Source organism: Nicotiana sylvestris, chromosome 4, assembly GCF_000393655.2.
Source record: "Nicotiana sylvestris chromosome 4, ASM39365v2, whole genome shotgun sequence".
NCBI lineage: Eukaryota > Viridiplantae > Streptophyta > Magnoliopsida > Solanales > Solanaceae > Nicotiana > Nicotiana sylvestris.
Genome location: NC_091060.1, coordinates 18,875,365 through 18,946,480, shown reverse-complemented (window position 1 = coordinate 18,946,480; position 71,116 = coordinate 18,875,365). Strand labels below are relative to the sequence as shown.

The 71,116-nt window shown below is 36.9% G+C and overlaps 7 protein-coding genes across 9 annotated transcripts in view; 2 read left to right on the top strand and 5 right to left on the bottom strand.

Moving 5' to 3' along the window:
- LOC104233209 (histidinol-phosphate aminotransferase, chloroplastic) overlaps positions 1–1,095 on the top strand; it is a 7,087-nt gene extending 5,992 nt beyond the window's left edge. For both annotated transcript variants that reach the window (XM_009786569.2, XM_070171810.1), the window contains exon 10: positions 768–1,095. In XM_009786569.2, the coding sequence (XP_009784871.1) occupies positions 768–899 (132 nt within the window). In that variant the 3' untranslated portion in view covers positions 900–1,095. The remainder of the gene's footprint in view (positions 1–767) is intronic.
- Positions 1,096–15,110: 14,015 nt separating this feature from the next.
- Positions 15,111–23,834, top strand: LOC104236215 (uncharacterized). 2 transcript variants are annotated; one of them, XM_009790096.2, is made up of 12 exons: positions 15,111–15,814; positions 16,219–16,335; positions 16,425–16,617; positions 16,781–16,947; positions 17,038–17,209; positions 18,461–18,522; positions 20,293–20,374; positions 20,568–20,625; positions 20,791–20,891; positions 22,020–22,103; positions 22,195–22,265; positions 23,325–23,834. In XM_009790096.2, exons 1-12 carry the CDS (start codon positions 15,348–15,350, stop codon positions 23,449–23,451), a joined length of 1,701 nt encoding a protein of 566 aa, XP_009788398.1. In that variant the 5' UTR covers positions 15,111–15,347; the 3' UTR covers positions 23,452–23,834. The 2 variants fall into 2 exon arrangements, with proteins under 2 accessions (XP_009788398.1, XP_009788397.1); XM_009790095.2 differs by having other exon boundaries at positions 15,230–15,814; positions 18,458–18,522.
- Positions 23,835–24,456: 622 nt separating this feature from the next.
- On the bottom strand, positions 24,457–30,062 carry LOC104236216 (BTB/POZ domain-containing protein At3g19850-like). The gene is made up of 3 exons (XM_009790097.2): positions 29,905–30,062; positions 28,528–29,643; positions 24,457–25,093 (listed from the first exon to the last, which is right to left on the bottom strand). The coding sequence occupies exons 1-3, from the start codon at positions 29,971–29,973 to the stop codon at positions 24,641–24,643; spliced, it is 1,638 nt and encodes a 545-aa protein (XP_009788399.1). The 5' UTR covers positions 29,974–30,062; the 3' UTR covers positions 24,457–24,640.
- A 6,960-nt stretch (positions 30,063–37,022) lies between these two features.
- Positions 37,023–38,519, bottom strand: LOC138889298 (uncharacterized). The gene is made up of 3 exons (XM_070172590.1): positions 37,776–38,519; positions 37,471–37,684; positions 37,023–37,081 (listed from the first exon to the last, which is right to left on the bottom strand). Exons 1-3 carry the CDS (start codon positions 38,517–38,519, stop codon positions 37,023–37,025), a joined length of 1,017 nt encoding a protein of 338 aa, XP_070028691.1.
- A 3,584-nt stretch (positions 38,520–42,103) lies between these two features.
- On the bottom strand, positions 42,104–50,099 carry LOC104236217 (transcription initiation factor TFIID subunit 15). The gene is made up of 8 exons (XM_009790098.2): positions 49,936–50,099; positions 48,195–48,363; positions 47,694–48,058; positions 47,368–47,562; positions 45,754–45,837; positions 44,187–44,268; positions 43,960–44,089; positions 42,104–42,535 (listed from the first exon to the last, which is right to left on the bottom strand). The coding sequence occupies exons 2-8, from the start codon at positions 48,312–48,314 to the stop codon at positions 42,348–42,350; spliced, it is 1,164 nt and encodes a 387-aa protein (XP_009788400.1). The 5' UTR covers positions 48,315–48,363; positions 49,936–50,099; the 3' UTR covers positions 42,104–42,347.
- Positions 50,100–53,486: 3,387 nt separating this feature from the next.
- On the bottom strand, positions 53,487–59,334 carry LOC104236218 (DNA repair RAD52-like protein 2, chloroplastic). Its single transcript, XM_009790099.2, has 4 exons — positions 58,681–59,334; positions 57,705–57,742; positions 55,533–55,624; positions 53,487–53,844 (listed from the first exon to the last, which is right to left on the bottom strand). The coding sequence occupies exons 1-4, from the start codon at positions 59,052–59,054 to the stop codon at positions 53,713–53,715; spliced, it is 636 nt and encodes a 211-aa protein (XP_009788401.1). The 5' UTR covers positions 59,055–59,334; the 3' UTR covers positions 53,487–53,712.
- A 1,963-nt stretch (positions 59,335–61,297) lies between these two features.
- Positions 61,298–66,533, bottom strand: LOC104236219 (hsp70 nucleotide exchange factor FES1). Its single transcript, XM_009790100.2, has 8 exons — positions 66,234–66,533; positions 65,355–65,446; positions 64,353–64,503; positions 63,786–63,913; positions 63,470–63,628; positions 63,198–63,383; positions 61,864–62,070; positions 61,298–61,794 (listed from the first exon to the last, which is right to left on the bottom strand). The coding sequence occupies exons 1-8, from the start codon at positions 66,418–66,420 to the stop codon at positions 61,774–61,776; spliced, it is 1,131 nt and encodes a 376-aa protein (XP_009788402.1). The 5' UTR covers positions 66,421–66,533; the 3' UTR covers positions 61,298–61,773.
- Positions 66,534–71,116: the final 4,583 nt, after the last annotated feature.

Here is a 71,116-nt window from a genome sequence, read left to right as displayed (position 1 = left end):
AGTATGATGGATTAGCATAGTTGGAGTGTCGAAATACTAGCATGCAGAAGTAGTGAATTAATATAAGGTTGTATATATGAATATCACCTATAATAGAATATTTAGATATATGAATGAATTTTATCTTCATTAAATGTGGGGAATATGTAGCCCTGGTAGTAGATACTGAGTATCAAGAATTACTGAGAGCAGGCAAATGAGGTATTTGAGGTCTTTATTATGCTGGAATAAGTGGGCGAGGATAGGTTGGAAGTTGCACGATGGACACATTTGAGGAGAACTTGTGGGCTAACTGGAAGACCCGTTTTAAGAAGCAACATGCTGATATGAGATTATGAATGCTAGTTGATTATATTCAATTTTAATGACTAATTTCAGTATTTTAATAACTTATGCAAAACCCAAGTTAAAGTAATATTAAGCGGTTTTACAACATTTGTTGGATATACACGATAATATTGAGTTTGTATACTATCCAATATGTATCATGTTTTTTTAAGTGTTGTATCATATCAGTTGTCATTGCCTACTAACAAATGCACCAAAAAAAATAAAAAGGATTATATGTTCCATAAGTTTTTACTGCAAAGCGAATAGAGACATATGGATGGGTAGAATGAGGTTCAGTTATAATTAAACATTATAGAGTAGGATCTAAGGCATGGTTGTAAACTGATCTTATACTACCTTATGCTCACCCTTTCTTGGCAAGTCCATAATGCATTGCTGTTTCTCCTACATTTTAACAGTAAAAACTTGTGTTACAGGAAGACCTTGCGACTATGGGAGTGATGATCCGTCACTACAATAGCAAAGAACTGAAAGGATACGTTCGTGTTTCTGTAGGCAAGCCTGAACACACTGAGGCATTAATGAAATGCCTCAAGCACTTCTATTGATCTTGCGACGAAATCTGAAGTGTCTTATGTCCTCTCAAGATGAAGATAAATTGGGAGTTACTGTTTGCTATTTATGCTAACTGCAAACAAGTCATTCTTCTGAATTCAATTCTTCATATGTTGGAGGAGTTATAGAGTGATCTTTACTCTCAAGTGTACATTATGTTGGAAATTGCCAGGCGCACTGATTGTATTATTGTCCCTTTTGCCCCCTGTTTGCAAAAGATTTGAATTAAACTTGTTTTTTATACAAACAACAACAAAAAACCCAGTGTAATCCCGTAGGTGGAGTCTGGGGAGGGTAGTCACAGACCTTACCCTATGTTGTGAAGGTAGAGATATTTCCAATAGATCCTTAGCTCAAAGAAAAATGAAAAAGAAGCAAGCAATAAGCAGTAAACTTGTCAACTTTAGCAATTACTATCAAGAGAAGTAACGTTTTCCTGTTTTTCCAAAAATGCTTCTGCTTCTATTCAAAAGTACTTTTTTCCTTTTAAAACCTTGGCCAAATATCAACTTTTGAAAAAAAACATTTTTGGCTAAAAAAAAAAAAAATTGGCCAAATATGCTATTAGTTTTATTGTACTATATTGCTAGTTGTCGACTTATCACAAGTATTGAGATTACCATTGTCAAAATGGTAACTTGTCAACTTTAGCAATTACTATCAAGGATTAAGGAAAAAAGTGAGAAGGGTCAAACTTTCCCTTTACTAATAGAAATTGAGTTTATATATATATATTGTCTAGCGAATGCTATTAGTTTCGGCCGACTGGCCAATTTTATATTTTGCCCAAAAAAAGTCTCATTTTCTCTTGGTCGTAATAAAACTTCAATTTAAAGGTAATCTTAAATCACAATCAAAAGTTTACTTACGATTTATAGTAAGGAAAAATACAAAATAATTTGCTAAAAACAATATTAAAGTAATTTTATGTTTGGAGGAAAAAGGATTCGCTGGACTATTAGAGTGATTTATAGCAAGTTTAGAGGAAATAACAAAGATTGCGGTGGAGTGGTAAATAATCTTTTATTCTTCATAATGAGATGTCTTGGGCTCGTGCTTTATTCTCAAGGAATTTTTACATTCCTATGCCATATAGGAAACCTTATTACCCTCAATGTTTAAGGTTTGATTTAATTACACTTAGTATACCAAATTACCAATTCTATACGATAATTAATTAAAGGTATAATTAATTGTACATTTTTTACTCCTTAATTAAAGGAATATGCACGTTTCTCTCTCCTAACCTCTCAGTCTCACTCACGTTTTACCCATACCCACGTTCTTTTTACCATTTTCCATCTTCTCAAACCAAATTCTCCCTCTAAATTCACAGAAAATTGTAGAAACCCTTCAACAAAGTTGGTTCCCCATTGTACTCTAGTTGAAGTTCATCAATGAAGAACAACAAAGTTCATCAAAATTGAAGTCAAATCTTCAAAGTTCATACACACATTTACCTTCAGCTTCAAATTTTCTCAATGAAGAAGAACAAACCTTCAAAGAGACAAGAGAGCAGCAATTCCACCATTGACACCCATTAAAAAGCTTTGAAGCTTTGAATTCAAATTTAGGTTTTCAAAAATCATTATTTGTTTTGATTGGGTGTTGTTGTAAATAATTGGGAATATGTTTTGGAGTTTATATCTCAATTTTGAGGGGTTTTGGTGAAGATTTAGACTTGGTTTTGGCTGAATTTCAGATTGAAACTCGAAGAAGAAGAAGAATTGCAACAATTGTAGATAAATTGTAGAAAAATTATAGATAACTTGTAGAAAAATTATAGATAAATTGTAGACTGTTTTTTGCAGAAGATTTGTAGAAGTTTTAGTCGTTTTTGATTTGTGAAAACAGAAAACAAAGCATCTACAATCAGAATACAAATAATCTATAATTTATCTACAAAATATCTACAAACTGGGTACATTGAATTTTAATATCCCAATTCTCATTCAATTGTAGCTTAATCTGTCACGACCCAAACTGAAGGGCCATGACTAGCACCCGACCACACTTGCCGAGCACCAACGTACATTTCATCTAACCTTCATTATTATCTTTTAAGGCTGACGAGATCAATATAAATGGTAGACCTAGATCATGGACAACCAGCAATAAAATATGACGGCATGAACATACATAGCAGGGGATGACCAGACAATCAAGAAACTACGTATAAGGTATGAGCTACCTCGCTACTATGAAAGACTATACAACAAAAACTAGCCGACAAGGCATACCAAACTATACATGAGACGACACCTGTCTATGAGCCTCTAACAGAACATAAGTGTTGCAACATAGCCGGAACAGGGCCCCGACATACCCATAATGTCTATAACAAAAATTGCATACCAAGACCAAGGCAAGTCCGGAGAAGGGATCTCGCCAATCACCGCTGAACTGGACAGTCTACTGTGGTGGGGGAGCTGCACCTGCCTGTCTATCAGGACCTGCAGCACGACATGCAGCGTCCACAAATAAAAGGACGTCAGTACGAATAAAGTACTGAGTATGTAAGGCAAGGAACCATAAATGCGATCAGTAATGTAAGCAAGGATAGAGAATATACAACCTGTAACATCTTAGTACCTCTGAGGGCTACTTACATGAAATGCATGATACATATGTATAAATATATAAACCTTTAAAGCATTCGCCTTCTGTGGGCATCATCATCATCATATCGTACCCGGCCATAATAGGCTCGGTAGAATCGTACCCGGCCACGTGGAGCTCGGTAAAACCCAACTGATCAGTGGTTGCACAATAGGTTCCGTACCCGGCCAACTATAGCGTGGCTCGGTAGAGTAAAATAGATACATATATATAATGCATGCTCGACTCATGGAATCACATTCTAAACCTTTCGGAGTGACGTAAGGTCGGTATCCTCTATACACGTTATTAGGACTAACTCTTCACTATGAACCTTATAAGATTTAGGAAGTACGAACAACATTGATAACATAAGAATAAGAGAAGTAACATTAACATCAATCGTTCCATAAGAGGGAAAACAATGTAAGTACTGCTAGCTTCTAAGAGTAGAGTATCTTGGAAGCTCGTTCATTACATTATGTACAATCGGAGTCGTGCAAAAGAAGGAAAGGGATAGCCTCACATACCTTGTATATACTGCCCCAATCTCAAGCTATGCAATTGTCAAAACTCCTTAGTCTACAATAAGAGAAACGATACTATCGTTATCATTTAAGCGTCATAACTATTATGTATCGACCACAACCTATTTTACGATGAAACGGACAACACCTCCCCTATATATATGACCTCACACCATTCAAAACAGTCACCAAACAGCCCAAACAACATCAATAATAAACATATTGAGCCTCCCAAAATAGTCCACACACAGCCTAATCACTCCATACATACGACGACCACCGTAGTCGTGTCAAACAACCTGGAAATGTTACGAATAACTATCAGCCCATAACCCTACATATATATGGTGTTTCTCCACACCCTTCCTCCTCCAAAACTCCACAAGATAGTAGTAAAATATGCAGCCCAACAACAACGCAAAACAGTCCACAAAACAATAACATTACTACCAAGCCTTTCGATATATATCTCACAAGTTCTAGCTTCAATGGCTTAGCCGCAACTTGGATAATCTTAAATACATATAGAGTAAGAGGTTCCTTACCTTTATACAGAAAGAACAACTCCAATTTGACCTTAAATTTCCAAGAAATATCCCTCCAATGCTGCCACAACAACAAAAAAATGAAACTAGCGATCAATTAGTGTTTTTCGGCACTAGAATCACTTTAGAAGGCTTGAAATCACCTAGGATTGATATTAAGAACATTAGGGAGTATTTACAGAACATAAACCCTTTAAAACAACCTCCCACACGAGCTGGAACGACACAAAAATGAGCAACAACAAGAAGAACAAGAGACTTACTAGCGCCACGGAATTCCCGACACTTGATTTGTGTTGTTTGCCCTTTTTTGGGTCTTGAATCTTGAGAGAACCTTGAGAGGATGTTCCTAGGGTTCTAAGGTCTGAAAATAGTGAAAATAAATGACTTAAAACGGGTTGGAGTCATCCTATATAGGTCCAAATATCTTAAACCGACTTAGTGGGCCCCATAGAGAGGTGCTTGGCGCAGTCTCGCGAAAACGCGAATATCTCTCTACTCCGAGATCGTATCGATGAACTTTAATGCGTTGGAAACTAGACTCCTAGATCTTTAATTTGGTTGGTAGATCACCCCATAATTCCTTGTAAATTATGAGAAAAGATTAGAAACATTTGACCCAATGTTTAAGTAAAATTATGAACCTAAGTTGCGACAACTTTTGTCGACTTTTGTTTCATAACTCGTTTGACTTCAAGACTTATGATACGGATATTATATGATTAAAATACCTTAATAAATTACCTCTTGAGTGTATTAAGCACCGCTAGATTACCTGAAAATACGAGTTACAACATCCTTGATTCGTTTAACTTCTAATACTGGTTAATCGCCCTTATACACTCTTGTATCACTTAAGACCAATAGGATTGACTTCTTATCATCTCAAAGATAATTCCTTCTTGGATTTATGTTAACTAATATATGGCATGAACTAATACATGTGGATATGGGTTGTAACACCCTCCCCCCTTAGGAACATTCGTCCTCGAATGTAAGGGTTTATGGGGAGTTTAAATCATCGTGGATTCCAATGGAAATTTCCGATCAATTTTCCCCTATAAAATGGTCACTAGCAAAACTTGCAAGTAATTAAGCCCAACATATGGCTTCACAAGGCTACACAAAGCATTATGCGTATTTACATTATCTACATATCACCATTTTGTATTAAGGAGGAGTATTCTCAAATTATTGCTTACCTCATAGAGCCGTTTCTTCTTCCAATGTATCCTGTCTTCCACCAGCATCCTTGTTATCTTCATTCTGGAATAAGTAAGGGTATTTAGACTTCATCTCCTCTTCTGCTTCCCATGTCATTTCTTCCATATTTTTGTTCCTCCATAATACTTTGACGGAAGCTACATCTTTTGTTCTCAGCTTGCGGACTTGCCGATCTAATATCGCCACTGGCACTTCTTCATATGATAGGTCCTCTGTAACTTGTACATCTTTGATAGGGATGACTCGAGAAGGGTCTCCAATACATTTTCTCAACATAGATACATGGAATACCGGGTGGACAAATTCCAATTCGGATGGCAATTCTAACTCATAAGCAACCTGTCCAATCCGTCGAAGAATTTTATACGGCCCGATATACCTTGGACTCAGCTTACCTTTCTTCCCAAAACGCATAATACCCTTCATTGGTGAGATCCTCAGGAAAACCCAATCACCAACCTCAAACTCTAGATCACGACGTCGGACATCAGAATAAGATTTTTGCCTGCTTTGTGCCGTCCTCAATCGCTCTTGTATCACTTTCACCTTCTCAATAGCTTGGTGAATCAAATCTGGCCCATATAATTCTGTTTCACCGACTTCGAACCATCCAACTGGTGATCTACATCTCCTCCCGTATAGTGCCTCATATGGGGCCATTTTAATACTGGAATGGTAGCTATTGTTATAGGCGAATTCTATGAGTGGAAGATGATCATCCCAATTCCCCTTAAAATCTAGAACACATGCTCGTAGCATATCTTCCAGTGTCTGAATGGTACGTTCAGCCTGTCCATTAGTCTGCGGATGAAATGCAGTGCTGAGATTTACCTTTGTGCCTAAACCCTTCTGGAAAGACCTCTAAAAGTTAGTCGTAAATTGAGCTCCTCGATCTGATATAATAGATATGGGCACACCATGAAGCCTAACAATCTCCTTGATATACAACTTTGCATAATCTTCAGCCGTGTAAGTTGTCTTCACTAGCAGAAAATGGGCACATTTTGTAAGCCGATCAATTATCACCCAGATGGAGTCAAACTTATGATAAGAGCGAGGTAATCCAATAATGAAGTCCATATTAATCACCTCCCACTTCCAGGTCGGAATCTCTATATTTTGAAGCAATCCACCGGGTTTCTGATGTTCTATCTTTACTTGTTGACAATTGGGACACTGGGCTACAAATTCTGCAATAGACTTCTTCATATTATCCCACCAATACTGCTCCTTGACATCATGATACATCTTTGTCGAGCCGGGATGGATGGAATATCGGGATTGATGAATCTCATTCATAATCTTCTCTCGCAACCCTGCCACATTAGGCACACACAATCGGCTCTGGTATCTCAGTGCCCCATCTTTTCCGATCCCAAAAGCCATACTTTTACACTGTTGAATGCTTTCTCTTAATCGTACTAAGATAGGATCTTCATATTGTCGTGCTTTTACCTCGGCTACCAAAGATGATTCTGATGTATTCTGTACAGTAACACCTCCGTCATCAGAGTCTAACAATCTGATTCTCATATTGGCTAGCTGATGAAGCTCTTTAATCAACCCCCATCTACCTGCCTCAATATGTACTAAGCTTCCCATTGATTTACGGCTGAGAGCGTCTGCCACAACATTGGCTTTACCGGGATGATACAATATCTCGACGTCGTAGTCTTTCAATAATTCAAGCCACCTACGCTGCCTCAAATTCAACTCTTTCTGCTTGAAGATGTATTGTAAACTCTTGTGATCTGTGTAGATGTCAACATGGACGCCGTATAAGTAGTGCCGCCATATCTTCAAAGCATATATTACTGCAGCCAATTCCAAATCATGGGTTGGATAATTCTTTTCATGCTTCTTCAATTGTCTTGATGCATAAGCAATCACATTCCCACGCTGCATCAATACGCACCCCAAACCTATACCTGAGGCATCACAATATACCACATAACCTTTTGTTCCTTCAGGAAGAGTGAGCACTGGTGCAGATGTCAATCGATTCTTCAGCTCCTGAAAACTACGTTCACAAGTGTCAGACCACTGGAATTTGGTAGCTTTTTGTGTTAACTTAGTCAATGGTGATGATATAGAGGAAAATCCTTCTACAAACCGCCTATAATATCCTGCTAGTCCTAGGAAGCTGCGGACTTCTGATGGTGTTGTAGGTCTCGGCCAATTCTTTACTGCATCGATCTTCTGAGTGTCGACACTAATACCCTCATCAGATATCACATGGCCAAGGAATGCTACTGAGTTCAGCCAGAATTCACATTTGGAGAGCTTAGCATATAACTTACGATCCTGAAGCGTCTGTAATACTATCCGCAAGTTCCGCCTCCGAACGAGAATATACTAGAATGTCATCAATGAATACAATCACGAACACATCAAGATAGGGCCTGAATATAGTATTCATGAGATCCATAAAAGCTGCTGGGGCATTTGTTAGCCCGAACGACATCACCAAGAACTCAAAGTGCCCATATCTTGTCCGGAAGGCCGTCTTTGGAATATCTTTCTCCCTAACCCTCACCTGATGATACCCTGAACGTAAATCAATCTTAGAGAAATACTTGGCACCCTGGAGTTGGTCAAACAGGTCATCAATTCTTGGAAGTGGATACTTGTTCTTTATAGTAGACTTATTCAACTGTCGATAGTCGATACACATCCGTAACGACCCGTCTTTCTTCCGCACGAATAGGACTGGTGCACCCCAAGGTGAAGTGCTAGGCCTAATAAAGCCCTTATCCAGCAAGTCCTTCAACTGCACCTTCAACTCTCGCAACTCTGCCGGGGCCATTCTGTATGGAGGAATAGAGATCGGTTGAGTGTCAGGCAACACATCAATGCTAAACTCAATCTCCCTTTCAGGAGGAAGGCCTGGGAGTTCATCTGGGAAAACATCTGGGAATTCGTTGACCACAGGGATTGATTGTAAAGTAGGCGGTTTCGCCTCCGCATCCCTAACGCGAACGAGATGATAAATGTAACCTTTTGAGATCATTTTCCTTGCCTTAAGATAGGAAATAAACCTACCTTTCGGTGTAGCAATGTTCCCTTTCCATTCAATGACGGGTTCACCCGGAAATTGGAACCTAACCATCTTCGTACGACAGTCAACATTTGCATAGCATGAGGCCAACCAGTCCATTCCCATTATCACATCAAAATCAACCATTTCTAACTCAAATAAATTTGCCGAGGTTTGACGACTACAAATCATCACAGTGCAACCTCTATATACCCTTCTAGCAATCACAGAATCTCCTATCGGAGTAGATACCGCGAGAGGTTTACTTATCAATTCAGGTTCAATGCCAAACTTATTAGCCACAAAGGGTGTAACATATGATAATGTAGATCCCGGATCAATCAGCGCATATACATCATAAGAAAACACAGATATAATACCTGTAACAACATCTGGAGACGACTCGAGATCCTGTCGACCTACTAGAGCATAGGTTCGATTTTGAGCACCACTCGAACTCGGCACTGCACCTCTACCCCTACCACGACCTGTCGACTGCTGAAAACCCCGTGCTGGAGGTCGAACTGATGAGGAAGAACCAGACACAGATCCAGTCGGCTGAGCCATACCATCACCTCCTCTATTAGGACAATCCCGCATCATATGGCCAGGCTGCCCGCACGAATAGCATGCATCAGAACCTCGACGACACAGTCCAAAGTGGGCCTTGCCGCACTGATCACAATGTGGTGTTGGGGGTCTCATCTGACTAGTATCCCTGTGATGTTGCGAGCCAGATGCCCGCGAACTCTGACCTGGACCAGAATAGGATCGATCATATCGAGGCCTCTGAAACTGTGGAGGAGCACTAGCTACAGGTGGCGCCGAACTCCTCGAAAACTGTGGCCTGATGCGGCCTCTGAAGTCATCAGAATACCCTGCAAATCTCGCCCTCTTATGCTGGCCCCTATCCTGCTCCCTAACTGCCCTCTGCTGGCGCTTACGATCCTCTAGGGTCTGGGCATAAGCTTGAATACGGGAAATATCCATGCCCTCCACCAAGGAGGCTGTCGTACACTCATTTATCAGATGTGGTCCCAACCCATTCACGAACATATGCACCCTATCACTCATCTCGGCCACCATATGGGGAGCATACCTTGCCAAAGAATCAAACTGCATATTGTACTCTCGCACACTCATATTACCTTGTCTAAGGTTCAAGAACTTATCAGCTCTAGCTCGTCGTATCTCAACTGGCAAGTAGTGACGAAGAAAGGCCTCAGAAAATTCCTTCCACACAGCTGGAGGAGGGTTCGGACCCCTGGATCTCTCCCAACTATCATACCAGAGAACCGCTAAATCCCGTAACCGATAAGAAGCCAACTCTACTGCCTCTGTATCACTAACATGCATAACCCGAAGTGTACGATGAACCTGGTCAATAAAAGTCTGTGGGTCCTCCTTCGGGTCTGATCCGGTAAACACTGGAGGGTCTAAATTAATAAAATCACGAACTCTTGTACTAACTGGTTTCTCAGCAGCACCTGTATTCTGCCTCTGATCCTGAGCAGCTACCAAGCTAGTCAATAACTGCAAAGCACTCCGCATATCCTGGTCTGGAGTGCCAGACGGAGGAACTGGAGGCGCTGGGTGCCTTCTAATATCCTCTGGAGGAGATGGAGTAGATGAGGTATGAGAGGGCATCTCACTTTGAGCCTCACTTTGTCCTGCTCTGACTTGGGGCACCTGACTGGTACCCTCTCCCGCTGCTGTATCAAGCCGTCTACTAATCGTTTGCTTCCTAGTCGAAGGCATCACTGAAAAAACAAGGTGAATATTAGAGACGAACACTTACGACTCAACTCTACGCACGATCTAGATTCAGGAAGAAGGTAACAACCCTAGATGTCATGTAGCCTCCTGATTATAAATGTGGCGCGCTACACATCCATAATCAAGACTCTACTAGACACGGCTCATAGACAACCCCTAGGACAGACTTGCTCTGATACCAAGTTTGTCACGACCCAAACTGAAGGGCCATGACTAGCACCCGACCACACTTGCCGAGCACCAACGTACATTTCATCTAACCTTCATTATTATCTTTTAAGGCTGACGAGATCAATATAAATGGTAGACCTAGATCATGGACAACCAGCAATAAAATATGACGGCATGAACATACATAGCAGGGGATGACCAGACAATCAAGAAACTACGTATAAGGTATGAGCTACCTCGCTACTATGAAAGACTATACAACAAAAACTAGCCGACAAGGCATACCAAACTATACATGAGACGACACCTGTCTATGAGCCTCTAACAGAACATAAGTGTTGCAACATAGCCGGAACAGGGCCCCGACATACCCATAATGTCTATAACAAAAATTGCATACCAAGACCAAGGCAAGTCCGGAGAAGGGATCTCGTCAATCACCGCTGAACTGGACAGTCTACTGTGGTGGGGGAGCTGCACCTGCCTGTCTATCAGGACCTGCAGCACGACATGCAGCGTCCACAAATAAAAGGACGTCAGTACGAATAAAGTACTGAGTATGTAAGGCAAGGAACCATAAATGCGATCAGTAATGTAAGCAAGGATAGAGAATATACAACCTGTAACATCTTAGTACCTCTGAGGGCTACTTACATGAAATGCATGATACATATGTATAAATACATAAACCTTTAAAGCATTCGCCTCTGTGGGCATCATCATCATCATATCGTACCCGGCCATAATAGGCTCGGTAGAATCGTACCCGGCCACGTGGAGCTCGGTAAAACCCAACTGATCAGTGGTTGCACAATAGGTGCCGTACCCGGCCAACTATAGCGTGGCTCGGTAGAGTAAAATAGATACATATATATAATGCATGCTCGACTCATGGAATCACATTCTAAACCTTTCGGAGTGACGTAAGGTCGGTATCCTCTATACACGTTATTAGGACTAACTCTTCACTATGAACCTTATAAGATTTAGGAAGTACGAACAACATTGATAACATAAGAATAAGAGAAGTAACATTAACATCAATCGTTCCATAAGAGGGAAAACAATGTAAGTACTGCTAGCTTCTAAGAGTAGAGTATCTTGGAAGCTCGTTCATTACATTATGTACAATCGGAGTCGTGCAAAAGAAGGAAAGGGATAGCCTCACATACCTTGTATATACTGCCCCAATCTCAAGCTATGCAATTGTCAAAACTCCTTAGTCTACAATAAGAGAAACGATACTATCGTTATCATTTAAGCGTCATAACTATTATGTATCGACCACAACCTATTTTACGATGAAACGGACAGCACCTCCCCTATATATATGACCTCACACCATTCAAAACAGTCACCAAACAGCCCAAACAACATCAATAATAAACATATTGAGCCTCCCAAAATAGTCCACACACAGCCTAATCACTCCATACATACGACGACCACCGTAGTCGTGTCAAACAACCTGGAAATGTTACGAATAACTATCAGCCCATAACCCTACATATATATGGTGTTTCTCCACACCCTTCCTCCTCCAAAACTCCACAAGATAGTAGTAAAATATGCAGCCCAACAACAACGCAAAACAGTCCACAAAACAATAACATTACTACCAAGCCTTTCGATATATATCTCACAAGTTCTAGCTTCAATGGCTTAGCCGCAACTTGGATAATCTTAAATACATATAGAGTAAGAGGTTCCTTACCTTTATACAGAAAGAACAACTCCAATTTGACCTTAAATTTCCAAGAAATATCCCTCCAATGCTGCCACAACAACAAAAAAATGAAACTAGCGATCAATTAGTGTTTTTCGGCACTAGAATCACTTTAGAAGGCTTGAAATCACCTAGGATTGATATTAAGAACATTAGGGAGTATTTACAGAACATAAACCCTTTAAAACAACCTCCCACACGAGCTGGAACGACACAAAAATGAGCAACAACAAGAAGAACAAGAGACTTACTAGCGCCACGGAATTCCCGACACTTGATTTGTGTTGTTTGCCCTTTTTTGGGTCTTGAATCTTGAGAGAACCTTGAGAGGATGTTCCTAGGGTTCTAAGGTCTGAAAATAGTGAAAAGAAATGACTTAAAACGGGTTGGAGTCATCCTATATAGGTCCAAATATCTTAAACCGACTTAGTGGGCCCCATAGAGAGGTGCTTGGCGCAGTCTCGCGAAAACGCGAATATCTCTCTACTCCGAGATCGTATCGATGAACGGTTTAATGCGTTGGAAACTAGACTCATAGATCTTTAATTTGGTGGGTAGATCACCCCGTAATTCCTTGTAAATTATGAGAAAAGATTAGAAACATTTGACCTAATGTTTAAGTAAAATTATGAACCTAAGTTGCGACAACTTTTGTCGACTTTTGTTTCATAACTCGTTTGACTTCAAGACTTATGATACGGATATTATATGATTAAAATACCTTAATAAATGACCTCTTGAGTGTATTAAGCACCGCTAGATTACCTGAAAATACGAGTTACAACATCCTTGATTCGTTTAACTTCTAATACTGGTTAATCACCCTTATACACTCTTGTATCACTTAAGACCAATAAGATTGACTACTTATCATCTCAAAGATAATTCCTTCTTGGATTTATGTTAACTAATATATGGCATGAATTAACACATGTGGATATGGGTTGTAACATAATCGGTATTTTCGACATAATTGTATTTTTTGCAGAAGATTTTGTAGGAGTTTTAGTCGTTTTGGATTTGTGAAAACAGAAACAATGCATCTACAATCAAAATACAAATAATCTACAATTTATCTACAAAATATCTATAAACTGGGTACATTGAATTTTAATATCCTAATTCCCATTCGATTGCAGCATAATTGGCATTTTCGACGTTATTGCGTTTTTTGTAGAAAATTTGTAGAAGTTTTAGTCGTTTTTTATTTGTGAAAACAGAAAACAAAGCATCTGCAATCAGAATACAAATAATCTATAATTTATCTACAAAATATCTACAAACTGGGTACATTGAATTTTTATATCCCAATTCCTATCCAATTGTAGCATAATTGTGATTTTTGACATAATTGCGTTTTTTCAGAAGATTTGTAGGAGTTTTAGCCGTTTTTTATTTGTGAAAACAGAAAATAATGCATCTACAATCAGAATACAAATAATCTACAATTTATCTACAATTTCTGCAATATGTCTTCTTCTTCTTCTTCTTCTTCTCCGAGTTTCAATCTGAAATTCAGTCAAAACCAAGTCTAATCTTCACCAAAACCCTTCAAAATTGAGATATAAACTCCAAACCATATTCCCGATTATTTTCAACAACACCCAATCCAAACAAATAATGATTTTTGGAAACCCAAATTTGAATTCAAAGCTTTCAAGCTTTTTAATGGCTATCAATGGTGGAAAATATCTAGAAGAATATTTACTTCCATAATTGTAGCGCGCCTAAATAGGAATATCTGGAAGAATATGATTTGATCTGATTTACGCCAAATCTTTTTAGAATATTATGTTCCTCAATTTTAGCTCGACAAATTATGAATATTCAGGTACTATTAATTAGTATTTAATGATTGGTATAATAACTGTAGAAAAAATGTGGACAGAGCGGGTAAATTAGAAACTATGCACATTTTTGGTAATAAGGTTTCATGTATGGTATAGGAAAGAAAAAATCTCTATTCTCAATCTGTGGGACTTTTCAGCCTGAATTCGGATTTAGCGGGCGTTTGGACATAAGAATTGTAAAATTCTGAAAAAAGTAATTTTTTTTCAACTGGAAATAATATTTAAAAATAAGAGTTGTGTTTCGACATAAATATAATTTTGGGTTGTTTTTTAATTTTTGTGAGTGATCTGAGTGAAAATTTTGAAAAATAACTTTTCGGAGTTTTTTAAATTTTCGAGAAATTTCAAAATTCATCTTCAAGTGAAAATTGCAAATTTATGGTCAAACAATAATTTCGAAAAAAGTAAAAAAAATTAAAAAAAAAGTGAAATTTTTTATGGCCAAACGGACTCTTAGAACCCGTTTGGACATAAGAATTTTTCCCTTTTCTCAAAAAAAATTCACCTTTTTTAAATCAGCGTTTGTTCATAAAAATTCTAATTTTCACTTGAAGATGCATTTTGTAAATTTTTAAAAATTTAAAAAACTCCCAAAAATTATTTTTTAAAATTTTCGCTCAAATTACTCACAAAACTTTAAAAATAACCTAAAATTATATTAATGTCCAAACACAAATCTAAATTTCAAATTTTAGGATTCTTATGTCCAAACGCCCACTTATAGCATGCGGGTACTAAATATTAGGCGGAAAAAAGAAAGGAAAAAGAACTCAAAAGAGGAACAGTTTCGTCTTGTTTACCACTGTCAGCCATTTCAAGTTTTCTGCAGCCAAAAACCTCTCAAATTTTCCTTTAACAAATCTCAACAATTTCCCATTTCCAGAGTTCTCCAGCTACGAAATTCATCTTTCCAACTACATGAACCCTAATTCAACTCTCTCTCTCTCTCACACACACACAGTGCTTCTGCACATACGGAAATGATCGATGGTTATGATCATGATGCATCAGCATCACCATCAGCATCACCATCAGTCCACTGCACCCTCACCACACCCAATCAATCCCACTCCTCCACCCACTCTTAGATCCCCCAACACTGCTACTACTCAATTTCCTTCACCTTCACCACTTTCTTTAGGTCGGGACCATGTAATTGGGCCGCCTGGGGTAGAACTTGGGCTGCCGCCTTTGGCCCGAGTTAAGCTCTCCGATATTGCACCTTACGATGGAGCTCCGGTTGGGCCTTATTTGCGGGCCGTGGAGGCCCTCTCAGGATCGCTTATGCGGCATAACGCGGCCGTGATTGAGCTCGGCAGTGAAGGCACGGCGGTCCTACGGTGTGGTCTGGAGTCAGTCAGGTATTTTTTTAAGACGAGGGCGGTAGCTCAGAATGGTGGGGCCGGCACTGGTAGCAAGAGTGGTCGTGGGGTTTATATATACAGGGCAGGAAGGTAAAGACTAGAAGCAAATGTAATTCTTCTTAATTGTGTTTAAATTATATACCCCGTCAGTACAATGTTGGAAGAATATGAATATCGAGGAGAGATCTCCATGATGTATCTAAAAATCAATGTAGTGAAAACTGTAGAAAATATATCCATTTTTACTTGCTCGAAACGATAGAAAGTACCTAAACCCATGGACTGTTAGCTTGCGACACATTTCAGCAGTTCCCCTATGCTGAACTCAACGATTTAAAGGTTTCCTCTATTTGAATTTGAGTACATTCTTGCTATTTCTAAGACTGTCTAGTTTGATTTTGTTAGTCTCAAACTTCTCCTCAAATTTAAGGTTAGATGTTAGAAGCTTTTCCTTATGGGATTAAAGATTTGATAATCAGCTTCTTTCGTGTTAGGCCTTTAGAAGACATGGACTCTTCTCCCCCATGCATGACTGAAGTTTTCCGTTGCATGGGAAGGGCAGCTCGTGCTTCTTTAAGTGCAATCGCAAGGCACCTTCGTTTGCGAAGCGAGTAAGGAACTTTGTTTAGGCTTTATCATATCATTCAAATCCTCTTTATGTCTAAAATGTGATTCTGACCAAACACGTCGTGCTCTGCAGTGTTTTCGATCACTTGCTTGATGATAATCCGTTGCCCATTAATGAGGCCTCTTCGTCCGTTCTTGTTGCAACCTTCTCCAGTACCACCTCTCAAAATGGGAAGGGAGCTATTGGTGGAGGGAAGCAAGTCACAAATGGTGAAGTAGAGAAGGGGCTGTTGACACTAATTTCATCTGATGCTTCTGGTCTTCAGGTATTCCTGTTAATTCCAGATCTTTAGTTTGAGTTTTGGATTGTGCATAGCTTCCAACTAATACATTATGACTTCTTTTCTGACTCCTCGTTATAAAACACTTCTTTTCTGGATTCTTTGTGCCATCAATCATTTTCCTTGTTTGTTTCTTCTTTATCCCTAGGTTTGTGATCCAAATGGTCGTTGGTATCTAGCAGATAGTGGCTTGAGTCCTGGGGATTTACTATTGCTTACTGGTAAGGCTCTCAGCCATGCTACCGCCGGCCTTCGTCCTGCAGCTTTATACAGGGGTGCAGCTGATAACTATGTGGGCACTGCTTGTGGTGGAAGGTAGTGACATTGGTTGTAGAGATTTTAAGTTGTTGCTAGGGGAATTTTCTGTTTTACTCAATTACTGAGCTGTACAGCTACATCTTGTAGGACATCACTGGCGTTTAGGCTTATACCTCAGAGCAATGCGATACTGGATTGTTCTCCGATTGCAGCTGCTGGTCATGTTATTCCTCAGAGCTACGTGCCAATTTCTGTAAGCCAGTTTATGGATGACCTTTCTGCCGAGGAAGACATGCTTAGCAATACTGATAATGCTTATGTAAGTAGTATTTCTTTACATATGATCAAATTGTTTTTCTTGAAGTTAATGGCACAGCAAAAAGCCTTTTTCTGCTAAGTTTTAATGCTGTGGGGTCTGTTTTGGTTTTGTGCTGAGTAAATTTCAATTTAGATGGACTTGAAGTAAGCTATGGATTTACATCCGCATGAAGCTTTAAATGTAAAAAAAAATCAATATAGATGCGAGTGCCTCATAATCAAAATCTCTTCCTTTTTTTCTTATCAACTTTTTTTTCCCGATCAGTGCACAAAATATCTCTTTAACATGGCAAAAGCCAGCAATAAGATGGTGTTGGTCAGTGCAAAACACCCTTAAACAATCATTTTTCTCCCTGTAATTGACTACTGACATCATTGAAACTATGTTCATCGTCTGCATCTATTAATTTACACCAGCAGAGAGCTAGAACATTATGGGACTTTTTCAGCAACTGTAAGTGTGGCTTTCCTTTGAAAGCACCGCTGGTTCTTTCTCTCCCTAGCACCAAGCATACCACAAGAATGATAATCCACTGCTCGTTCATCCCATTCATGATGTTGTAACCAGTCCATCCTCAAAAAGTTTCTTTTACAGTGCTACTCAGTACATCCCAAAGAAGTTTAAAAACAGTTGTCTTCACAGCTTCATTACACATGAGCCTCTAGTATTAAGCATGCTTCATGTGTAGTCACTCAGCAAAAACTCCCGTATGCTTCATGTGTAGCTTTATTTGGACGAATATTCTTCCTTGGATAATAATCGGATGAAAATTTGAAATATATTTTGTGATGGGTATAAATCACTGGAAGATTGGAAGTCTTTGTTTGCTGATCAATTCCACATGAACTGGAGGATGAATATCTTCATTTGAGTTCAACATGAAGAGACATCTCATTCTAGGAGAAGAGAAGACATCTCATTCGAGGTCAAGAGAAACATGTGGCTCGAGACAATCTTAAAAAAGGAAATATCAATTCATAAGTTCTAAATTTGTCTATTTCTTTACATACTAGGCCTGGGATAACCTTCTCTTTTGATATGGATGAAGCTTCAGTTGGATATACTCTTCCGTACCGTACATAACATGTGTTTAATTGCATAAAAAAGTGAATTTTTTTCCTTGTGATGCAAATAAAAGCACTTGATGTTAGATATTCTTTATGGTCATTGCATACCACATGAATTGGACAATGGATATCTTGATCTGCATACAACATAAGAAGACATCTCATTCTTTGTCTGGATCAGCAGGTCACTCGAGACAATCTAAATAAGGAACCATCACTCAGAAGTGTTCTTTCGGATCCTTTATCGTAAGTTTTATTTTGTCTTGTGGACTTTTCCCCTTCTTTTCTGGTTAGATATAGCAGCATATTTACTGTTTGAGTAAATAAAAAATCTTATACTTGCTCAGTCTCAAATTTTTAACATAGTAAATGGACATCCTTTGCTTCCATTTATAGCAAGAAGTTCAACAAACACTTCTCTAGTCTACTAAAGTTTCCTAGTTTGACTAAAGGTTAAACAGAAGTTTTCAAGTTTATATTTCTTCAAAAATATTCAAAAAATAACGCTAGACAACATTATCAAAAAAATAAAAAATAAAAAGGAAGAAAATAATGCTAGATAACTATTTTTGTTTTTTATGTGATAAAGTCATTTTAGTAATAAACAGTACCAGGAGGGTACTGTAGATAGTACAATATCAGGACTTATTCTCCACTAAAAATTAGAGTCTAACAAGTCCATAATCTCTGCCCTTAAAGAAATCCATAATCTCTGTCATGCTAATTACAGAGTCTCCCTTGTCAAATTTTGTGAACATCTATATTTTACAAAAGAAATATATGGAAGACAATTCCTCCATGCATCATATGGACAGTCTGGCTAGAGAGGGATAGGGGATGTTTGAAGGAAAAAAATGCTAGACATCTGTAAACCTAACAGAGACATAACATTACCGTGTAGATGCCTTATACTTGCAAACAGAACCACTAAGATGATCTAAAGAGTTGGAATGCCCTCTATAAATGGTATTCTTATAACAAAAAGCGATTTGGTTACAGGAGCTATGAGCTATTGAACAAACATGCACGACTCTATGGAGCTGTGCTAGTTCAATAGAAAAGTATTTTATGGTTGAAATATTTACAGATACCTTTGTTACTCTAGATCATGTGGAGTTAATAAAGAGGTATAACAAAGTCCAAGTTACTTGCAGCTCACACCCATTACCCCCAAGAACGGAAAAACAGTAAGCAGATAAGTGAAAACCTCTACCACCATTTGTTGAGCTGTTGTGACTTGTGAGTTCCTTCTGCCATCTGAAAATAGAGGGATATTAAGTAAAGCAAAATGATGCTTTTGGCAAAATTTAAGAAACAATTGAAAGGTGCATCTTCAATTGTGAAGCTTTATTTTTAAAACATGTATATTGCTAGAGCTATTACATGTTGCAGAATGTGCAGAACTGAGGGTTACAGGCTACACATATCTCATACTAGTTGTGAGATGTTGCAAAAAGCCTTCAGATGATCTTAGTGCTATTTTCGCAAATTTTTAGTGGCTTCACTCATGATGAGGCCGTGAGGAACTCGATCATAAAAAGAATATGTCAATTCCTGTATCCCCAAATTTCACATATTTGATTCTCATTGTTGCACACCACAATTGTTATACTGAGACTTAACCTGAATAAGGACAAGAAGTAGATAAATAATTTGGAACATGAATCTGTGTTTTCCTATGGAAAGGTAGGAGTATCTTGTTCTCTAGAAAAGCTACATTACCTACTCTTCTTTGGCTCTTAAACTAGTTAACTAGTGCATGACCACTGTGTGCTCCTGTTGGACTAAGCATGTTAATATAAACTTCTCCAATCAATTTTTGATCTAGAAAGTTTGTAGGCCTCATTAATTGAACTTGATAGTTGTAGTGTCTTGTTTGTTTGTTTCACCAGCTTTTATCTTTCTTCTTCTTGCTCTGTTCATTATCTATATTAACATATGAATGGTTAAATTGAATATTGTTTATTTCATCTGCCAAATATGATAACTTTGCTGTTACAATGTGAAACATTGCAGTGGCGCATTCCTTGAAGATGCTATGTTTGTTTCATGTGGACATTCGTTTGGTGGTCTAATGCTGAAAAGGGTTATTGATATGGTAGGAGTTGGCATGATTTTTGTCTTCGTTTTAGCTAGCTATTTTTCTGTTCTCCTTAGAAGGTGGAGATTATGAAATGGCATAATTGCTTAATTACAAAGCCACTCTTGCTTGAAATCATTTTCCTTTTTTGGTTTCATGCTGTTGTCTTCACTTGCTTGGATGAATGATCACATTCATCTCTTCATGGCAGGCAAGATGTACCCTCTGCAATGCGGAAATTGAGCGTGGTTCCTTAATTCCCAACCTTGGTGAGCTCATGTTCATTTATTACCCGCTATCTTTTTCCCTTCGGGCTTGTTATTTTAATTTGTATTTTCTTATGCACTCTACCATTCTGGAAACTCTTATTAAATTTATGATGATTATTCTTATTGATTCTGCAATCTGATTTACAATATGGATTTCATCTTTAGTACTAAGAGCTGCGGCTGCGGCGGTGAAGCATGAGGATGATCGAAGACTCTTCCACAATGCAGCTCTTAGAAAGCGCCGAAAAGAAGTGGGAGACAATAGGGTAAGCTTTGATCTTCCCATTTTGCTGCAGCTTTTTCCATCCAAACTGCTAATTAGAACTCATTGTCTTCAGCTTTTTGGTAAAGGAACTATCTTAATCTGGTTTTATGCAATGACATCACAACTAATATATCCTAGTCGATTTTTGGATAATTTTCCGTCTCAAGTGCACGCAAGATTATGTATTTTGAAATCACCAAGCGAAAATGATGATGTAGAATATGTACCTGGAAAATAGTATAATGACATCACGTTCCTCTATATGTACTTTTCTCATCTATATCTTTTTCTTTTAATGGTAAAGTCAAAACTTTGTTGAAGGAGTTTTCATAGAAAAGAAAAGAAAAGAAAGAAACTTAGTTGACGGACTTATTTTTGGTAGATTTTGACAGATTTCATAGGTGATTTTGAGAAAGCAAGTCTAATGCAGTTTTTGCAATCCTTTTCTGGCATAGAAAAAAGTTTGGAATTAATGGTATTGATCTTCATCCATATTTAAATTCTGTTCTAGATTAGGTAATAAGGGAAACCACAGAAGACACACAATTAGTTGAATAATCTGCTGAACTACTAGGACACTGTTGCTCACGAATCTGTTTTTCTAGGTTAGACACCAGTCCTACTATGTCTGTTGCTTTTACCTATTATAATATTCTTCGACAATTGACTTCTTCATAAGAGATGTCACATACCTAACTTAAGGATAGGTCGTTCTCGTATTCTTGGGAGGTTCCTTGAGTAGCGTTCCCCTTTGTTGGGGAAGGGGGATGCTTTTCCCCAGTTAAGCTAGTGCTGGAATGGTTAGGAATCTGAAACACCGGCACAACACTGCCCATATCTTCGGAGCTCCCCCTTAGGGAGGTGGATTGAAAGTATTATTGAATCTCTGATAATTAATGATCCTGTGAGGTTGGAAATTTGTCATTTGAATTGCTATCTATCATCTCTGTGTAACATATAGTTAGATAAAATCATATTTCACATTAGCAAGCTGAACTTAATGCATTGGAGTACCGCATGGAGATGTCTCGGGCAAATCTCAAATTTCTTGCTTCATTTACCTATAAGTGTTTCACATTTGAATTTCTTAATGATTTGTAGAAAATCCTCACTACTTCAAACCTTCCAGGAAAATGGAGAGGTTCCTTCTGAAAATGGACCCCATAAAGGTGTTCAGTATCCATACTCGGTGAATGAGAAAGTTGTTATAAGGGTGAGATCTTTGTGACTCTGCATTTTAAATTCTTCAAAGCTATAGGAAAGAATTCATCGAATTACAGCAATGAGAATGCTAAACTGTGCAGGGAAATAGGAGGACACCAGATAAATTTGTTGGAAAGGAAGCTGTAATCACGTCACAGTGTCTTAATGGCTGGTTAGCTACCGGGGCATTTCCTTAATATTTTGCGTACCTACTGCAGTTTGAATGTCAATTTAGATCATTACACTTGTTGCATGGAATATCCAGTGCAGCGTTTTAGCTTAAATTACTGAAATCTAAGTGATATTGCTGCAAGAGCCATCCTATTTAGAGGAAGTAACCAATTTGACAGCTCAAAACTTAAGCTATTATTTTGACATCATTTAAGTAGTCTTTGGGTCTGCAAGGAAGTCCCAATTGTAGTTTATGGTGTCTTGCATTAGAATAAATATGATGGACATTATGGATATATTTTGCTAGTTGTAATCTGTGAATCATTGTAAGTCTATCAAGGACTCAAGGTCCATGTTTGTTTCATAGTTAACCACTTAAGTTTACAGACATATCCTGTCATTCAATTTTGTCCGATTCACATATCTATAATAAAATAAGAAATAGATATACCTTATTGCAGGAAAAGTGTGTATTGGTATGTCAAATTGAAATATTCAAGTGACAATTATCATCTAAAAATTTTCAATAAAATCAAGTTTTTAGGAGCTTTTAGTCCAATGTGACAAAATGAATCTTTCTTCATGAAAGCATGTGTGTTATCTGAAGACTTCTCGACCTCTTAGTCTGTTCTATATCTATCAAGTAATTGAGATAAAAGCGATTAGCTTGTCATGTTGTTGCATTATATTGAAAAAATGATGTTGCTTTTTTTTTGAAGAGTCGTATTTCAGTTGCTAGTGATGGTGTAGTTCTTGCAAATTCTCTCATTTCTTTGCTGTCATAAGAGATTAATACATTAAAACATTTCAGTTGCTAGTGATATTTAGTTCCTGCAAATTTTCTCATTCCTCCCGTGTCATACGAGATTAATACCATTTCCCTTGCAGTATGTTTTAAACAACTATTTGGTGCCACAATGATATGTTAAACAACTGTTTTGTTCCTTGGCTGGTTTGCTGGATATCTGCGACAATAATACTTTTAGACAGATGCATTGGTCATGCTTCAAAAGTTCTCCTTGTTTAGGGATCCCTAAAATGATCTTCTCAATTCCTGCAGGTATTTGCTTAAGATTATTGACAGTGGAGAAAATGTCCGGTTGCAGTACCGGTCTCTGCGTAAGATCGGTCCTTCCCAGGAAGCAGATGAGAGATGCCAGTCACAGACAGTTCAGAATAGTAGCTGATAGATTATCACGACCAATTTCCATGTGGATTATACTGTAGAAGCGAGCCCCTCTGTACTCTGCTCAAGTTTAAAGATGTAACATTTTTTTTCCTGTAACCTAATTACCGGTACATGTTTGTGCTGAGAGAGAGAGAGAGAGAGAGAGAGAGAGAGAGAGAGAGAGAGAGGTTCATAGTTTGACAAAATCCTTAATTGTTGCTGGTATAAGATTGTAAAAGAAACACCCCACCCTAGAAAGAGATCATCTTGAGGATAACAAGGTGGCTCCGATACCCTGTAGTGCAGTGCCGCTTATTTTCCACATGTATAGCCAAATATTCATTTTTGTTAAATCTCTCTGTATGATAGGGCTATACAGGGGACGCCCTGTCATATTTTTCAGTGCTCCTCTATGTTTCATTCATCATTGGTTCACTGTGCAGATAAAATGTTAGCTTCCTTTCCTGTACCCTATTGTTGCTGTTGTATTCATCATTGATCACTTGCAGGTAAATATCTGACCCTTCTTAGATTCAGAATTTAGTTGACATTTTAAATTAAATCGCTTGTTACTTGCTACAGCTTTCTCTCAAAAATCTGTTGCTCTGAGCAGCCTACATGGCAATATGTTGCTTTTTTTTTTCTTCTGAATAAATTGCAAAGCCAGATTTAGTGGTAGCAATGATCCAAGTTTTTAATGTTAATTTGGTAGGAAATGGATTCATTCCTTTCCGAAAGAGACCAAATTCAATTGAGGTTTCTGCAAAATTTAATCCAGATTTCAGTTGTTTACCGTTTTGGAGGGGACCTCATTAATTTCCAATATTGTAGCATTTGCTACATAGCAAAGCAAGTGTTCGAAAGATTAGTCTACATTAATGAGTTTGTTAACGAATTATCTCGCAAAATCTTGATCAATTCCCCAAATAGATGCAATTTTCTGAATGTTGTCGAGTAGTCTGTCGGCCTTGCATATGCTTCATTGTCATTTATCAAGCTTTTTTTAGTGGAAACAGGGCGAAAATAACTCTGAGGAGAAAGAATTTAAGCCATGAAACACTTCTTCAAAGTGAGTACCTTTACATTGGCAAGGACAACTTTACAGGCAAAAAATCTAGGAAGAAATTAGTACTTCATTCTTTTACAATAGAAAACTAGGAATGGATGAATTCCACTTGTGAATTATCAATATCTTTGCTTAGTGTTTTTCAGAAGTCCTGACTTCTACAAAGCCTAGGCAAAGCTCTAGTATGAGCAGGAGGAATAATTGCCCCCGTCTTCACCATTTTAGACATTTGGCCTTTCATATCTTTGCATATTTTTTCCAACTCCACTACTCTCCACTGCATTTTTTGCAAGTTTAGCCTCATATATTCATGCTCCTGTTCTGGCAAGCTATGTTGATCACTTGAACTAGAACTGTCACTCTTGTTTTTCTTGTACAAAACCATTTGGCTATTACTGACTTTTGTTTCCTTAACAAAGTTGTTGTTTGTTGTTGGGATACTTGAAGAATTCTGAGAAGCAAGTGCTTGGACAGCAATTCTTGGTGATATTCTTGGATTTTTTGCTAAGTCTTTGCATGCTTCAAGGCTTAGTTTCTCATAGTTGAGACATCTGCACAGTCTTGATCTTTCCTCTAATGAAAGGGTTGGATGAGACTGCAATCAATTTACACCATATGTACCATCTTAGATGCAAGAAACATAATATACAAGGCAAAATGAAAAGAAGAATGATTGCAGAAACACTATTCTTTTTGTTTTATTTTATATGACGCTCTTTCCTTTTTAAGAGGGGAGTCTTGGAGCAACGGTAAAGTTTTCTCTGTGTGACCTATAGGTCATGGGTTCGAGCCGTGGAAGCAGGCACTAATACTTGCATTAGGGTAGGCTGTCTACATCACACCCCTTGGGGTGCGGCCCTTTCCCGGATCCTATGTGAATGCGGGATGTCTTGTGCACCGGATTGCTCTCTTTTTTTTTTCTTTCCTTTTTGGTCTCTTTAAAGTATGGGTGTCTAACGGGCCGGGTCAGTCCGTTTCCGGACCTACCCAGACCGGTTAAAACCGGAACCGGCCCCGACCGGTACAAGGGGGCCGGGTTAAAGGGGTAGGGGGTTGGTCCGTTTACTTAAATCATAACGGTTAACCGGATCGGTCGAACCCGGTCAACCAAAATCCCTGTAGAACCGGTTAACCGGCCCCGCCCGGTTTAAAGGCTAGATTTCATTTTTTTTTTAAGGTTTTAGAGTCTAAGGCAATGCAAAACCTTTGAATTTACTCTTTTTCGTTAATTTACTTGTTATTAAATGTAACCTTTCAATTTATAAGTTTGAATTTTGAAATAAATGTAGCACTTGCAATTTACAAGTGTAATTTTTTTTTACATCTTTATTATATTCTTTATATTTTTACTTTATATAAATATGATTATAATAGTTATACAAAACACAAAATATATATATATATATAAAAAACAAACTAACCCGACCCGGCCCCTTGGACCCGTAACCCTTACGGTTCATTTTTTACCCGGATGAACCCAGATCCGTTAAGCCTGGTAACCCCTAACACGTAACCGGCCCGGTTCCAAACTCGTATGGTTCAAAATTTTCCCTACCCAGCCCGGCTCACCCGTTAGACACCCTTACTTTAAAGAAAGAATGACACTCTTCTTTGAAAATCCTTAAAGTTTAAATTTCGCATTTTATCTTTAGTGTTTAAGATCACAAGTTCTAATAGTGTATGTGTCAGAAGTCTTTCTTTTTTAAAACTTTATACTCAATTAAAACACCACAATACAAAATGAATTGGAAGGACTACATAATTAACAAATGGCACCTCAATCATGTTAGGTGGAGGAAATTTCTTTAGAATGAAAGAGTTATTTATAGAAAGGATTCAGCACATAAAAGGACAAAGGCAATAAGAAATAGAAAGAACACAATGACAAAGGAAAATCAATTATAACTACCTAAAACAGTTTCTAGTACAAATATTACAATGACTTAACTCAAGACTGTCCAAGAAAGATGCTGCTGTTAGAGCAGCAACTATTTTAAGGGTCCCATGCAAATCACTGATTGGTTTACATAAAAGTACTCATGAATTAATGAGTTCACAAGTTCCCATGACAAACTTTTATAATGACCCTACTACTTTTCCTTTTAAGTCCAAAATTCAAATGCAATGTTAAATTCAAATGCTTTACATTTAAGTCTTCTCATGAATGCTTACAATCTTACATAGATGGCCCAGAGCTGGTTTGGTATAAGGGATAAAAGGATAATTATTTCTGGGACTAAAATTGAAATGAGTTTATCTCATGTTTGGTTGGAATAAAATCGCGGTATAACTAATTACAGAATTAGTTATTCCGGAGTGGTAGAGTTATTTTTATTCCTTAGGGGTCGTTTGAGTGGGAAATAAGTTATCCCATGATATATTATGGGATTAGCTATCCCACCCTTCCATGCAGATAAAAAATACTACAATCCCGGGATAATTAATCCCGCGATTAGTTATACCACGATTTTATCCCAACCAAACTTGGGATAAACTTATCTCAAATTTAATTCCGGGATTAATAATCCCTTATCCCTTGTACCAAACGAGCCCTTAGAGTGGGATAATAATTTCGGGATAACTAGTCCCGAAATAATTAATCCTGAGATAACTTATTTCCCAACCAAACGATCTCTCAATGAATTATGAGCTATTTTTGTCATATGCTAAAAGCCTTGTACCTTCCAACAAAGAAAAAAAAAAGAAAAGAGAAGAATATTTTGCATTGTGTTCATATCATGACAACTATATTAAATCTGCAGTTCACAGTAAGGCAATAACAGATAAATCCACAAGTATGATTAGAAGGCCCCACAGCATGTTATGCATATCAGTATATCACCATAGTAAAATGTACTACTCATCTAGCTAAAGCTAAAATTTTACTAGAACATATTTATCTGTTGAAAAAAATGGAAAAAACAATATCTTGCATTTATTACAAGTGGAGCAACTAGTAAGTGAAATTTTCTGCACATTTGTGGGGTTTTCCCAAAAAGATTCAAAAAATTTCCACAAAGACACACCATTCACCATAACAAAAAATGCAAAAGTGAAAAGTATTGCCTTATTGGGAAGACATGTTCTTGTCTTATCCTATATCTTTTAGCTTTTTGTCCAAACCTTAAAAACTTTTTATCTTAAACTACTATTGACCAGTGAATCAGTAGCAGTTATTATTTCATGGATAAGAAGGGGAAAAAAGAAAAACAAGGCAGTTCGGTGCACTAAGTTCTCGCTATGTACGGGGAATGCGGAAGAACCGGACTATAAGGGTCTATTGTATGTAATTTTACCTTACATTTCTGCAAAAGGTTGTTTTCACGGCACGAACCCGTGACCTCCCTCCATCCCACTTTATGTGGCGATGTTTGATTTGGACTCGAGTTTAAGAAAGAAAGGAAGACTTTTGAAACTTGTCGTCTAAAACAAACAATAGATATTTGTGTGGTAAAGTAGAAATTCTAAAGATAAATTGTTTCTAAATTAGGAAAGGAAAGTTTTTTAACGTACTCCCTCTGTCTCAAATTATCTGTCGTAATTTCTAAAAATAGTTGTCTCAAATTATTTGTCATTTTAGAAGTTCAAGATAAAATAAATTATATTCCCTCCATCTCAAATCATATGTCGTAGTTTCTAAAAATAATTATATCAAATTATTTGTCATTTTAGAAGTTCAAGACATAAATAAGGGTAAAACGATCAAAAACCTCTCCTATTTAATATTTTCTTAAGAGGCTTGTAAAAAAGAAACAAGACACATAATTTGAGACGGAAGGAGTATTTTTTTAATTTTACCCTTAATAATAATTGTCTTGAAAAAGGAGATAGCACATAAATAGAATAAATATTCAATAAAGAGAGATCATATCTTTAGACATGAACAAGGGTAAAATAGTCTAAAATCCCTTCTAACTAATGTTTCTTAATGGATGTGTAAAAACGAAACACGACAAATAATTTGATACCAAGAGAGCACTAATAAAGAAAGTATATCACATAAATTGAGACGGAACGAGAAATAATTACCTCAAGATAGATGTCAATGGCTCTATAGACCCCATCAAAACAATCCCTTGCATAATCTGGTAAACTCTCAGCTATGCCAAGAAACTTTGATATTTTAAGACTTTGGTCTGGAGCAATTTCTCTCAAATACTTATCTATCAATCTTCCAACTTTTTTCAACTTTTGTACACAAACTTTGTCATTAATATGAACAAAAACTCTAATCAATCTCAACACAAGATTCACATCATAAACACCTCCATTATGTCCACAAACAAGAATATCATCTAGTGTTGCTTGATCAAGATTCCCACCTATCAATTTCTCCAAATTACCCCTACATTCTTTACTAATCCCAAATACACAAACAATTCTTAATACCCAAAAAAGATTTCTACAAGAAAATGCTGTTTTCCCCATCAAAATCACACCTTTAACTGCTGTATCAGCTAAGCAACTGTACTCAATTCTTGAAATCATATCGTGACTTTTGCAATATTGGGCTGCTGTTTTTAAGTAATAAAGCAGAAATCTTGTGAGAAGTAAACTGTTATTTTCACTTCCAAAAGCTCCTAAAGTCCTCAAAAAATGCTCTATTATTTTTGGGGACAAAATGGTCATTTCCTCAAACCACCAAACTTTGTTTGTTGATATTGAACTTGGCTTCATTTGGTCAGAAGATGAAGAAGAGGAAGCTGATGAAGTTGATAAACCAAAAAGATTATTAATATCTGAATTCTGAGCAATCTTGGCTAGAAGTGAAGTCATAAGTTTCTGAATTAAACCACAAGAATCTGCATAATTCAAGAAATATTCACAGCTCTTAAGTGATGTTATAATATCATGCCATGACCAGTAAAATAACCCTTCAAAAAAGTTTTCTGTTTGATTCAACAGATTGAAAGTTGATAACTTTTCTGTCATTTCAAGAAAATTTGCACAGCAGTGGAGTAAGCACACATTTGAGGCAGTGATTTTAATGTTGCCATTGTTGTAACAGAATCTTGAAATTAATTCAAAGCCTTCTGCTCCACCTGGAAAATCAAGAATCTCTATTCCTGAATTCTTTATCTGTGTTTTCTTCTTTTCTTGTTTGATTATTTTCTTCAACTTTCCTGAGAATCTTGAAATGACTTTCTGCAGGAAAAAAAAAAATTGTTTAGTAAATTAGTTAATTCAGGGGCGGAGCTATGTGTGATCAAGGATGACCAACTGAACATCTTTCTCTAAAACAGTATACTGGTATTACGCTGAAAAAAATAGACTTTGAACATTTTTGCATAGCCTACCGGTACAAGGTGTTAAAAATTTGAACGCCTTATTAAATTTCTTGACTTCGCTACAAACTTAATTGGTTGAGAATGAAAAATGGAGAGTAAAAAGATTGGTTGTTTTTACCTGGTGTAGAAAGAATGTGTGTTGACCATTTACATGGATTTGCAGATCACAGAGACCTTGTAATGGCATGGCTAACTTTGCACTGAATGAAACCAAGACAAGTGAAAAATATACAGTGCTTTGAATTTAATAATTGACAGATACAAATAGCCTCTCACAAACTATTGGTTACATGTGATAGAATTTATATACTCCAACCCCAACCCCAACCCCACCCCCCCTCTATATATACGAATTTAAATTACAGCATACAGAATTTTTACACTATCGAAATATCTTAATTTGTTGTAACAGGTAACTTGTTCCAGTAGCCAAGCTAGAAATTCTAACAAGGAAATTCATAAAAATGCAAGAATGCCACATGTAGTATTTGAAATTCACCTTTGCTACTACACTAAAAGCTTCTTTTTTAAAAGAATAAAATAAAAAATCTCAATACGATTCAAAAGTTTATATATGCGAAAAAAAAGTTAAAATAGCACGCTCTAGTCAGTTTTCGGACTGGTCATTCAAAAATAGCCAGCGTTTATCAAGTCAATGAAAAATAGCCACTATTTTGCTGCAACAGAGACCGGTCCAGCATAATATACTGAAGTTCAGTGTACCTGTGTATGAACTTCCAGCATATTATGTTGGACCGGTATATTTTGCTGGCCCCAGTATAATATACTGGAGACTGGAGTACCGGTGCTCCAAACTTCAGTATATTATCCTGGACCAGTATATTATACTGGAACTCCAGTATATTATGCTGGAGTATTTTTCCGGATTTTGAACAGTTTTTCGTTCAGATTTATCTTTACATGAAAAGTGGCTAAATTTCGATTACCTTTGAAACTGCGGCTATTTTTGAATGACCACTTGTAAATCTGGCTATTTTTGAATTTCTCCCCGAAAAAATTGTTTTTGCTATATTGCACATATCAGTAAGCATGTCATTACTTCTTATATGTTTAAGATTATTTTGTTTTTAGGTGATTTGATAGTGTAATTTTTTTTGACGGCTATTGTGTATAGTTTAACCATATATTCACATACAATCAGAGGCGGACCTACCCCTCAGGGTAGGTTGGTCACCGGTCTCCGATAATTTTGAAAAAATATATATATTTGAAATATCATGTATATATTTTGATTGAAACTCTAAGACTCAAAGCTTAGGTAGTTGCATTAATCTATTTGGGGAGGCAAACTTGACTTTTAGCGCGCTGCCTAGGTTCGACTCCCACTCCAGAATCTACTCAAATTTTTATTCGATATTGATACCCCCGTCATTTTCCCCACTTTTGGATTATACGATTGTTGTTGTTATTTATTCTCGGCCAATTCTAAATTTTGGATCCACCTCTATTGATACAATCCACCTCTAATACACCCAACCTTCCTAAAGGCTACGCGTTATGATTCTTAGCAACATCACGAGTTCAGTTTTCTATACTTTATGGCAGCAAATACATGAATAAATTGATTCTACTGTCCCTACAAATTTGTTTTTTTTTTCTTTCTTTTTGTCTGTTTTTTTTATATGTATAGGGATTTTTTAATGCATAATAATTAAATAAACAGGGTATTTTTGTCTCTCTGTCTGCGTGTGTGAATACACACTTTCTTATATATAATACATCAACTCAGCTATGATTGATGGAATCCAAATTGAGAAGAGCACTATAGCTAATCCGTGTAAATTTTGCTATTATTTTGTTGTTATAATTTATGTCAATTAGTTGGGAATAGACGTTTGTACGTCTATTGTGTTTTTAATAGCCTTTTAATCCGGTCAGAAATTTAATTATATACAAGCTACGCTAGTTGAAATATAGAAAATTTCTGGTATGTTTTTCTTTTTAATAATATCGGTGAGATGAGCTTAACTACAATGATATTATGAGTAAAGCTTCATTTAACCGATATTCGCTTGCTTGAAATTAAACCAGTTAATCGGGCCGGGCTGGCTCGTTTTTATCCCGATTCGGTCCGGTTCAGCCTGGCACTGTAGCATATAGGGCGGGTTAGGACGAGTTGGACGGGGAGCGAGTTTTAGACGAACACATTTTGGATATCGGTGCACCGGAACCCGCTAATCCCGCTAACCCGTTAACGGGCTGCAGCCCGGTTCAGCCCGTTAACAGGTTAAAATCTTTATTTTTTTTTAATTTGTTAATTTGTGTACCGTTGCTAACAAAATTTAGTTAAAAAAAATATTAGCACAGCCTGCCCGAGCCCGTTAAGCCCGAACCCGGACGGGCCCACAAAAACCCACAAATTCCCAACCTGCTATCAGCCCGCTATCCCATCCCGCTAACCAACCCGATCCGTTAACGAACGGGTTGGTTTTTTTTTGTTCAGCCCATCCCAGCCCGCCGTTAAACACCTCTATTTGAAATTGAGGCTTAATTTCGGGATCACTGAAATGTCAAAAGTGGCACAAAGGGAAAAGAATTTGAGTCTCTTACGCTAAAACGCATAGAAGAAAAGAGAAGAGGGATTTGCACAATGTGTTTATTGACCTAGAGAACGTGTATGACAAGGTCCCTAGGGACGTTCTTTGGAGATGCCTATAGGTGAAAAGTGTACGGGTAGCTTATATTAGGGCGATAAAAGATATGTATGATGGAGCTAAAACTCGGTTAGGACAGTGGGAGGTGACTCAGAGCCTTTTCCGGTGGTTATGGGGTTAGACCAAGAATCTGCGCTCAACCCATTCTTATTTGCCCTGGCGATAGACGCACTGACACACCATATTCAAGGGGAGGTGCCTTGGTGTATGTTGTTCGCTGGTAATATAGTTCTGATTGATGAGACGCGAGGTGACGTTAACGAGAGACTGGAGGAATGGAAGCAAGCCTTGGAGTCTAAAGATTTCAAGTTGAGTGGGACCAAGACAGAATATTTGGAGTGTAAGTTCAGCGACGTGCCGGGGGAAGCGGATGTGGAAGTGAGGCTTGACTCACAAGTCATCCCTAAGAGAGAGAGTTTCAAGTACCTAGGGTCTATTATCCAGGGAGGCGGGGATGTCACACACTGTATCGGGGTGGGGTGAATGAAATGGAGGTTAGCATCTGGAGTCCTGTGTGACAAGAAGGTACCACCGAAACTCAAAGGTAAGTTCTACAGAGCGGTGGTTAGACTGGCCATGTTGTATGGGGCTGAGTGTTGGCCAGTCAAGATTTCACATATCCAGAAGATGAAAGTAGCATAAATGAGGATGTTGAGATGGATTTGCGGGCACACTCGGATGGATAAGATTAGGAATGAGGATATTCGGGAGAGGGTGGGCGTGGTTCCCGTAGATGACAAGATGCGGGAAGCGAGACTTAGGTGGTTCGGGCACGTGAGAAGGAGGAGCCTAGATACTCTGGTTAGGAGGTGTGATCGTTTGGCTCTGGCAATTACAAGAAGAAGTATAGGGCGACCTAAGAAGTACTGGGGCGAGGTGATCAGGCAGGACATGACGCAGCTTCAAATTTCCGAGGACATGGCCTTTGATAGGAATGTATGGAGGTCGAGCATTAGGGTTGTAGGTTAGGGGGTAGTCAAGCGTTTCTCCTCGCTGCGCCAGCTAGTCTGATAGTGTTTTGCCTAGGACTGCTAGCGGTTTTTGTTGTGTTTCACAATTTTTCTTTTTTTTTGTTGTTGTCGTTGTTGTTGTTGTTGTTGTTGTCATCTTTCACATTTTGGCCTTTTCATTTATATGTTGTATTTTACGATGCTGATACTATTTTTCTGGTTTCTGTTGTAGTTACGGATATATTGTCTCTGAGCCGAGGGTCTCCCGGAAATAGCCTCTCTATCCCTTTGGGGTAGGGGCAAGGTCTGCGTACGTTCTACCCTCCCCAGACCCCACTAGTAGGATTCTACTGGGTAGTTGTTGTTGTTGTACCCTATAACACACATCAAGAAAAATACATTATTTAATCCTAGCAATATTTCCAAGATTAGATATGGTAATTTAGGATTGAATTTAGTCTATGTTTTTTAGTTAGTATAACTATGTTTGATTCATTTTTTTTTTTTTTGGTAATTAAACTTTGTATTACCAGGGAAAATATTTACAAGTAAGTCAAAAAAACCTTACAAGATAACCTTCTTTCCAATACTTCACCCCCTCCCCATATGCAGTTATATACACTTATATCTAACTATTACACTGGGTACCAATCTAGTCTATGTAGTATCCCCGCTGTATGTTTTGTACTTCGACAATGTATCTCTTGAATGATCTTCTTACTCATTGCTTCCCAACCTGTCACCTTTGCTTGAAAAATTCTAGTATTCCTTTCTTTCCATACATGGTATACTGTTGCTGCTACTGCCATTTTATACAACTCTGCAGCAGCTGTATTTCTTTTAGTCTTCTTTTCAGCCCATCATAGTTCCTCATCCCAACCAGCTACAGGTCTTCTAATTCCTTGCCATGTTAACAGCGCGCTCCACAATGCTTTCGCATATGTGCATTCAAAAAACAAGTGTTGTATAGTTTCATTGGCTTGGTTGCACAATACACACTTCTGATCCACCTGCAATCCTCACTTCTGCAATCTATCCTTTGTGTATAGCTTCCCATGAGCTGCCACAGTTAGAATAAATGTCCATCGTGGGCATCCTGTATTATGGCAGACTATCCTTCTCCAACTAACTTTTTCAAATCTTCCACGCAACTTGTGATATATGTTTTTGATTGAGCAACTTTGCATATTCATGATGTCTTCATAGCTGAGTCCTGCATTCATGAATATCTCCTTTGATTTTAAGATCTTATTCACTATCCACGATGCTTGTTTTAGTTGAACATCCCATATGTGTCTTCCTTTGATATAGTAGCTATGTATCCACTGGATCCACAGTTTCTTTTTCTCCTTGCACAAATTCCAGAATTGCTTACAGATGGCAGCCTTGTTCCACACAGCTATATTCATAATGTTGAAGCCTCCTACAGATTTAGGCAAGCAGACTTTCTCCCATGCCAGTAGAGCCTTCTTCGATATACTTCCTTCGCCGGTCCACAAAAAACTTCTACACATTGCTTCAATTAACTTTGTAATCTTTTTAGGCAACACAAAAACTTGTGCCTAGTATGTCTGTATAGAGAACAACACACTTTTTATCAATTGGACTCTGCCAGCATAATATAGAAATTTTGTAGTCCATGACTCTATTCTTCCCATTATCTTGTCGATTAGATGTTGGCACTGGGCTATGGATACTCTTTTTGAACTTAGTGGGGCACCTAGGTACCTTACTGGCAGCTTACCCTTTTGAATTCCTAGAAACTCTAGGATTTCCTCCTGATCAGCTTGTGATACTCCACCAAAAAAGATGGAACTCTTGTGTTTATTGATCATCAGGCCAGAAGCATTTGAGAACTCCATGAAGCATTAGAACAAGAGCTTTATTAAGCCTATATCACCCCTGCAAAACAATAAAAGGTCATCAGCAAATCCAAGCTGCAAGATTTTCATCTTTACACACTTAGGATGGTAGTTGAAATCTGGTATCTGGTTTAGTGTTTTGAGGCTTCTTGATAAGTACTCCATTGTCAGCACAAACAAAAATGAAGACATAGGGTCTCCTTGCCTTAACCCCTTCTTGGCCTCAAATGGTTTTGTCAGGTTTCCATTTATCATCACAGTATAAGTCACAGTCTCCATGCATGTCATAACCCATTTCACAAATTTGTCAGGAAAAGCCAATGCATTTAGAACTTGCTCCATGAATGGCCATTCAATTGAGTCATAAGCTTTCTGCATATCTAGTTTCATCATACATCTGGGTGATACTCTTCTTCTTCCATAGACTTTCACTAATTCATGGCTTAGAATTATGTTATCAACTATCACTCTTCCAGGCACAAAAGCTGATTGTGTGTTGTCTACTAAGTCCTCCATAACTTCCTGCAATTTCCTGGTTATAACCTTGGAGATCACTTTGTATAGAACTGTGCAACATGAGATAGGCCTATATTCTTTAATACTCATAGGGTCTCTGACTTTAGGCACTAAAGTTATTGTTGTGCAGTTGATAGGTTTATGCATATGTGCTGTTTCAAAGAATTCCAACACTGCCATTGTTATATCCTCACCTACAATCTGTCAAGTCTTCTTGAAAAATAAGGCATTAAACCCATCATAACCATGTGCTTTAAGGTCACTAATACCCTTCATGGCTTCCCATACTTCCTCCTTGGAGACTGACTTTATTAGCTGAACCTGTTGGTCTCTATTTAATGTTGTTCCCTGCTTCATGGTATTTGGATTGATGGATGGTATGCTGTCAGCTCTTGATCCAAGCAATTTTTTATAGTATCCTAGTATCTCTGCTTCTATATCTTCCTTCATCATGAGTTGAGTTCCCACCTCATTTGTTAAGCTTTGGATTCCATTCAAGTGATTCATGTTCTTCATTTGTGCATAGAAGTAGGTTGAATTAGAATCTCCCAACTTCACCCATTGCACTCTTGACTTTTGCCTGTATATGCTTTATTCTATCTTTCCCCATTTTTCTAATTCACCCTTCAGTTCTTTTTCTTTGTCAATTAGCTCCTTATTCTGCAGCTTTGAGCTCATTTCCTCTTGTATTCCCTGCAGCTCCCTCCTTATCTCTTTGATCTTTCCATCGACCCCTTTGTAATGCTGAGTATTTAGGCTCTTGATAGCTTCTTTTACCCCTTTAAGATTGTTCCATACTGTCTGCATTCTACCATTTGTGCTCCTATCCTTCCAAGCTTCTTCAATGTGTTGCATGAACTGAGGGTGGTCAGCAATACAGTTAAAGAACTTGAAAGGCCTATTCTTCTTTCCTTGTGCCTAACAGATTTCTAGCTTCAGTGGTGAGTGATAAGATACCATTGGTTCCAGCACCTGAACTTTCACATTTGGCATTGTCATCATCCAAGTAGTATTTACAAGTCCCCTGTCAATTCTGCTATAGGTATGATTATTAGTCCAGGTGTAGTTCCTCCCCACATACTGTAGCTCATTCATTCCTGTATCCCTCATGTACTCCTTAAAATCTTTTGTTTCCATATCTTGGACCTCTGTACCACATAGTCTATCTTGTGGATGTACAACAACATTATAGTCTCCCATAGCTAGCCAAGGTCCTTGTTGTATGTTGTGGATTTACCTCATCTTGTCCCATAGCTTCACCCTGTCTTTAACAGTATGTAATCCATATATTGCTGAAAAACCAAACATAACAGCTTTTGCAATAACTCTGACTTGACCATGTATTAGTTGCCCCTCTATTTCCACTGGCTCAAAAGTGTATATCCTAGGATCCCACATGAGCCAGATTCTGCTTTTATGGTTTATACTTGAGTTGGAAATCCATTCCCAACTAGGTGCTAGATTCTTTATCACTGCATTATCTTTTTGATTTTTTACTCTATGCTCTACTAATGTTATTATTGCTTTATTATTCCCTTTTATAAAAAATTTTATCTCCTTTTGCTTATAAGTCTTATTCAGTCCCCTCACATTCCAAGTTATCACACTCATACAGGTATAAAGTATGGGTGGTGATACAGCCCCTGCACCTCTGAACTCCTCTCTTGCATTGTACTTGTACCTGGCTCATCATATGCTTGATTTATTGCTAGGCTTTGGAATCCATTGCTTCCTAATATCTCCTGATCCTCAGCTTGTTTAGCTTTAGCTGCCCTTGCTGCTAATTTTCCTAGGACAGTTATCCACCCCTCTTCCTTTCTCTGAGCATCATTGTTTATTGGATCTGGTTCACTCTGTTGATTAATCACTGCTGCTTCCTGCTGTACTTCAGCCTTCTTCACATTATCATGTTGTCTGTCAGTTCTGAGCCATACTTGCTTATTTTTTTATGATCTTCCTCTGCTGCACCACTCTTTGGAGTTGTACTGTTTTAATCTCTGCACAATCATGTCCAATTTTCAGACATTTTGTGCAGTATTTTGGCTCCCAATCATAGGTGACTTCCTGCTGGATTAACCTCCCCTTATGATCCTGTAGCTTCACATATCTAGGTAGAGGCTTTGTGATGTCCATTTCTATCAGCATACGTGCATAAGAAATCCTAACTGAACCAGTAGTACATTCATCTGCATATATTGGATTTCCCAATGTGCTGCCTATCTTACTTAAAGCTTTCATGCCCCAGCAATTTATGGGTAAGTTTGGAAACCTCACCCATAGGGGAATGGTTTTCAGGACCTCATCATGTACATTAAAATCATCAGACCAAACCTTCATTATCATAGGCTTGTTATTAATCGTATGTGGCCCAGAGTACAACACCTGATCCCTCCCCTCTAAATTAGTGAACCTTATTACAAAATATCCTTCATTATGGTAGAAGATTTGTGGTTTCACTGAAAACTTACCCACTGAGGTCAGAAATCGATCCATAGCTCCAATTGTAGGTGTTTCCCCAATCACATATAGAACAATAGCAGAACTCGATTTCTCAGTTTCTAGTTCAACATCTTCAATTTCTAGCTTTGCGATTTTTTCCCCATTTTGAACTGTTGGAGCTATGTACTGTAAATTCATCCCTTTCATAGCCAATTTGTTCCCTGCAACCACGTTTGCCCAGGATTGGTCCATGGTCATCTTCCTTGCTTCTCCATGGTCAATTTGATTCATTAACAATTTTGAAACATGCAAAAAAAAGTTAAAAGATGTTAGCTTTTCAAACTTTCCCTTATTTTGTCTATTGTAGTTGGGTAAAGTAAAAAACTATAATTCAAAATTCTACTGGCAGTTTATAATTCCAAAATAGTAGGCCGTTACCTATTTGGTTCTTTTTATGTCAATATAAATCCCCTCCACATTGAAATATGTAAGCACAATCTTTGCTCTAATTTTTCGTTTCTTTTAATTTTCTGTTCAAATTGTAAAGTTAAAATAATTCTTGAAACTCATCACTGTTAGATAATACAAGGTCAACAGGGAACGTTTAGGTATGAGTTCGGTTAAACTCAATAATGTTTGCTTAAAGTCTCAGACTCTGTATTTATATTAATTTTTTTTATTAAATAGGTTTAAATATTTAATTACGAATTTAATAATTAAGACGAGTTATAATTTTGATGTTAACTTTGGAATCCATGAAGACATGTACTGTGTTTGGCCAGAAACAAAAGATGTGACAATTTGTACTTATTTTACGTGCATGAAAATGCTATGTTGTTGACAAGCCAAGAGTTTTATTTATAACAGCTAAGATTCTTTTAGGTCCACAATTCCAACGATATAGATTTTTCAAGGGGAATGGGAAGATATTGAACTGAATGATCAATGATAAAAGCTCTTTATACTCCCTCTATTTTTAAACTATATTTCTCAAACATCTTTCTCAAATGTAATTATAAAAAAAATTGTTCGATTACCTTTTCTATAAATTCTAAATATGTCAATATAATTAAAAACTTTGAGGAATTAACGTCTGATTCGTGGCGAAAATAAAATATTTTGGTGTCCATACACCGAGCTTTTTCTCTCATTTGGGTGGGGGATGGGGAAGAAAATATTTTTTTGTTACTTATCTGATATTCGGTAATCTGCTTTGGTGTTATGACTAATTCAGATTCGTGTCGTAATTTCTTCGGCCAAATATGATGTACAAGTGGGACCTACACAATGAACAAGTTGTGTGTAAAACCGCTTATTTTTTACAACTTAGGCGATAAGGCTTATTATAAAGAAAAGTGTCCTATCAAAATTATTGTCATTTACAGGTTTACGTCCAAAACCTCTAATTAAGAAGGAAAGATATTATCCATAACGTTAGGAAAAAAGAAAGAAACTAAAAAAAGCATTTGGCACAAAGAATATATGAAGAATTGGTGGAGAATTTGTCTAATGTAGGGGACAAACTCTGGAAGTCAAAAGAAAGGCTATAGCTTTCAAATAATTATAATTGAGAATTTTATTGTCTTTTTGGTCGTCTTTGGTTGCCTTCCCTTTTGTATTTATGTGGCATGGAAATTCTTGGACATGTGAGCTAGGACCCCCTTAAGAAAATCACAAAATAATGTCACAGGACACACCTTATTATTTGAATCAAATAAACAAATATAGCAATTACTTAATTTCATTAATTAAGTAACCAAACTCATTTGTATTTCCTTGTGAACCTACAACTTGCATTAACAATATTAGAAATATTATGGATTGATCATAGTGGGTTTGTGACATGAGGTTTGATAATACTGAGATTATGAAGTGGTGGATGAATATGATTCGTTCACCCTTAATTAAATATCTTGGATTCTAGCCCTACGAGTATAACCGCATAGATAAGCTCACACTAATCCGTCAATTTGGGACCTAAATTCGAGAATTTTCTTGGAAGGTATCTAGAAGGATTCGGAATGGAATAATATTCATTCATACAGAAGAAAAGGTTCTCTATTGATTCAAACATTATACCTAATCTATAGGGACCGAGGGAGTGAAAACCCAAAGATTTCACATAGCACTTTTATCAATATGATTTATTTTGTATTTTTCGTTCAATGAGAAAATAGGTTAAATTCTATAGATTAATCTTGTGGGACTTAAGAAATGATATTAAAAAAAAAAAAAGAGGAAAAAAATAATATTCATCTTGGTAAGTAATATTTTCCCCTTTATCTAGATAAAAAGTATCTGGACCCGAATGAAAAAAAATAAAAAAAGGAAGATTACGAAGAGAAAAATGACACATACTATTACCACACTTGTAGAGATATACAAGTAAGAGGAATTTTATCTACTCCACTCCCTCGCCTTGTGATATCATCTAGATAACCACATAGATAGTGTTTAATTGAAAAAATGTACGCATCCAACTATAATATAAACATTAATGGACTTTTGTACCATGCACTAATTAAGTTATACAAAATCTTATATGGAGTTGAAGAAACTAAATGATCCCTACATATTGATCATATACAATTTCTAATTTCTAGTGGAGCTTTCAGTAGAATTCGAATCTTAATAAAGTACTGACTATCTATCCAACAAAAAAAACGAATCTTGAAGAATTCCTAAGAAATTCTTCGCTTTCTTTCCGAAACCGATGATTAATCATTTACACAAAGATTGAGATTAAATAAGCTTAAAGAAAGCAACTTCCATATTCAATTTAAGCCGATATCCATATAATTTCAAGAGTTAAATACCTTTTTTTATTATGACTTTTTACACTTGACCTATAAAATTTTTGTGTAGTTCATATAAATTTGTAAAAAATTAAATAATCGATGTTCGAACTGAGACTCAAAAATTACCAAGTTGATCCTTAAATTCTGCACCTCAATATCTTTCCACACAGAATATGCTACTTTCTTGCACGCACATCGGCTGAGGGTGCACTATTAGGGGCGAGCTAGAGTTTTGAATTACGGATAAATTTAGTCCAAATCCTATATTTGTCTTAAGAAATCTATTGAATTTGTACAAGTTATCGATTTAGAACATAATAACCTAAACACAGAACTATGAACCCGTAATCTTCAAATCCTAATTCTGCTCCACCAAAAATAGAAAGAACTTCTTACAGCAAGAGACAAAACAACTCGTCTATGCTTCAGAAGTTATCCTCACATTGGTTTACTGATTTTTACATACGTAGACTCTTTTATCATACTAATTGTACCCTATTAGTCGATATTCGATAAAAGCAGAGAGGAAACGATATATAACACAAGGAACGTGGTCCATTTAACTCCACTTTCAGTTTCATGAAGTAGAAAGTCAAATTGAGTCAATAAAAGGCATTTTGTAAGAAAATTGCATAATCCCTGTAACACAGAGGGCTTCCCCAATTGGAGTAGTAGCACATAAGATTTGGATTTCAGAGAGCCGACACCACCATCAACTCAACCCTTAGCTGGTTGTGATCGACTATATGAATCGTTAACGGGAACTTTCAGCCGTGGTACACAATTTTAACCCCTCTACAGTCCAATTGCATGTTTCAGTAAAAGAAAGTCAAAATTGCACTTTCTTAAAGGACTTGAGGGGAAAATCTATCAATTCCCAAACCAAATGAGCCATAGATCATAGGTTGATAAACTATAAAGAAGAGACGTGCAATCACTGCTAGCACATACAATGATATCAAGTTGGAAGCTTTAAAATTCACAGGAGCTTGTTCTCAGACAGGCAAACCAACCAATTGTCTTACACTACTTCCCTAGACTCTCTGAACAGTTCAATCATGGAAAGAAATCAGAAGATAAACAAAAAGGGAAGAAAGTTGATTGCCTCCTTAGAAACAAGATCTGTACCAAAACGAATATCCAACATATGAGTTTGACAAAGATAACCAAGATAAAGTCGAATAGTCAAACATATGAATTTGACAAAGGTGAAGCAACCTCAAGAAGGTGACATACTAACAGCCCATGTAAACATGAGACAAATGAAGTTTGACGAATACCAAAACTGGACAACATTTTCATGGAAGCACCAACACAACCTTCAATAACGATGCCTGCTCCGCTCACGGTCTCGGTCACGGCCATATTCTCTGTCTCGATCATAGTCGTAGGAGCGGTCTCTGTCTCTTCCCCTATCCCTCTCTCTGCTTCTGCTCCGGTGCCTAGATCTCTCATCATAATCTCTTGATCTTTCTCTGCTTCTCTCCTTTCTATCTCGGTCAGCCACACCTACCAAATTAAAGAGTAATCATCAGGAACACTTTGGTCTTCATATGGAATCTCTTGAGGCTCAGGTGTAAAGGGCTCATCAAGCCAAATGAAGTTGGCAGCTAGTGAGGACCAACACCCAAAAGAACTGGGCATCTTTTAATCAGATAAAGAAGATTTTAGTAAGGTTTTAGTGCCCCACTTGTATGAAACTCCTACTTATGCCCCTCTTTCATTGAACTTGGCACATAAAACTCACACAACTTTCTCCGGCTATTCCCTTCCAACTGTTATTGCCCATGCTAAAACACAGAACGAAGAATTGCATAATGCTTCCTCACAGGCTATTGGAAGGTTAAATGCTGGCTATGTGAGGGCAGAAAGGTAATTCTACCACTCTCTTTTTTAACCTATTTAGGCAACAATGTGTGCTCATCTAATCTAACATTAGAAATAAGCATGCGAGGGGATAAGAAAACAATTGAGTTATGTCAAAGCTTTGCATCTTTATTTATATCCAACACAACCAAGGGTGAATTGTAATATGCAGTCTCTATCCATCATAATGACCTACTGTGGTGGCTCAAGACATCAATAATTCCATTTTCTAGTCATATCAATAAATAACAGCTATATATTATTTGAATCCACTGCTATGTCATCGTATCATCTTCTAAGACGCTCCAAGATCCAAACTCATCTAAATCAGTTAAAGCAAAGTAACTAAACTTCCTACAATTGAGCATTGAACCAGAACGAGGGAAATACAAATTCGTGCCAAGCAAATTAAGGAAAATAAAAGAAATTGAAATAAGATTTTAACAAAGAATTTTATTTCGACAAAGATTACACATAGGCAAGAGAATCAACATAACCTTCGCCAGCCAAAGGCCCCGATTATAACACCAGAAGCCAGTAAGAGACAGCTCCAGCACTAGCGGGCGCCATTTCAAACTCCATTGTAGGGATTTCCTATTACCCTCCTCTCAAGCAATGGTTCCTCAGCTGACCACACTAACATTCTTCCAATGGCATGTGAGGGACAGATTCTTGGTTAAGTTTTGTAGCTTTTAGTGAAGGTATTTAGCAATTGTTAGAGGCAAAACCTCCTTTAATAATCTGCCTAACAAGAATACTACTACTAGTCGACTACCCTCAATCCCAAAACTGGGTGGATAGGATCAAGCCAACCAATCTTGTGGACACTAGCTGAAATCCGTCTACTAAATGAACCAGTCTGATCCACTAGACAATGCATTTAAGACAAATTATACAAGATGCATAGAACTTTTAAACTCCAGCAAATACTGCTCGCTGAAACACCTAGGAATACTATGGAGTCTGGTCGATACTGTAGAAGCTGGGGGGAAAACATAGACAGAGAAAATGAAGAACCTTCAATCCTTCATTATGGACAACACATACAACAAAACTATTGCCCCTACCTAATTCCTCAGCTTCCCATCCGGCGCGTCCTACTCCAGGGGGAAGGCTCTGGGCTGATTCTGCTCGCTGCATTTTAGCACGAAACTTCTTTTTCAGATTTCCAAACTCATCATACATCTCACCATCATCCTGTAATTGAGATGAAAATTTTACCAGAAAGTCAGAGGCAGAATGACACCAGGGATAAAGCAATATAACTCATATACTTCTGCTATTCTTATCTTACTTCTTCAGCCTCTCTCCTCCGACGTCTAGTTTCCTCTATTTCTTCTTCATCGAGTTCTTTATAACCTCCAGCACGCCCTCCTCTGTCGATTACAATAAAAACAGATCAAAGCTAACACCTAGAAGGCGAAATTATAAGAACGAGTTGCTAAAAGAATAGGATTTATTGGATAGTCTATGCTAAATCACCAAACACTTTCCTCAAAATCGAAGCTGCCATAGCCATAAGATTATAGGCACAAACTATAAATATGGCATCAAATTAAACTGTATTCAATCACTTCCACAATATATTTATTTTCATCTCAGAACAGTAGTTTAAGAGTTATATTTTATATGCTTACTAACACATAAAAAAGCAATCCCAAAATTGTCTAAGAAAATATGTTGATATTTTTTATTTTATTTTATTTTATTTTTATTTTTTTTTTGGGGGGGGGGGGGGGCGCACAATCTTATGGACGTATTTTCCTGTTTTCAAATACAAGACTAAAACATTGACATAAACAATAAATTGTAATGTAATGGTAGAAAGCTACTATCCTTTGGCATGACAATTGGCTTGGTCATTCCCCTTTAAGAGACCAATTTCCCTCACTTTTTCGGCTTGCACCGGGCAGTGAAAGGACTGTAGCTCAGAACAGAAACAATAACTCATGGAATATCATTTTTAGGAGAAATCTGAAGGACTGGGAGTTAGAAGATATCACATATTCAGAGTGTCATCCAATTGACAGGAACTCAATAGCAATGTAGACAGACTGATATGGGAGGGAAATGGAGATGGATAATTCACTGTGAAGTCTTGTTACAAAGTGCAAACAGGTGTAGCAGCTGTTTTATAGTATTCTGGGCATGAGCTAGGTGATGCCAAGATCAACTTTAGACTTCTTAAGTTGCTGGAGTAGGAAAGAAGTGAAAAGTTCTTTTAAGATCATATGAATACAATATAAGCATGCATTTGGTGGAAACCTTGTTACAATATATAGAAACTAGAAAGCTTATATTACTGTTACTATTCTCAAAAAAAATGTATAGGAACCTTATAATAGATAGGTCAGGTCAAGGTTTTCCTTTTTGGGGTTGTTGGAGATGTATTCAGGACAATCTTTGTGCTATATAAATAATACTTACCATTTCAAAATAAAGAAAACATATCAATTGTAACGACAGGCCTATAACGCAGCTATACTGATTATCTTGATAAGAACATCCCATATATAAGATCCCAAGTAAAGAACATTTCGTTCATGTAGCACATTAGTCTAAGGCACCAGTAGCTCCAATACCGCCAATCATCAACATTAAGTTAAGGCCACCTAACATAATGTCTTGTGCACCTCTGTTCCTTTTCCAGCTGCTAGCAATGCAGCAATAAGGAGAGGGGGGAAGGGAGGGCCTCAAGACCTAGTTTCAAGAAATATGCAATTGCAATAAAAATAAGCAAGACATCTATAGCGAAAACCATACACAACCAAATTAATTGACCCAATCAGACTGCGGTTAGAGAAAATAACAGTTCTTAGAAATCTTAATAAACATTCAATGTTGCATCCTCTTATGCATACCTCACACCACCCTCATTGGTCCCAGGTTTGTTGGTGTTGCAGATGTTACACTTGTTCCTCTTAGCCCAATTTATGTTACCACACCTGAACAATAGGGCAAACACAATATAGTAAATTTCAACCTATCAAAAAAAGGGCAACATAATAAATGCAAATCAATAGCAATAAAGCAATTCGTTCCAAGCTAGTTAAAATGATGGAGGACACTGATCCTCAATTCAGAATGACAAGTATGATTCTAATGGTCATTCTCTTGATGAAATTCTACCATGAGTAGACCCTGCTGCTCTTGTAGAATACATCCTTTCTCTAAAGCCCCAAAAGAGAAGAGGCAAGCCTAAAAGAGAAAGGTACAAAAGAACAGGGATCACCACTTCTATCTCCTCCACTCACAGAAAAGGTTCACATAACTTTTCTCTTACCCATTCCTTTAAACAACAAAGAGAAATTAACCATAGATAAACTGTCACACGGCAAACCCCATTTTTTGGAACTGAAAAAAAGGTGTCCGGATAATAATTTGATAATATAATGATTGGTTTTGGCTAAGATGGAGACGCCAAAATAAATGATGCCATCTGGCTTAGCATTTGACAATGACATCTGCCAAAAACAAAAAAAATCTACTCTTCTCTGTATGACTATGTTAATGTTCCTATACAAATCTAAGTTACTACATCAATAAAACCAGGAAATGATCGCACAGGGATGTTTTCCCCTCTCTTTTTTTCACAATGGTGGTGTCCGAACAAGCTTCCGCGCACCTCTACTATTTTATCAGGTACCTACTGCCTCCCACCAGCACAGGTACCAAGTAACTCTGTCCATCAAAGGCTAGACATATGGGAAGAAAGCAGCAAGCATTTTTTATATCGGCTAGAATTTGAACCCTTGTCTCTCATTATTTTAGCCCACTCCATCAATTGCTAGGTCACAACTTGGATGCTTTGTGATGCCTTTCCCTGTCCCAGTCCTAAGGCTATAAGGTGCTAAACCGCCAAAACCAAAGCAATGATTCCCACATATAAAGAGTTAAAATTATACCTTGGAAATATCTTTCAAGAACAGTGAAATACTCAGAGATTAAAATTCACCAGAAACAAATAAACCGAACCAAAATCTGAACACAGAATTAACAGTCCCTAAGTTTATCGGATGGAATTTCATTTTTATTCTAAAATAGCAAGGATTTGGTTATAAATTTGGGGAAAGAACTGCACCAACCCATGCACCCTTAAATAAGAAAGAATGACATCAAAATCAAGCCCGTCTCAAAACTCCAGCTATAACTTTAATTCGAGTCATCTTCGACTCGGTAGCTCTTTGTATGACAAATCATAATCCAGGCTAGGAATTCAATGCCCACGTAAAGCGAATGTAGCAGTTGAAAGTACAGGTAAGAAACTTGTCCAAAAAGGAAAGTAGAGCTAGCACGGCTTTATGGGAGAATACATAATGAAAATAAAAAGACTAGAAAACACCTGAAGACTTACTAATTTCAAGATGAGAGCAATAGAGGGGATTCCAAGTCTGATTATGAGCTGACAGCTTATTTTTGAGAAGTTACATTATTTTTTAATAAAATAAGTTGCAAATGCAAATGAAGATTCTTACATCGGACAAGACCAATCATTTGGACCAAATAGGCCTGGAGGACCACCTACTGCACGAGCAGGGGCTCCCTGGTCCTGGCTACCACGTCCTCTACCACGACCAGCAGCTCCAGCCCCACCGCCACCAGCACCAGCAGGTCGAGCAGTTCCACAACGGTTGCAAACTCCACGAAATGCGAAGTTTACATTAGAGCAACTGTTATCAAAATAAATTATGAAAAACTGTAAGCATAGGAAAATACTGGACTATTCGAGGTACAAACAGACAATCAAAAAAAGATAGAGTAGAGCAAGAAAGAGTTGCTCACCAATAATCGCATCACAGACCTTGTATTCGGACACATCCAGTCACCATCTTGTTGCCATGCCTTTGCAGAAGCATCTCCCCTGCCCCTACCTCTTCCACCACCTCCATCTATATCCTTGGAACCTTCTTCCAGCACATCGAGACCACTACTCAGATTGGGGTCACTAATTTGATTCCCTGTAACATAGGAAGCCTCGTCTTTGTTCTTAGACTCTGCAATAAATACCCCAATTATCGACCCATGAAAGTCCTTGTTATTGAACCATTCAACAGCAGCCAATGCAGCATGAGGGTCTTCATATGTGACTGTAGCATCTCCTTTGGGCTCATTTGTAACTTTATCACGGTATAACCATATCTTAGGCCTACCACTTCGTTTGTCTTTCTACAGCATGAAACAAAAAAATTCCTTAGAAAAAAGCAGACAAAGAAAGCTTGCACAAGAAGAGAAGGGGAAAGGGGGGGAAAGCTTATAAGAAAAATTCTCAAACATAATTTTAAGTACCTGATCACAACCATACCTTTAGCACCCCTATCGTGCCAAAATATTCAGCTAGCATATCTTCATCTGTACCAAGGGGCAAGTTACAGACATACACAGAACCATTTAGTGGAGATCCTTTCCCTGAATAGTTTGCCATTTATGCTCCACTTTCATGAAATTCAAAGAAACAACAGAAACCACAAGACCTGCATCAGGCAACAACCTAGTATTAGTCCTGCTACAGTTTCCCTGTCCCTAAAAGAAACCACAGGCAATAATAAACAAGTGAGAAAAGCACCAGAGTATGTGTACGTCAAAGGACCAAACCAGCACAACTCAAGGGACAACAAAGGAAGAAAATTGATATAAGGTAGGGTGTGGGGCGGGACGAAGCACTTTTTTGGGGGGGTTGGACGAAGAAAACAAATGCCACTTGGTGGAAAATTTGCCAAAAGGCTGCTAGCTAATGTTTTCGTACTGTAATCCTGTATTAAAATTAGAAAAGAGCTAAGTGGTTATGGTCCTTTATGAGTACAGGATTCTAGGTCAATGGGCTAAAATCTCGTGTTCTGTGTACAGTACTTTCTCGGGACACACAATTTGGGAATACTGCCAGGGATCTTCACATGTTGAGAAATTTATCAAGAACTCTGATCTATCAATCAATCAACAAACTAAGTCTCCATCCCAAACTAATTGGTATTGTCTATATGATCCTCTATATCTATTCCACTCTATATCGACCACCTATAAAAAAAGGGCAGCCCGGTGCACAAAGCATCCCACATTCAGGCAGGTCCGAGGAAGGGTCGCACCCAAGGGGTGTGATGTAGGCAGCCTACCATGATGCAAGCATCAGTGGCTGATTCCACTGCTCGAACCCGTGACCCATAAGTCACATGGAGACAACTTGACCGTTGCTCCAAGGCTCCGGTTCTATATCGATCACCTATGCCACCATGAATTCAGTATTCAGACGATAGAAAAAGTAAAACTATTTATGGGAGCAGTCAATGTATCGCAACCCTTCATTTTAACTTGGGACAGGCTATACTTTACGAAATTCAGATAGAGGAGTTATGAACACCAATTTATAGCTTAAAAAATATTGCTTACAGAACCAGGTTGAGTCACACAAAAGGTCACCCCTGTAGTTCTACAACAAAATAAAGCTGGCCTCCTACAACTATCCGCAAATGGAGCCCATTTTAGTAGATAATTGATAAACCAAGAAGAGAGACCAATGCTTAGATACGAAACTTTTCCCCAACATGTTAACCAATAATTTTGAGCACTATTTGATAGATATCCAACTTCCGCAAACATGTTAACTGTCAACTTCCACAAACTTTTCTTTCAACTTCAATCAAATATTGTCCAAAAGAGTTGAAACATTCCAAGAGCTGAATTAAATGGAGCAGGCCATTTGCTCCATGATCTCTTTTACAGTTCAGTACCTCTTGGTACAGTTCATCAAAACAACATATGCCAAGAGCTGAACATCAACAGTACAAAGGAAAAAAATATGATCTTTAAGGATTTCTTCTCTTTTTCATTTAGCGTAGTAACAGCTATTTGCAAGTTCATTTAGCAATATGGAAAGGCAATTAGCAAAATCATATACACATTCCAGAACAAATCGCAAAGAACTATACAAATCGGAGCCTAGGGTTTGTTATGCATTGAAAGTATACACAAAGCGTCGTAAATCATTTGAAAATGAGATTAGGGTTTTGGTTTCATGAGAGATATTAATGAAGGAATCTAGAGAAACTTACAGCTGGATTTCGCCGGAGAGAGATCCACCGGAGTTCAGCGGATATAGAGATTGCGAGGAACAATTTCGCCGCCGAGGGAGAATGATGTCAATTTAGCCGTAGAATTGGCTTAATGCCGTAATGTGAAGTTGGGGGGCAGAAATCAATAGGTCTTGGATTGGTCCATTTGACCCGTTAGAGGAACTTGGACCTTAAATTCAAAATCCACTTGGGCCTAGTGCTGATTTTCTCAAATAGAATTTTTATAAACCACTATTGTTTAGGGGTTATTAGCTAGTTGTAGCTACCATTTACTATATTACTTTCTATAGCTATGTTTTCAGATTTTTAGAGCGTATTTGATGTATTTAAGCTACTGTATTCATAAATACAGTAGCATTTCTAGGCGTGAAACAAGAGATTACAGCTAGACAGATTCGACTGTATTCACGGTGTGAAACAACGGATTACAGCTAGACTGATTATTGTATTCTACTGTATTCACGATATCTATTTGTGAATACAATAACGTAAATAGCGCAATTGATGGTCTATTCAATTGTTTTTAAATGGAAAGTGAATCAATTAACATAATAGACTGCTAATATAACTCAACAAACTCAATTATAACACACAAAATTTATATTTTCAGTTATAAAAAAGATTTTCAACCGCAAAACACCCCAAAAACATAGCAATCTTCAGAGAAAATATGTTGAATATTTTTCCCAGCCGATAAATACAACAAAAACAGAGCAATTTGAATACATATATACATTAGAATACATAAATTATACTAATTAAAAAAATATATGAATACATTCATGGAATATAACGAGACAATGAATACAATGAAATATATGGAATACAACGAGATACGTTGAAATAAAATGAAAAAAAAAGACAATAAATACAATAAAATACATGGAAATACAGCGAGATACATTGAAATACATTGAAATATATTAACAGAAAATTCAAGTTGTTCAGCCCCAAACTCCGTCGTCTTTGTTCAACAATAACCCTAATGTCGTCTCGCTGTCACTGTTGCCTCCGGTTGCCGTTGTTATGCCGAAGAAAATTTCTATATCGGATGATTGCTCAAACTCTAATTCTGATGCTTTGCCGGAGAGTTCTGGTAGTAAGATGAAGGTGGAAGATGAGAGAGAGCGGGGGAGGGAATAGATATGGTGTAGGGGATGGATTTGAACGTATCCCTTCCTTCAACTGGATGGAGAATAAAGGGAGAATACATTAAACGTATCTCTTCCTTCAATTGGATGGATTTGATGTTTTGTCAGAGAGTTCTAGTAGTAAGATGAAGGTGGAAGATGAGAGAGAGAGGGAAAATAGATAAGGGGTAGGGGATACGAGAAATTTGAGGGGATAGGAGAAATTTGAGAGGAGAGAGAAAAATAATACAAAGCTTATTTTATGGCTTAAGAGTAGGAGGTGACCATAAATAGATATTTGGCTATAAAAAATCAAAAGGTAGTTATGTAATATAATTTTTTAAAAGGATATTTATTTAAAATAAATAAGGTATCAACCTTTTCTATAGGAGGTAACTAATTCGTCACTATTTTAAAAAGTTTTGCAAACATAACTCATGTGCCTCACAATCGGAAGAATGGAAAATTTATGCTACCGACTCCGACCATTTGGTCATAAATTTTGATCATAAATATTTGGAATTTTTACCTCCTATAGTAAAGGTTAACACCTTATTTATTTTAAATAAATATCATTTAAAAAATTATATTCTATAGATACCTTTTAAGGTTTATAGCAAAATATTTAATTTTGGTTACCTTCTAGCCCTAAGCCACTAAATACGCTATTTAGTTACACTATTTTCTTTCTCTCTCTACTTTGATACATCTCATTCTCTTCCCACATTCTCTGAAATCATGATGCTCAATCTCAAAATTCCTCCCACCCACACTATTTTCTTTTCATTCCGATCAATTCTTGCACCGAATATTTGAATTGCGATTTCTCTGTCATCAGTTCTCGCCACGGGTTTCGTTCACATATTGCCCGATGCATTCGAGAGCTTGTCTAGCCCTTGCCTTCCTGAAAAACCGTGGGGTGATTTCCCTTTGTAGAGTTTTATAGCAATGGTTGCGGCAATTGGGACAATGATGGTGGATTTGGTAGCTATGAGTTATTTTAGGAGATCAAGAAAGGAGATTTCTCTGTTAAGATCACTAAAATCAAATTAAATCCCTAACCAAATCACTAAAAGCAGGTAATGAAAATAAGAAGACGTGTGTTGTACCTTCAAATCTCAAAGGTGTCGCGTGTTGTATCTTCAAACGTTGCTACGGCGGATTCGTCGGAAATTAGGGTTTGTTCTTGAACAAAGACGACGGAGTTTGGGGCTGAGCAACTTATTTTCTGTTAATATATTTCAATGTATTTTCATGTATTTCATTGTATTCATTGTCTTTTTTTTCATTGTAATTCAATGTATCTCGTTGTATTCCATGTATTTCATTGTATTGAGTGTCTTTTTTTCCATTGTATTTCAATGTATCCCGCTGTATTCTATGTATTTCATTGTATTCACTGTCTCGCTATATATCATGAATGTATTCATATGTTTTTTTAATTAATATAATTTATGTATTCAGATGTATATATAATTTCTCTGAAGATTGCTATGTTTTAGGGTATTTTTCGGTTGAGAATTTTTTTTATAACTGAAAATACAAAATCTGTATATTATAATTGAGTTTGTTGAGTTATATTAGAAGTCTATTATGTTAATTGATTCACTTTCCGTTTTAAAAGCAGTGTAATCCCCTATTTCACGCCGTGAATACACTCGAATACAATAAGAATACAATAATCTGTCCAGCTGTAATCCCATGTTTCACTCCATGAATACAGTCAAATACACTCGAATACAACAACTGATTAGCTGGACTTCCCTGATTAACGCCTATTTTTGCTACTGTATTCATGAATACAATAGCTTAAATACATCAAATACATCTTATAACCACAGAAAATGTATCTATAATCCGTAATATAGCAAATGGTATCTATAGATGGCTAATTACTACTAAAAAATAGTGCTTTACGAAAATTTCTCTAAATATTTTTATAGGAAGTCTAATATCTTCTACAATTATAGCAAAATCAGTCAACAGTGTTCTACTCAGATTAAAGCAAAACTAATAGATAGTGTTCTACTCAGCTGGCTGCTTGAGAATATATCTCTATGGAATAACCTCAACAAGAAATCTAAAGTAGATTGAACATACCCAAAAAAGATTGTGATATGATGAATTATCACAATCTAGTGATCGAAATATAGGTTTAATTAATCAGGAACCACTATTACTTAGAATTCAGATCTTTCCCATCAAAACAATTAGTGATCCGATACACCTTAAACCACTCAATTAGAAAGCTCCTTTCACATTTTTGCCTCATCATAAGTTTTATAACATTTAAGACATAACATGTTGTTGTACCATTTACTGAGGCCTTACCATCTAACAAATACACAATATAGTCCTGTAGAACAACAGGAAAGAACACGTTAAACATAAAGCCGCAGATGGTATCTGATATCTCTTTTGTATATTCACTATTTTTTTAAATATTTTTTGACGCCTCATTGTCCATGACCATATTTTCATACTTTCACAGTGCATATAACCATCCTCATGAATAATATTTTTACATCATCAGCGGAATAGATATTACATGTTTCTTGCTCTGTGTACAAGGACCTTCAATAGCATTTTCAAAACTGTCCAGTTTGTAGCATCTATTCGACTACTTTTAATGATACAGATACAAGCCAAGCCCAAAACGAGCACATGCTCTGCAAAATGCTATCTCCTCAGCAGCAGCAACCAGATCTGTGCTAGGGCCATTGCCTGGTGATACTGTCCCTGTTGATTCGCGGTGTGCCTATAATAATTTATCACATTAGTATAAAAAGTACAGAAAAAAAGGAGGAACCAATGTGACTACTGCAACACGAATTCAACAGAATAAATGTTTATTACAACTTGAAGCTTTAGGTGCTAAATTGAACAGCATACAAAAGAAAATGGAGAGCACACAAACATAGACCAAACTTGCACATTTTTCCAAAGAATTAGCAAGATCAATTGTTTGTGTACGACTTAATAACCAATTACCATAATATAGAGCTTTATCTTCTATATATCTTTCAGACAAAAAATTAAGACAGGATAAGTAACAAGCTGAATTCAGAGCACCCTGGCAGATAGTGGGCACTGCCACGCCCAAACGAAGAAGGTGGTAAGGCAGTTTGGAAAGAGCTAGCACTGTGGCTCTGGAAACCTATGTCTGCCTCGTAAAGGTCTATAATTTTGGAAGGATCTCAATTCTTTATGCAATCAACAGAGCACGAAAGGGTTAACAAATCAATGAAATACGGAAGGCCACTGAAACCTACAGAGATTCAAAGACAAGAGAGAAACACTTGAGGAACAATACCAAGAGAAGGAGAAGATGGCAAAGAGAAGAATAGCTGAGTTAACAAAGAACACGAATTCTTCCTTCTAGTTCTTTTCTTGTATTTAATATTGAGACATCTTTTTATTTTCTCTTTAGTTTGTTAAATGCTAGTATGGAAGAATCTTTTCTTTTCATGTTAGGGATAAATGGACTTGATACCTACGACTTGAGTTTTAGTTTTGATAAGTTTCGAGCATTTATTTTTCAAGAAGAGTGTCTCTTATTGACTTTAATGCTTTTTATGTGTTTAGCAAAGTGAGGTTTTGATATTTAAAAACTTTTGAATAAATTGGTTCTTGAATGTGACCCCAACACTGAAGCTAACTATAAACTATAAAGTATAAGGCCCTCCCATAAATTGAATTAGCCAATCAAAAGGGGCTGAAGGATATTCACATGATCAGTTAAAATCTCAACCAAAAGAGGACTAACTGACACGAATTCCACAGATACATATGCAACTTGAAGTGAACTAATCAAAATTACGTTAAAAATTCTATTCAACACAGTCAATTGACGCAAGTCTACCTGAAGGACATTACGATACTATCCCCTGGAGGTTACTAATTCAAACTAGTTCTGATAGATATAGTGACTATAAAATGTAGGTGAAGTCCATCCCCTCATTTAGTATATCAAAGGACCTTTTAAGGTCGTTAATAGCATAATACTTTTCCTTTTATTTAGCTTTGATCTAATACATCTCAACTCCCGTTGTTTAATTATATTACTCCATTTGATAGTTTTACAAATCCTCATGGGAATGATTTTGTACTTTATTTTTTAGTTTGAGGGGGGGGGGGGGCATTAAGTTTTACATATCTTTGTGCCCAAATACTATACCACTCTGTCAATTGGCAATAAAAATGAATTGCGATAAAGGAAAGATAAAGAATGGACATTCAGGTAGGAGCAACAGAAGTAAGCAAGGCCGTATTGGCTACACACTTATTTCCTTTATATGATTTGTAAGACTTGTAATCAATTCATATCAAGCCTCTTAGCTGGTGATATTCAAGCATAGCAGCATATTCAGAGATGGTAAAGTTGGAAAAAAAGGAAAAGAGGAAAAGGATAAAAAGAGGAGCACTTGTTTGGAAGAATTATCATACCTCTCCATCTGATCCTCGTATAGTGACACGATAAACAACTGTTACACTTCCATTATCTGAGAAAATAACATCTCTCACTTCTCCACACCAGCCTGTTAAAAGAAATCTAACCGTCACATATATTAATATCAAAATCAATTTCCCAGTGTATACACCAGTTGCCAGATATGCCACATTGAGGTCAATTGTACATAAAAATAAGGCCTCTCCAGTAAAATTCACTGAAAATAAGCTAACAACAAAACAAATAAACCATTCTGCTGAATATATGTTATAAGAAAAAGGGAAAATGTGTCACAGTAGTTACGAGGGCTAGCTTGTGTGCACCCCGACTATTCGATCAGGTACTTGCTACCTTCCACTCGCACAAATACCAGGTAACTCCCCCACCAAGGCTTATGCAAACGGGAATCCACTGGAATTGGAACATGAGACCTCATGGTTCTCATCCCACTTCATTGACCACTTGGCCACACCCTTGGCCCTTGGGTGCAACTCTAGGTGTTTCTAATGAAATATTGGTAGGTAAGAAAATCAAGATTGCCTGTTGTTCAATCGATTATCCCATATTTCCCAATTCATCTAGAAGATTAAAAAATGTCTAAGGGTGAAATTTATCTAGATGCTAGTTTAGCTGTGAATTTGGATTTCTTCTTCCTTTTTTTTTTTTTTTTTTTTGGGGGGGGGGGGGAGGGGGAGGGGGATTGGAGCTGGAAGTATATATCTAGTCCAAGCTCATGTGCCCAGAGAGATACGAAACTTGTTCTCAATATTAGAGTTTAAAATGAAATGAAGATAGCCACACTTCTGCATCAAAATTTTGAAAAGCATAAAAGATTGCAAGATACAGGATATGTTCATTTTAGCCAAAAGCTGTTTTGCCTGAAGAAAATCTGCAGAAACTTAAACTATTAAAAGAACATAAGGAATAGGAGTGCAATCAGAAGTGCGAACCAAGATATAACAATATGATCTTTGTGATTTTTTGTTACTTAGAACCAGTAGTTTTAGCTTTAAAGTACTCCAGACAAAGACATTTCCTACTTATAATCAACAGTTAACAACAACCCTTGACAAAACAAGCTGTTCAGAGGAAGCTACTGTCATAGATCGAAGGAATAAGTTCAAGCGCGATAACATCTAAGCCCCAGATCCTAAATTCGCCAAAGGCTTGGCAAAACTGAAGGAATCATCTCATGCTGTGGAAAAGAATACGGAACTGGAGAAGGAACCATGAAACTTGAATACTAGGAAGCTCATTAAGTTGGATTGTAATAAATGTCAAAGCTTTGGAAGCTACTCCTATTGCAGGTATGATAATGCACAATGAATTAGTTTTATTTTATTTTTATATTATCTTCTTACAGAGATATAGAAAAACAAGGAGCTATTGTGGAAGAATTTAAGTGAATGAAATTTCTGAAGGCAATCTTTCAACAAAGAGAATAAGAAAAGAAGAGAAGAGGTCTCTAAGATTGAGAAGTGCAATTTCTTCAAATGTTCCAATTCAAGTTTTAAAATGCTGCCAATCCAGGAGAGGAGTTAACATGAACAAATGCAACAGGTGAGCATCTTAGACATGACAGAAACCCTTTCTCTACTAAATCCTCTTCTCTGTTCTAGGCTTAAAGAATTGCTACTTCTGGTCCTTAACCACCATCTTCAGAATATCTCAATTCCTTTACTACAGAATCTATTTATTTGCAAACTACATACACAAAAAAAAAATGGAAAAAAATAATAATATTTGGGCCTTCCCACCAAATTTCATGTCAAAACTTTTCCACTAATATTGGCAAAAGAAAAATATTGCAAATCTTGCTCCAAAGGAGTATGTGTGGTGGTAAGAGCTCAGCTTGTAATGTGTGGGTTAGACAACATCATGGGTTGGAACCCTGCGGCAGACAAAAGCCTGGTTTTAAGTGAAGAAGGGTAAAGAACCAGCACATTATCCGCCAACTTCCCAACCTTGTGCCACTAACCCTTGGGGATTTCTCGGATATCAAAACAAATATTGCAAATGTCATCTGCATGACCAAATTACACACTTTCTCCATCCTATTTCACTGATGATGATACAACTAATAAGACAACCATAAATTATATGCAATAACAAAAATAACAACAACAACAATATAACAATAAAAGAATTAAATAAAAATGCTACCGCACCTGGAGCATAGAAGCTCAACATCCGGTTCGCGTGGTACCTAAAGAATAACATGTTCATCATTATCAGATAAACAAACGAAATCATGGCAGCTGACTAATCACTAACACAGGCTTAAACTAAATACTCCTTTCCTCCGTTCAGAAAAGACTGACAAGATTCGTGTCAATTCTTAATCTTTAAGCAATTACTCCCTCTGTCCCAATTTACATGACATTCATTTTCAATTAGTAGAATGACACCTTTTTATATTTAAAAATAATTTAACTTTAAGCTTTCAATTATCCTCAATGACATTGATTTATAGACACACAAATGTCTCTGGCTTGTTTAAAACTACAAGTTTCAGAAGTGTGTTTCTTAACCTTCGAGTTTAATCAAACAATCCCCATAAATTGGGATGGATGGAGTACATATTTAAAAAGAATGTAAGTTATATATACTCTCTATGTAAAGTATTTTTTAAATGAAGTGGATAGAGAACCAAAATCATAAGGTGATTTCTTTCTGTCTGTCGAGGATAGAGTTATCCGGTACCTATACTAGTGGGAGGTAGCAGGTACCTATACTAGTGGGAGGTAGCAGGTACCTCGAGCTCAGGGGCGAAGCTACATGTCTTAAATTGACCACCCTTGATCAAAAATTACACTCTGTATTTAGGCAAAATATTAGGTTTTAGAGGTATATAACATATTGAACATCCTTTGTCAGCGAATATTTTTCACTTCTTTTAAATTTTACGTCACTACGCGAGCTACGTGCAAGCTGGCCCACGGTTATAAAAAATGTGATCTGATGCAGTAAAAATTTCTTACTGGTGTATATAACTTAAAACCCATTTTAAAAACTACTGTATATAAACATCCGGTAAATCACAATTTCTTAAACCAAAAACATATCTAAAAACGTGTTCGCAAAAATCAGCAATCAAAACTAAAAAAAAAATACTCATAAAATAGAGAGAAATGTGATTACTACCAGGGGATAAAGGTGGAATTATCATCACCATCATTAGCTTTAATGATATTATCAGCGATTCTCTTGTTGAGGTCACGTAAGATCTCAGCTAAAGGACGAGTAATGCAAGAGGATGACGACTTGTCTAACGGCACAACGTAGTTCGTATTCGAAGACGATGAAACGGCGTTCTTACTAGCGCCGCCGTCACCGGTGTTGTTGTTGTTGTTACGGTCCAAAGCCTTGACTTGCACTTTCGACACTCTAGTAGGAAAATTATTGAGCGAGCCAAAATGAAGTTCCGACGCCGGTCTCCGCCGTGGATTTGAGAACCGCGGAGTTGTTAGGTAAGATTCCGCCGGCGGGAAGGTGGACTTTGTGCAATGCGCGAGCATTTTGAGTTCCTTTTTTTCCGTCGAGGAAAAGTAAACGTGTTCAAAGTTGTGTGAGTCGATGAGTATGTGGGATTTCGAAGACTTCTTAAAGTCATGTTTGGATCTTAATTAGTTAATTCTCATGCTTCACTTGTTTTAAGCTAGCGTTTGGACATAAATTTGATTAAAACTTAAAAAATAATTTTTGAAGTAGTTTTGAAGCGAGACTGAGATGGTTCGGACATGTAAAAAGGAGATGCCTAGATGCTCCAGTGAGAATGCGTGAGAGATTGGCCATGGTGAGTTTGAGGAGTGATAGCGGTAGCCCTAATAAGTATCGGAGAGAAGTGATAAGGCAAGATATGACACATCTTCATCTTACTGATAACATGACCTTTGATAGGAATGTGTGGAGATCGAGAATTATGGTAGAAGGCTAGTAGGTTGTCGCGAGTGTATCTTTCTATTACCCGTAGGATCAATATTATTCTCATTTTTTTTTTATACACCTAGACCTATATTATTACCAGTTGTTTCTTTTGCTTTAATTTTCTTGTTATCCAGCTATTGTTGGTAATATATCATTGTTATTTGACTCGGACCTGTTCTAAAAAAGTCATTGCTTGTTGACACAGACCTTTCTTACCTGAAGGCACAGGCAGGCCTACGATCGATCCATGTGAACTACTTACACCGGCAGGATCTTTCAGAAATAGCCTCTATACTATACTTTTACAAGGTAGGGGTATGACTACTTACACATTATCCTTTTCAAACTCCACTTTAGAATTATAATGAGTTTATTATTGTTGTTGTTGTTGTCGTCTATATAACTTAAATTATTTTTTATATTATTATTATATAACACTGCAGAGTATATAACTTAAACTATTTATAGTTATTAATATTACTTTTACACTATAAGCATATATAACTTTAAATTACTTTTTATATTATTATTGTTGTTGTGTTTGGTTATCATAAAAATATATATAATCATAATAATCACGACCATTTATGCGCAAAGCACATGATTTGTAGGTTAGACGCACATTACATGTTTGAACAATATTACAAATATAAAAATAAAAAACAAGTATTTAAGTGAAAAATGTTAAAGGAACGGATCTATTATTTATTAAGTTTAAACTTGTGCACTAGTCCTGGAGGATGACGTGTTACATACAGTAGAAATGATCTAATAGTGTAAAGAAACTTATATTGACGATCTGATCTATATAACTTAAACTATTTTTTGAGTATTAACAAAAAAAATCACTACAATTTATATTAATTTTATTTTCTTTAAAAACCTTTGGGAACGAGGCATAAGAGTAGGTGAGGGAAAGGAAGAAAGCAATGGAAGTTCGAACCTACCACGTGAATGGTAAAGGGTGGAGCCATTATAAATATTTAAATAAAATCAACATTTAAAGGTTCACGTGTTTTAATTTATAGACACATATACCTAAATTAAAGACCTTTTGGAGGCATTGTTAATGGTGAGGGGACCATGGTCCTTATTGGAGTGAACACTCAATTTTCCTGTTTGGGTAGTAGTAGTTATTTCTAGCTATTGTTCCATTGAATATCTAGAAATTGACATATTATTTATAATTGTACATAAAGGAATCATGTTTAACAATTAATTCCTGGAAAGATAGTGAACTTTTATATTTTTTTAACATTATTTTGGAGATTCATTAACAATTGACTAGCTTTATGTTGGTCGTCAATAAGCTATAACTATCCACCTTTACTGAGCTTGTATAATGTTGGTTTGAGATGAATATAAATAGAAAATAGTATCAGCAAAAATTCATATAGTTGATCCTAACTTATTTAAAATTAAATTGTACTAGTAGTTATCATACTATATTGAGAACTCAATGTGCATTTGTTCCTTGTATAAGGAGCAAGTTTTTTTGGAGGGCACCATACATATTGGATTATGGTACTATTGTCTATTGAAATACAACAATTCCTTAGTGGTCGTTTGGTTGGAAACAAGTTATCCCGGAATTTTGGGATTATTATCCCATCCTCCCATAGGGATAAAAATAACACTGGGATAACTAATCCCAAGATTAATTATACCGTGGGATAAACAAATCTCAAATCTAATCCAATATGTATGGTGCCCTCCCAAGTTGAGAAGAAAATGCATAAGCAAATAGGAAATACATGGGAGAAAAATAGGAAAAAGAAGCTTTAGCTAAATTATTAAAAAGGGTGGTAGGTGGGTGCTAGATAGCAGGGTCAAGTATCTAGTAATTTCAGTATTCGGATCCATTTCATTCCAATACTAGTTCATCATCATCAGCAACAACAATAACAACTGGTGAAATTCCACAAGTCGAGTCTAGGGAACGTAGACCCTGGGAAGGTAGAGAGACCATTTCCGATAGTTCATATCAGTGAGAAACTCTTGTTAATTACATCAGACAAATGAAACAACCAATTGTGTCAGTTAACTGTAGAATTGTTACTCTCACTTGCTCCGCGTTTCATGATACGCCAAAACTGCTTTCATAACACTTAAATTCAATATAATGCGCCATTAACGAAATCCAGATCTATGTACTCAACAGTTAGTCCTATGTAATACTAAAATCGCATGTGAGAATTTCCTGTCCTGCTAAACCAATGGTGTGTCATGAAGATGTCATACCGAGCCAGAACACAATAACATACAATTCAAAACCCAGATCAAGCCAGAAACTGCCATGAGAACCCATCATCATCTCGCAGCTTGTGTAACCTGCCAATTCTCATTTTAGCAATGATTCAAAGTACAAATGAAAATAAGTGTAAATTTATTTTTGCTCACCTTATCCAGCTTTTGAAGGAAAGTTAGCTCAACTTCTTTGCGAAGACCTTCCAAATCCGTTGCATATTCTCTAAGGTCATCTTCTACCATAAACTGCTGCAACTGTTGCCTCGTCCTTTCAAGTGCCTCATTCAATTTACAGAAGTCCTTGAAAACTTGAATTTCAGTCGATCTAAGTAGTAGTATGTTTTTAATTGCGTAAAGGGCCTGCAGCCAGACATAGATTATATGTCAAACGTCTTGCATACTTCGTAAAGATGTCACCCAACACGCTTGGCTCTATTTTGTGTCACAGAGACCATATATAAGGTATCAAGGATGAAAATGACATGAAAGCAGAATGGTTTAAATAAAAACAAGTTTTTATATGCACGAACACCCAATTAGGTTGTATATCTACATAAAGATATGTTGTTTGAAAGACCTGCCTAACCAAGTCAAAACATGAACAGATGATTTCTGTCTATTCTACTCCGAACCCTTCAGCAAAATACAAGTATATTTCCACCATTAAAGATGAAAATGATGGTAAGCAGCCTCCACTTCCAACCAAGAGGTTGTGAGTTCGAGTCACCCCAAGAGCAAGGTGGGGAGTTCTTGGAGGTAAGGATGCCGAGGGTCTATTTGGAAATAGCCTCTCTACCCCAGGGTAGGGGTAAGGTCTGCGTACATACTACCCTCCCCAGACCCCACTAATGGGATTATACTGGATTGTTGTTGTTGTTTGTAAAGATGAAAATGAGGAGCCCCATTGGACAAGTCATTGTTTCAACTACAGTTTACCTCTGGTAAGTCTCTGCATAACCCACCCAAACTTTTCCTACGAAAAAAATTGCAGTTGAATTTCTATCACAATGACTTCCTTCTCAAAAAAATTCTCTCGGTGAATTTCCTCTTCGGAAGTGACCCCGCTATCATCCCACTAGACTTTGACCCAAAATCAAACCTGAACCGACCGAAAGAAGAATTAAAACCAAAAGAATGATTCCGATGAAAACAACCCTAGAGATGGAATCACTATACTGATTACTTCTCCCATCTAACCAACACTCCACCATCAAACCGTAGTACAACAGTCTGATATAGCCATTTGCCAAAATTGAAGGTAGGTGATTTAGTTCAGATAAAGCATAAGGTCCCACGTAGTGATGATGGATGCAACCTTGGATTACAAAAAAAAAAGACCAAGAACACTTGCTCTTCACAAAGGTCAGGCCAAAATTGTTGAGGGTGAGGATCATCTCTAATATATGAAACCTAAGGGGTGTTTTGAAGTTTATACAAATATGGTCTTTTTGAAGTTAATGCTCATTCACATCAAAGACTACACAAACCTTTTCCTGGAGATCAAGATCACTCGACGCCATTGAATCAACCACGGCTTTCAGTAACAACCGGTTGCTGAAAAAGGGTACCGCCGTGGTATTCTCATTCTCCAGTTGACCATCGGCCAAATCAGCAATAAGAAACAGTGATTTCTTATGCAACCTGATATCCAGCTTTGAATTGCTAAGAACCTCCTGCATACAAAGAGAAAGATAATTATGGGCTGCCAGCACTAGACTAGTTTTGCATGATGGCTTGACACAATCTTCACTTGGATCACCTGAAGCATTGCATGTCCAGCTTCCTGATAAAACATATCTTGGCCAATCAAATTATTTCTGATTAGTGCTGAAACAGCAAAAAGGGCTTTTATTGCTTCTTCAGTGGAGTGAGATTTCATCATCTTCATCAGCATTGGCAATGCCCCAAGCTCCAGGACCTGAATGCAAAAGTTATGACATGGTATTAATCCAATAGCCAATAAATTTCGAATATAAATACAGAAAATGCACAGATGGCAGTCACGAAGAAATTGATGCACCAAAGACCGACTTTGTATATTGTGAACTTGTAAAAACACATGTCTATCGCAATACCTGCTTCTGAACAACTGGGTTATTTTGACTGGCTTTGCCAAGAACCCATGCAGCAGCAGTCCTAATTTCTGGTTCAAAATGATCAAGCTTTCTTAAAAGTACACTGAAGCCTCCAAATTTATGCAGATCTGGAAACAAAATCATGTAAGCATCAAGAAAAATATACATGTGCATCCAAGGTTTCTATGAATGGGAAGAATGGTGAGAAATCTGTTGATGCCAGTATAAAGGAATACTATTGATGAATCCTCATAGCACTAAAATGATCACACATTACACATAAAACATCATTTAGAAGTTCATAAAACCAAGGTCAAGAGAGGCTGCTAGTTCATTCCCTAAGAGTCAGCTGCGTGCTTAATTACGCAGCTGCTAGTTCGAGCCTCCAAAGACTTGATTACAGTCTTATAAGGTCTCGTAATTATCTTTGGAATACTGTTTTTATGTAAAAATAGATGCTAATCAAATACTGCAGTTGATATTAGTCGGAAGAAGCAGCACAAAACCAAGATTGAAAGAGGCAAACTAAACATCTGTAATAAAAGAAGTGCTGAGAACTAAACATACCGATTGCATTATCAATATGCTCAACAAGTACCAACAGCTCCTCTAAAGCACGCTGATGATGCTCCAGAGGCAGTGATGAATTATCTAAATCATTAACTGCAATCTGCATCAACTGCGCATCTGAGGGCATTTTTAGCTTCTCCACCAGTTCCTAAAACAAAACAAAATAAGACCAAATGAAAAACATAAGCATATTAACATGAAGGACCTTTTGGTGTTCAATACAATTGCAAGAGGTGGCAAGCAAATTGGAGGGTGGCTGGAGGGTACATTATCAGTCTTTGTCAACTATATATACCATATTAGAGCCAATAGCACAAAACTACCTTTTACTTTTTTTCTATTCTAAAACCTCAAAACCTGGTTGTAATTAGCTTATACTGAGGGAATCAGGGAAGAAACAAGATAATTTCCCATACTACTTAATATAATCCCCTCCTTTATTCCAACGCAAAATGGCAATGCAAGAATAAATGGTAATGAGTTCAAACAAATAGTATGAGAAACTGTGCTTAAGTTAGATGCTAGAGACCCTTAATTAGGTTCCAAGTAGATCATTATGAGCTTGAATGTTTTCCACATTTATAAGCATTTTCTTCCATCAAATTGGCTTTTATTTCATCATTTATTATTCCAACGCAAAATGGCAATGCAAGAATAAATGGTAATGAGTTCAAACAAATAGTATGAGAAACCGCGCTTAAGTTAGATGCTAGAGTCCCTTAATTGGGTTCCGAGTAGAACAATATGAGCTTGAATGTTTTCCACATTTATATGCATTTTCTTCCATCAAACTGGCTTATATTTCATCATTTACATAAGCAGTGGTCACCATTGCGAGGCTCATATAAAATTGTGTGGTCCTAGGCTCACATAGATCATGCATAATGCATATATGAAGAGAACAAAAGAAAAAGCTCATAGCAGACACATTACTGCAAAACGAAGAGGTATCAAGAACACTAAGGCACCGGGGAAGAATCACAAGTGTATTAACCACACCTTTATTTCAGTCTGGCGCTCCTTTAGCTCCTCGGGAGACATGCGTTGAAAAACTTCTGATCTTTCTTTTAGTACTCCAGGATCCGAATGTCCTGTGTCGTGTAATTTTATACAATAAACCGAATTCTTAGCACGGAAAACATAAAAGCAACTTACATAAGTAAATTGATCTTTCCATTCTATTTGATCAGAATGTCGTATGTGTCAATATAGTAAACACAAGATTTTTACAACTCAATTATGTTAAATGACAGTTATTAGTATTAGAATGCAATAGATCTAAATGGGTGAAATTGATATTGAGCATTTTTGCTGCTGTCAAGTGCCTGGCAGAGCTAAGGGGGCTTCAATCCTTAATCTTTATCCCCATCTTCGCCCAGGCTAACGGGGCCTTACTTGTTCAGGGGGGGACTTGTTCGGGTTATCAATTTTTGTTTTTGGACATATAATCTTTCTATGGGGATTGCAACTTTTTATATTGCCCCACGAAAGGCAAGCTATAGTTCCCTTTTTATTCTACACTCTTCTATCTTCTACCGTATTTCCCTCATGTCAAATGGATATTGACTCCAACTAGCTTAGGATTGAGTTATACTTGTTGTAATACGAATGAATCATTTGAATACTGAACGACTTTGAAAAGATATCCAACCCAACTAAGAGCCCGTTTGGCTTAGCTGATTGAAAGTAGTTGATAAGCATTAAGTCCTGAAACTGATTTAATAAATATGCAAGTTTATATAAAAGTGCCGAAACTGATAATAAGTACTAGTAATTAGTTTACTGATTGACATTTCATCCAAAAAAATAAGCAAATTTGAGCTTCACAGTTAAAACTTAAAAGCAAAAGAACAAAAAGGAGAAAGGAAAAGTACTTACCTATAGCCCATTGTAACATTCCATCTAAAGAAGAGAAACCACCATCAATTTCCTCTTCTTTGAAATTCAACCCCATGGCACCCAATTCATCTCCCTCCTCCTTAGCTGCAGGTACTTCAACAAGATGTGCACTTGCAATTTCTGCAATTACGACCAACAAAACTGCTATAAAAATCAACCGCCCCATTGCTTACTCCTCAGCTCTGTATACTCTCCAGAACAATTTTTTTTTTAATTAAATGTACAAATTCTAGGTTTTTAAATTGATATCTATAAATGTTTTAAAAAAGAAAATATTTATAATTGTTTCGCCGTAAATCCAACAAGTTTATCCAATTGGATTGATCCAAGTAGTCGTAATTCGTGTTTATGTTTTTAATGGACACTAATCTAATGTCTGGGTTATTAAGTTGATGAAAATACGTCAATCCAAGAATTCTGTCCAATGGGAATCTTCCACGTGGTCGTTATTCGTCACTGTCTTTCTAAATGGACCCTAATCAGATGGATCGAAGTTAGTGGCCCATAATCTTATCAATCCTTACATTAGTGTTATGGACACCCAACTTGAACCGGGCGAAGTGCAGCAATAGCCATTTTTAAGCCAATTATTTAAAATATATTCATAATTTACAATATATTTAATGATTAGTTAATTCGTCCAAATTTCAGGACTAATTATCCTGAATTTGTGAGCTACTAATTTGGAATTCATGTTTTAATGTTCTAAATTTTTGAGCTGCTAATTTGAAATTTAAGACGAAGTCTCTTGAAATTCTAAACTGCTAATTTGAAATTCAGGACATAATATTTGAAATTCAGGACACACCGTATTGAGGTTGGGTGAATGAAGTAGAGGTTAGCATCTGGAGTCCTAGGTGACAAGAGAATGTCATCGATATTCAAATGTAAGTTTTACAAAGCGGTGGTTAGACCGGCCATGATGTATGGGGCTGAGTGTTAGCCTATTAAGAACTCACATATCCAGAAGATGAAAGTAGCAGAAATGAGGATGTTGAGGTGGATGTGCAGGCACACTAGGATTGATAAGATTAGGAATGAAGATATTCGGGAGAAGGTGGACGTGGCTCCCATTGATGACAAGATGCGGGAAACGAAACTTAGATAGTTCGGACACGTACAAAGGAGAAGCTCAAATGCTCCGGTAAGGAAGTATAAGCGGCTGGATTTGGAGGGCACGAGAAGAAGTAGAGGACGACATGAAAAGTATCGGGGAGAGGTGATTAGGCGGGACATGGCGAGGCTTCAAATTTTCGAGGACATGGCCCTTGATAGGAAGTTGTAGAGGTCGAGTATTAGGGTTGTAGATTATGAGGTAGTTGAGTCTTTCTTTACTTCGTACATTTGTGAGGCTAGTCTGGTTGGGGTTTTGTCGAAGTCAGCTAGTGGCAATGTTATGTCTTACTACTCTTTCGTTTTTCATAGTGTCGGGTCTATGTACTGTCTATCGCTTTTCCTTTACATCTACTTTCTTATTTTCATGATGTTATTTTTCATATGGTTTCTATTGGTGGTACTGATATTGTCTCTTTTCGTCTCCTTAAGCCGATGGTCTTTCGGAAATAGCCTCTCTATTCCCTTGGGGTAGGGGTAGGTGTAGAGGTAAGGTATGCGTACACACTACTCTCCCCAGATCCCACTAGTAGTATTTTACTAGATCGTTGTTGTTGTTGTTGTTGATGTTGTAATTTTCAAATTTTAGGATACGATGTCTTGAAGTTTAAAGCTTTAAGTTTAAATTTCAGGACGTCATGTCCTGAAATTTGAGCGAATTGGTTAATCTTTAAATATATTGTAAAATATGAATACATTTTAGAAGAATTAACCAATTAGCCTCTCACTTAATCGCTTAAATTAAAAATAGCCGGTGTACGGCTACATGGCATCATTTCCACACATAAGCCGAAGGTTGGCCCAACCGCTAAGATCCAAGATTGAAATAATGACGGAGATTTGCACAAATAGGATCATTTGAGGCTGCTATTTAATTTTTGTCCCCGTTTAAGAAATTTGTACCAAAATAGACTCACGCTACAAACCTGGAAGAATGAAAAGTTACGCTTCCCAAGTTATGTTGGGCATGACGTTGGGCATTTGTATCTATACCTGTTTTGCCAAAAAGAAAATTACAAACGTACCCATTTTTTCGCGTAATTTCAGCATACGGGGATGAAGTAGTAAAGGCAATCACACAAAACTTTAGTATTCTAGTAGACGGGCCTGAAGTAGCAAGTGTGCTGAAGTTTTTGTTTGTAATTGTTGAACTTAAGCATAGTAGCTGAAGTTTTGTTCTCTATTTGCTGAACTTAAGTATAGTAGCTGAAGTTTTTCTCTATTTGCATGATGTTTTTGTTTGTAATTGCACTAAATAAGCTGAAGTTTTTTTGTCCCGATTCATTAGTTTTGCCATTAAGCCTTTTCAAAAACTTCAGCAGAAGATGCTGAAATTATTTAGTTCATTTATAAAAACTTCAGCACTAAATAAACTGAAGTTTTTTTGTCCTGGATAAGCTTTTTCAAAAACTTCAACAGAAGATGCTGAAGTTATTTAGTTCATTTGTAAAAACTTCAGCACTATATAAGCTGAAGTATTTGAAAAAGTTTTTGATACGTCAACGCCTTTTTTCTTAACGTCATCAAGATTTGTCTTGTTAGTAAAATCAAATTCCAACTTCTTATCAACTGAGGAGTTATAAGTTTGTGCCGAGTTTAAGAGGATTTCCAAGGATTCCCAATGATATTCAGCTTTTTCATCAAAATGTAAGGATTTCTGACAGAGATTTCCATATAATTTGCTACTTTCTTCGTCAAAAAGCATAAAAAATATCTACTAGTGATACTTTTATATTTTCAGTGTAATAGCATGTTAGTATTTGTCTTCTGTTTCACTCTTCAATTCATAGTTTGTTAATTGTAGTTGGCTTTATATAAAGTTTACAAAGAAAAGGGCAGAAAACGAAGGAGGAGAAGGAGAAAGGGACTGAAATTGTTTAAAAAGTGGGTACAAGTTAAAACTTTTTTAAAAAAAAATGAGTATAGGTTAAATGGGAGCGACCAAATAAGACGCCCCATGCAATTTTTATATGACGTAGCTTTGGAGCTAACTTGTTAAATTGTTCACAGGTCTGGCTGGACCGGCAAATCTTGTTTTGTTCATGCATAATATCGGATGGGCATAATTTATTACAATCTTTATTCTAGTTATTATGTTAATTTTGTTCAGTATTCTTGTCGAATTGAAAAATATTGCCTTGTCTACAGGTTATGTTGGGCGTATTTAACTTGTGAAAATAGTATGGGCTAGCCAGTTTTTGAACTGCTAATTGAAAAATAGTCAGTATTTGTAAAGTTATTGAAAAATAGCTAGTGTTATTTTATTGCAACAAGGAAAGTTCCAGCATAATATACTCGAGATTGGTGCACATGTTTATGAACTTCCAACATATTATGCTGGAACTCCAACACACGAAAAGTTCCAACATAATATACTAGAGATTGGAGCAAGTGTGTATGAATTTCCAGCATATTATGCTAGACCAGTATATTATGCTGGAACTCTAGTATATTATGTTGGAATTCTAGTATATTATGCTGGAAGTTCACATGAAAAAAAATTCGAACTCCAATATATTATGGAAGCCCACATGTAAAAAATTTGAACTTCGGTATATTATGCTAGAATATTTTTTGGATTTTGAACATTATTTTCGTTCAGATTTATCTTTACATGAAAAGTGACTAAAATTCGATTACTTTTAGAATTGTGATTATTTTTCAATTACCACTTGTAAATCTGACTATTTTTGAATTGGCGTAATGGCTTCTGGGCCACTTAAACTTACATCGGATTTTAAGCCGATATATGAACTTCCGATTTTTCCATTTTAACATCTCAACTCAACCGATTACTTATAAGTAAACACCTCTGACTATTGACTATACTTATGTGGCACTAGAACAACTGAACCCCCCCCCCCACCCCAATTTCTTTCCGTTCCTCCAAAGGTATGGTGGTGACAGTGTTTTTGGTGATCTTCTTTGGCCAGTTGAGACTACGAAATTACTGAAAACTTTCAAGGGTGAGAAGTAATAGGTTCTCAAGGAGGTTTGTTAGTTTTCATTTTGACGAGTATAGCCGAGATGCTATTTTTTCCGATGAAAATCTTGTCGGAATGGTTTTGATATTTTTTGAGAAGATGCGATGGCTTGTTTGGATTAATTTCTAGATTGAGGTTTGGGTAAGGTATGTACTAGGATATGAAGTGATCATATTTGAATTTTTACTATTGGAAATAATGGCTGGGCTAGAGAAGGTTTTGGTGGAGCTATGGTGGAGAAGAAATGAAAGAGGACAAAAATTTAAAATTTGATAAATTGGTTTTAAAAAGGATGAGACCCAAATATTACAAATGTCAAATAATAAATGGTCTTAGTATGTGACGTGGTATTCATGTCAGTCAATTGAGATAAACGCTTTAAGGAAGGGATTTATTGTAAGTATTTTTATCGAGTTGAGATGCTAAAATGGGAAAATCAGAAATTCATATATCGACTTTAAAACCCGATGCAAGTTTAAGTGGCCCAAAAGCCATTACGTTTTTTGAATTTCACCCGTTTAACTTTGGCACAATCATCATTCTGCTTATTTTTTTAAATTGCTCATGAGTCTTGCCTTACTGACAAATCTTGTATATGTTGTTTAATTATTTGCAAGTTTTGCCGGATTGACAAGACTTGGTACTATCTTTAACACTATAAGCAATCCACTTAATTTTGTTTAAAACGGGCAAAATTTAAACACCGGCTCACAAAAAGGACATGCGGCGAAATTTATACTTGGGAGAGATTGGACATATATTTGA

Bases quoted from the DNA above. Each gene is read 5' to 3' on its own strand.
- LOC104236215 (XM_009790095.2), top strand. From the start codon at position 15,348: ATGGTTATGATCATGATGCATCAGCATCACCATCAGCATCACCATCAG. The intron at 18,523-20,292 runs GTAAGTTTTATT...GAAACATTGCAG, and splicing joins GTTCTTTCGGATCCTTTATC to TGGCGCATTCCTTGAAGATG. The intron at 20,626-20,790 runs GTGAGCTCATGT...TTTCATCTTTAG, and splicing joins TTCCTTAATTCCCAACCTTG to TACTAAGAGCTGCGGCTGCG.
- LOC104236216 (XM_009790097.2), bottom strand. From the start codon at position 29,973: ATGCCATTACAAGGTCTCTGTGATCTGCAAATCCATGTAAATGGTCAA. The intron at 29,644-29,904 runs GTAAAAACAACC...TTTTTCCTGCAG, and splicing joins ACACATTCTTTCTACACCAG to AAAGTCATTTCAAGATTCTC. The intron at 25,094-28,527 runs GTAATTATTTCT...AATTGATTGCAG, and splicing joins CCATTGACATCTATCTTGAG to TCTCATCCAACCCTTTCATT.
- LOC138889298 (XM_070172590.1), bottom strand. From the start codon at position 38,519: ATGAATCAAATTGACCATGGAGAAGCAAGGAAGATGACCATGGACCAA. The intron at 37,685-37,775 runs GTACAACTCCAA...GATAATGTGAAG, and splicing joins ATTGTGCAGAGATTAAAACA to AAGGCTGAAGTACAGCAGGA. The intron at 37,082-37,470 runs GTACAAGTACAA...TTGGTTTTTCAG, and splicing joins TCAAGCATATGATGAGCCAG to CAATATATGGATTACATACT.
- LOC104236217 (XM_009790098.2), bottom strand. From the start codon at position 48,314: ATGGCAAACTATTCAGGGAAAGGATCTCCACTAAATGGTTCTGTGTAT. The intron at 45,838-47,367 runs GTAAGAATCTTC...CCTATTGTTCAG, and splicing joins AATGATTGGTCTTGTCCGAT to GTGTGGTAACATAAATTGGG. The intron at 44,269-45,753 runs GTATGCATAAGA...TGTAATCGACAG, and splicing joins ACCAATGAGGGTGGTGTGAG to AGGAGGGCGTGCTGGAGGTT.
- LOC104236218 (XM_009790099.2), bottom strand. From the start codon at position 59,054: ATGCTCGCGCATTGCACAAAGTCCACCTTCCCGCCGGCGGAATCTTAC. The intron at 57,743-58,680 runs GTAGTAATCACA...GTTATTCTTTAG, and splicing joins AATTCCACCTTTATCCCCTG to GTACCACGCGAACCGGATGT. The intron at 53,845-55,532 runs GTATGATAATTC...AAATTATTATAG, and splicing joins TACGAGGATCAGATGGAGAG to GCACACCGCGAATCAACAGG.
- LOC104236219 (XM_009790100.2), bottom strand. From the start codon at position 66,420: ATGGGGCGGTTGATTTTTATAGCAGTTTTGTTGGTCGTAATTGCAGAA. The intron at 64,504-65,354 runs GTGTGGTTAATA...GTTTTGTTTTAG, and splicing joins AGCGCCAGACTGAAATAAAG to GAACTGGTGGAGAAGCTAAA. The intron at 63,914-64,352 runs GTATGTTTAGTT...TTTTGTTTCCAG, and splicing joins GCATATTGATAATGCAATCG to ATCTGCATAAATTTGGAGGC.